The sequence below is a fragment of the Prionailurus viverrinus genome, chromosome D4 (assembly GCF_022837055.1).
Source record: "Prionailurus viverrinus isolate Anna chromosome D4, UM_Priviv_1.0, whole genome shotgun sequence".
NCBI classification, from domain to species: Eukaryota; Metazoa; Chordata; class Mammalia; order Carnivora; family Felidae; genus Prionailurus; species Prionailurus viverrinus.
In genome coordinates, this window is record NC_062573.1 from 63,169,461 (window position 1) to 63,231,016 (window position 61,556).

At 39.3% G+C, this 61,556-nt stretch overlaps 1 protein-coding gene across 2 annotated transcripts; it reads left to right on the forward strand.

Annotated features, from left to right (window-relative positions):
- The first annotated feature begins 3,419 nt into the window (after positions 1–3,419).
- Positions 3,420–50,804, forward strand: UBQLN1 (ubiquilin 1). 2 transcript variants are annotated; one of them, XM_047829559.1, is made up of 11 exons: positions 3,420–3,850; positions 29,349–29,500; positions 31,650–31,765; positions 35,613–35,875; positions 36,349–36,507; positions 36,687–36,921; positions 42,176–42,318; positions 45,601–45,684; positions 46,916–47,031; positions 47,260–47,428; positions 48,816–50,804. In XM_047829559.1, exons 1-11 carry the CDS (start codon positions 3,671–3,673, stop codon positions 48,966–48,968), a joined length of 1,770 nt encoding a protein of 589 aa, XP_047685515.1. In that variant the 5' UTR covers positions 3,420–3,670; the 3' UTR covers positions 48,969–50,804. The 2 variants fall into 2 exon arrangements, with proteins under 2 accessions (XP_047685515.1, XP_047685516.1); XM_047829560.1 differs by lacking the exon at positions 45,601–45,684.
- The last annotated feature ends 10,752 nt before the right edge of the window (positions 50,805–61,556 follow it).

Consider the following 61,556-nt stretch of genomic DNA (forward strand, 5'->3'; position numbering starts at 1 on the left):
AGTTATGAATGAAAAGCAAGGTCTTTTGGCCAGAAAGGGCCCTGAACACCATGGCACAACATTAGATATTATTCTAAAACTTTGGTGAGAGCTAATGAAAATTTTTTTCCAGGTGTCATAACCAAAGCTTAGTGGGAGAAGGATAAGATGGCACCAACAGAGGAAGTCGGAGACTTTACACTGAGGCAGAGGAGCCTCTGTAGGAGGTTATTGCTGTAATAATCTAGGCCAGAGTTCAGGAGTGTGTGAACTAGACTGATATCAGGAGAAATAGTTATAGATAATAGAAGCTATGTTACAAGTGATGAATTGGTAAGTGAATTGTTCTAATAATTATGGAGGATCAGAGGAAAAAAAATTGATTCTGTTGGCCTGGGTGTTCAAGGAAGGTTTTATTTATTTATTTATTTATTTATTTATTATTATTTAAAAAAAATTTTTTTTTCAACGTTTATTTATTTTTTTTTGGGGGGACAGAGAGAGACAGAGCATGAACGGGGAAGGGGCAAAGAGAGAGGGAGACACAGAATCGGAAACAGGCTCCAGGCTCTGAGCCATCAGCCTAGAGCCTGACTCGGGGCTCGAACTCACGGACCGCGAGATCGTGACCTGGCTGAAGTCGGACGCTCAACCGACTGCGCCACCCAGGTGCCCCTCAAGGAAGGTTTTAGAGAGGAGGCAGTGATAATGGGCACAATTGGGGGGGGGGGTGGTCTAAGGACTTAAAGAACAATCAGAGGTGAGAAAAGTATAATGTACAAGTGCTTCTAACAGGTGGTAATAAACATGTCTGACTGCAGTGCAGTGTATCTACAAGGTAATGGGAGTGAAACTTGACAGACCAGGAGTTACTTGTGAAAGGCTTTGAATTTCTAGTTAAGAAGCTTCGGCTTGGTGTACCTGGGTGGCTCAGTTAAGTGTCCCACTCTTGATTTTGGCTCAGGTTCGTGACACCATGTGGAGCTTGCTTGGCATTCTCTCTCTTTCTGTCCCTACTACACCGCCCTCTCTAAAAAAAAAAAAAAAAAAAAAAAAGTGTGCTCAATGAATTTGTGTTGATTGAATTAATTGATTCATTTTGTCAAGGAAGAATTCTTCTACCATAGGATAACCTTTTATCTTATACTTTAAGTTTGGTTATTAGGACCAACAAATAGGGACCTATTCAGTTAGAGCTGGCTCATATCAGCTGATGAGAACTCACTGAAAAAGTTTTAGGAACTTTGTGAGCAAGTTGACCTCAAGGTGGTAGCTTGAGATGGGCCATTTTGCAAATATTTACATCAAGGAAACTGCCAAACGCTATAAATCAAAGCTTGTTTTCTGGAGAGTTGGTCATTAAACATTTACCAGCATGTCACTGCTATCTCCCCCACTTCTACTTCCCATCCAACTAGGCTCTAGGTTTTCTGAGGACAGAGACCGCGTCTTCTTTGTCTTGTATTCTCAACATACTATTTAGACATTAGTCATGCACAATTAATGTTTATAGAATAAATGAAATATGCTCTTGTAATTTTTCTCTAGACTGACCATTTAATTAAAAAAAATTATTTAGAAGAAAATACCACAAGTAGGCATGTAGACGCTGTGGTTCCAATGAGATCCTTCCCTGTGGTTCAGATCAGATCCTATGCCTGTTTTTGTAAGTGGCTTTAGAACACAGCCACTTATTCACATGTGTATTGTCTATGGCTGCTTTGTGCTACAGGGCAGAGGCAGAGAATGTATGCCCTGCAAAGCCTAACATACTTACTATCTAGTCTTCCCTGAAAATGTACTGATCCCTATTCATACCCCCACTGCCAACGGTTCTTTCAAATGTAAGATTACCTCTAAAAAGTGGCATAATAATTATACTGTATATTCTTAGAAATAAATTATTTTATTTCATAAATTGTGAACATACACCATTTTTTAGAAATTAGACATAGATAATTACAGAGCAAGTTCATAAGTGCAGGGTTAGAGATAGTGATTGGTTGTCCAATGGAACTTTCTACCTTGAGAAGTAGTGATTACCTCACATCTAGACGTATGCAAGTAGTCACCCTTCAGCAGAGAGCCTTGAGTAACCTCCTCACCTTATTGAACAATGCTGCCAGAAATTTAGCTGATGTCAAATGAAGTCTATATTGCAATTTATTCTTTCAGAACTTCTCTTACGCCCACATTCCAAAGGGGTTCTGCTAAAAGGTAGTCTTCACGTGACTGTTTATCCCCGATGAGTTGGATTGTTTAAAAACAGAAATGCAGAATGTCTTTGTATAGTTGAGTCACAGAGGGCTGTCAGGGTTTCCATTTGCGCAGTACTGATTAATAAAGTTAACGTCCTGGGTTCCATATTCCTTACAAGTCATCTTTAAAGACAAATGATGACGTCATTTCAAAATCAGAATTCTCCCGGTAAAAATAATAAACATATTTCTTATTTGTACCCATACCATGCTGAAAACAATTTCCCAACTGCTTTTACTGACAACCAGAGTCGGAACTGCAGCAGTTAATCTAATTTGATAGACTATAAATTGAACATCTCGGCTACATTAAACTGCCCCAGTTGGATGGGCAGTCCGGGGGCACCATCCTGTTTCTGTCCCGTATCTTTTGAGGGCTGGTGTTTACAGAGAATTTGGGGCGCTCGCGCAGGGCTGTCAGGAGAGGCCACTGTCAACAGAGGTGGCCTGATCGCCAGACCGAAACGGGCTGACCCGAGGGCGGGACGCCCTGGCGGTGGGGCAATGACTCCGCAGGATTGCGCAGGGTGGCTACGGCTTCTACTCCATTTTCCCTTTCGTTATGAAGAGGATCATTCTTCCATTAACTCAGCTTCCAACTCCCGCGCACGGGGCAGTAAGATCAAGCATTTTAAATCCTACAAGTAGGCAAATGTAAAGATGTGAAGTAACAGCACACCACGCCTGCATTTTCACTCCCCACCCGTCGAGGTACCGGCAGCGCGCACTGGTGAGGCGAGCGTGACGCCGCGGGGAGGGGCTGGGCATGGCCACCGCGGGGTATGAAGGGGGCGGGGGACACGACCTGGACCACCAGCGCGCAGGCGCACCCGCGGCTGCAGCGCCCAGTGGTCGAGCCCCCTTTCTAGTAATTTCGCTAGTCGTGAGGTCATCACAGCGCGCCGTTACAGTGCTTCCCAGAACCCCCTACCTAATTTTTTGGCGAAGGGAATGAAATGAAAAAACTGAATTCTCCCACCCCGCTTTGCTTTTAGTCCTCCATTCTGGCTGAGCCCACCGTCTGAGCAATGGAGCGGGAGAGGGAAAGTAAAGCAGCCGGAGCTGGAAGCAGGGCCGGCCGGGCATGACTCGGCGACGCCGCCAGCTGAGTTACCCGGCGTGCCCCGCGCGGCGCCGGCCGAGGGACGTGGGGGGAGGGGCGGGGAGGAGGAAGAGCGGCGGCGGCTGCGGATGTCGCTGCGACCGAGCGGCGTCTGAACACACGGTGGCTGCCGAGCGCCTGACCCGGGCCTGCGCCGGAGCCCACACCGAGCTCCGCGGCCCCTCGCCTGCCAGGGCGGCCCTGCACCCGTTGTCACTGAGGCGGCGTGCCCAGCATTCTCCACTGCCCGGGCCGGCCGGCTCTGCCGTCTGCTGGCTCCCCCTCGCTCGCCCGCTCCCTCCTGCGCGCCTGAGTCACCGCCGCCGCCGCCATGGCCGAGAGTGGTGAAAGCGGCGGCCCTCCGAGCTCCCAGGACAGCGCCGCCGCGGCCGAAGGTGCCGGCGCCCCCGCGGCCGCTGCCTCCGCGGAGCCCAAGATCATGAAAGTCACCGTGAAGACCCCGAAGGAGAAGGAGGAGTTCGCCGTGCCCGAGAATAGCTCCGTCCAGCAGGTGAGGGCCGCCCTGGCCTCGGGCCCGGGTGGGGGTGGCGGCAGGACCTCCGCCCGCGGCGGGAGGAGACGGTTTCGGAAGGGCCTGGGAGGGGATCGTCCCCCCGAGGTGCGCTCGGCCCCTCTCGCGGGTGTCTTCCCGAATTAGATCACACCCAAGTGTCTGGGTGTGCTTCTTGGGACACCGCAGAGGCTTGTGGCGGGGCCCCGCGGCCTGTTTGTGGGACGCGCCGACGCCGCTTCCCTCCGCGCCCTCCCCCTGCTCCAGCGTCTGCCGACCACCAGCCTCCTCCCCCAGCTCCCCGCCTCCCTCCGGCTCCTCACAAAGGAAAGGGACCACCGCCGGGCTCCGGGCGGGGTGGAGGCTGGGCTAGGGCGAGGGTTCGCTCTAGCCTCCTCTGCGGTTTTGTCTCATGAATTAAAAAAAAAAAGGGGGGTGGGGGTGGAGTGCTCATTGTTTTACCTGCCTGCGGGTTTAGGCAGATTTTGGGGTGGGGAGCACGTGTACCTTTAGTTTTGCGTTTTGATTGCTGCAATTGCTACCTTTCAATCTTCAAGAAAAAAATTAACCGTGACGTAGAAATCGCTTTCAGTCTCACATCTTAATAGTACTAGGTTTGAGGAGAAAGGTGGATGACTTTCATTGATGACTTGCTGTTTTCTTTTTAGTATATTTATCTATCATCCTTTAGGTGCTAGTCGTTGGGAAGGTTTTTGTTTGCTTTTAGAGGGATGATAGCCACGTTTTGCAGATACTAGCAGTTACAGTCGAATAAAAGAACAAAATTGGAGTTAATAGAGAATATCACCAAATAATTTACTACGTAAAATCTGTTAAGGTATACAAACTTTGCTGTTTAATTAAGAATCTTGAAGAATTCCAACAAATTTGTTTTAGCTTTTTGTTGAATATACATCTCAGAATATTTCCCATAATTGTCGAATGGATCCCTGATCATCTCAGATAATGTGAACAGGTTCTGAGGAACCAGTTCCTGAAATGTACCTATAAGTCCCCTCCCCTACCCCCCAGTGAACGATTGGGATATTGGTTTATATAGTTCTGAAAGGTGGTGTGTTTTGTAAAGCAGTAAATAGACTGTGTCATCAAGTGAGAAACTTTTATTACCTACTCTGAATCACCATTTTTTTTTTTTGTATTCTATAAAAATTTCCCTTAACGTTTTTGTATTTTCCAACATACAGGAAAGTTGAAAGAATTGTACAGTGAACATTCCTGATGTTCGTCACCTGCAGTTGACATTTTGCTGTATTTGCTCTATCACACAACTAATAATTTAATAGTCACTTTTATTTTTTGGATGCATTTCAGAGTAAGTTGCAAATATCATTAAATGCTTTTCACACATACATACACCTGTGTCATTCAAAGCTGTAGAACTTTATAATTCTCAAGATGTAGAACTTTATAATTGACTAGAAATTTCCTTCTTGCTCTTTGCCAGTCCCTTCAGTCACTCCCCTCCATCCACCACTGTTTTGATTTTTTTTGCCATTAGTTTTCCCTGTTCTTCAACTTCACAGAAGATTTTTTCAGTCAGCATAATGTTTTGAGATTAATTCTTGTGTGTGCTTTCAATTTCCTTTTATTGCTTTGTTTTCCACTGTATGAATACATCATAATTTCTGCAGTCTCTTGTTGAGGACTACCTGGGTTGCTTGTGGTTGGTTGCTGTGAACACCCATGTACAATTTTTGTTGTTGTTGGACAGATGCGTTTTCTCTTGTAAAATACTTAGAAGTGCAATGACTGGGTGATAGGATAGTTGTAGCTTTAGATTTATAAGCAGCCATGTTTTTAAAAAGAGCTTCTATCAACTTACAGTTCCACCAAAGGTGCTTGGGAGTTCCTGTTGCTCCACATACCTGCCAGCATTTGATAGTGTCAGTCTTTTTCATTTTAGCTTTTCTAGTGTGTGTGTAGCCATATTATCTTTTGAAGCCCTGGGGTCTTCTTTCTAGGATTCCTAGTTCAGGTTTCTACCTTCCTACCTGCTTTCAGCATTTTATTGTATAAGCTAAGAAAAAAATCAGTATTTTATAAATAGAAAAAATCATTTAAGTCTTTTGATGATGTTCTGTCTGTAGGATTGTTTTTACATCTTGTGATGGTGAAGTTAGAATTTTAAATTCTGTGGATATTTTATTTATTAAAAAAATTTTTTTTTAATGTTTATTTATTTTGAAGGACAGAGAGACAGAGCCGTGAGCAGGGGAGGGGCAGAGAGAGAGGGAGACAGAGAATCTGAAGTGGGCTCCAGGCTCAGCTGTCAGCACAGAGCCTGACGTGTGGCTTGAACTCACGAGCCGTGAGATCATGATCTGAACCCAAGTCGGATGCTTAACCTACCGAGCCACCCAGGTGCTCCAAATTGTGTGGAAATTTTAATTTTTCTATTCTGTCACCAAAGTAAAATTTTGATAAAATGAAAGCTTTTCCAAGCAACTTATTCTGATGGCAGTGGAATTTTTATTCTGAAAAATGCTTTATTTTGAAGCAGAAAACATGATAAAAAACACGTGACACTGCATCAAGAACCTGAAGACAAGTTGAACTGTCTTGTGGGGTCTAACTATATGTGTTAAGGAAAACACAAGAAAATATGTGAGTATAAGAAAAGCAGTTTTCAGATGATTTGTAAAATTCTACTTGAAGCACAATAAAGTATGTCATTTTGTACCTTAAATTTTTCTTAGAGGGTTTAATAGATTTAAACTATATGTTACAGATTAAAATTTGTCATTAAAATATATGTGATGATACTAAGATTCCATGTTCAGTAAAAAATTGGGAAATATTTCAAACTGAAATAGAGATAAAGATAGAATTCTAAAAGGAGAGCATTGAAGGCATAGGTTTTCTGTCAGGCAAATTCCATATTCTACAATTTGGAATCTTTTTCAGTAAGTGTTTCTGTGTAGTGTAAATTCTGTTAGTTCATTATGCTGAAATGGTATTTATATGAATGTTCTAATAATTGGATAAAACTAAGCTTTCTGGGTCAGTTGTAAAATATGTTGTCAGGTAGTAACTAATTTTCCTGTTTTGCTCTTAGGTTCTGTTTGAGTGTGTATAACCAACAGGCAGAAACAGGATACCTTAATACAGTTGGTATTTAATATTACTTGTTTGGGGTTGATAACAACACTTTTTTAAAATTAAAGGGACATTTACTTTTCAGCGAGCAGTCAATTGTTTAAATTTCTAACTAAAGGTAGTTAGAATGTGAACTTACCTGTGTGTTTCAAGGTGGTTTTGTTAATAGGGGTTTACATAAGTAGATAAAAAAAAAAATAGTTTAAGTGTGTGGTGGCACAAAGTCCCTGTGTATGAGATTATTATTCTATTAATTATTCGTTTTCTGCTATCGGAAATAGTTTGAGGACCTCCAAATGTCAACAAGTGAGATGAAGTCCAGAATGGGGGTTGGGGGTGCACACACACGTGTGTGTGTGTGTGTGTGTGTGTGTGTGTGTGTGTGTGAATGAGTCATTAAAATTAGTGCAGAGAATGGACAGGAGCTTCCAGGGAACATCTAACTAGCTTGTTCTGGGATTCTGTAAGCTCTCTAGGTTATAGTGTAAGATGGTGAAATACAGTTACCTGAAATATTCAGGCAGCCTATATTCAAGTTTTAGAAAACATTTTCAGGGCACCCGGGTGGCTCAGTGGTTAAGCGTCTGACTCTTGATTTTGGCTCAGGTTGTGATTTCATGGTTCATGAGATCGAGCCCCGCATTGGGCTCTGCACTGACAGCGCAGAGCCTGCTTGGAATTCTCTCTCTTCCTGTCTCTGACCTTACCCTGCTCACGTGCGGCTGCATGCGTGCTCTCTCTCTCTCTCAAAATAAAGTTAATTTTTCTCATCACTTGAAACTTTTAGAAAACTATCAGTGTAACATAAATATTGTATTGCATATAATTGAGCCTTATCTTGCTAAGGGAAATTGCAGTGTATCAGGGTCATTATTATAAACATTGAACATTATACTTTATGATGGGTCCAGAACTGTGCTGTCCACTTTGGTACTGCCAGCCCATCTGGCTGTTGAATGCTTAAAATATGGTTGAACTGATTTGGAATGTGCTGGAAGTGTTAAAATACAGCAGATTTTGAAAACCTGTGCCTGGCTTCTATCACTTAACATAATGTTTTCAAGGTTCCTTCATGTTAAAGCATTTATTAGTTCTCCCTTTTTATTGCTGAATAATATTTCACTGTGTGGGCATATATCACATTTTATTTCTCCATTCATCAGTTAATGAACATTTGGGTTGTTCTTCTTTTTGACTATTCTAAATAATGCTCTGAATAACTCAGAAGGTTTTGTGTGGACATGTGTTTTTGTTGAGTGTGTACCTATGAGTGGAACTGCTGGGTCATGTTGTAGCTCTATGTTTAACTTTTTGAGGAACTGCCAAACTATTTTCCAAAGTGGCTGTACCATTTTATATTTCCACCAGCTATGCATGAGGATTCCATTTTCTGTAACATTTGTTATTGTCTGTCTTTGATTATCACCATCCTAGTTGGCTGTGAAGTGGTATCTCATCGTGATTATTTGGCTTCCTATTGTGCAAACAGCAGTTCTCAGTGTGGTCTGGGGGGGTCCCCAATACCCTTCTAAGAGGACCATGAGATCAAAACTGTTTTCATAAGATTTCTGTTATTTGTATTTCTCACTCTAATTCTCTCAAAAATCAACAACACTTTTTCAGAAGCTGTAAGATGTGGGATATTGCAACAGATGTGAAAATCCAGTTGTCTTCTGTTATGAGACTAAAGTAATCTGCAAAAATTTAAAACTATGCTACTCTTCACACTGGGGAAATATAGTTACTTTTTATAAGAATGTTATTTATATTGACATGTAATGAATTTATTATTTTTAAATGAATATTTAAAGATGCCTCAGTTTTAATTTTTAATATAGCAAACATCAGTAGATATAACCTGCATAAGCAAAAACTCAGGTTTCAAATTTACAAAGTGGTATATCCTAAACCAAAAATCGTTATAAGGAGAGCATCTAATAGATGAAATAGGTACTTACAACATTGAGAATTGACTCCACTAAGTTGTCATTTCCTCTTGCCTAGAAACTTACAGTAGCTTGTTGGTGAGTCTCCCCACTTCTCTGGCTGCTCCCTCCCAGACATTCATTCACTCCTACAGCAGTCTCTGAAAAAAACATTAATCAGATTATGTTACCCTCTACTTGAAACTAATAGCTCCCCATTGATCTTAGACTTTCATAACATGGCCTTGAGGCCCTATGTGCTCTCCTGCCAGGAGAGCACACCCCTGATCTTATACTCTTCATTGACCCAGAGTTGGTAGGAAATGGTCAGGTGGGGATTTTTCTCTTCCACAGCTGTCAGCAACATCTGAGTTCTACCTACCTCTCCATTCTGATGTGTTCTTTCCTCCTTGGTAGCCTGACTCTTGTCATACCGACTTTTTAGTTCCTTGACCGTGTTGTTACATTTTTTTCCCTGCCTCAGGACTTTGCAGTTTGTTCTTGCTACCTGGAATGCCTCCTACTCTGCCTCTTCCCACTCATCCCTTAATTTCCATGCAAAGATCACTTTCTCAGAGAAGTATCCTTGATTGTCTAGACTAGATTGGTATTCCCTGTTGTATTTTTTCACAGCACTCTGTTTTTTGATCGTAATTCATCAAAATTTAGTATTTATGTGATTATTTGATCAATGCTTGTTTCTAAAACTAAAACTAAAGACAATGTGTGATTGTTCATCATTGTTATCAAAGCCTAGCACATAGTTTGGGCTCAGTAAATATTTGTTTACAAATGAATCTAGACCATTATGCACATTAATAGGTATTTAATAATAGCTGCCAGTTATTGAGCCTTTATTGGGTGCAGTATATACATAACCTCATGGCTTCCTGCCCTTCTCACAGCTTTGTCTTAAACTGCTCTTCTCTTAGGTTACCACTTTCCAAGCACAACTCTTGAGTGCTTCAGAATGTTCCACTTGTTTCTGGTTGCTGGAACGTATTTCTTCTACAATAGCTTTTCTCAGCTGATCATCTCCATCTGAACCACAGAACACAGAATGACTGTCGTGTGATTATCCATTTTTCTCAAAGATTGTTCACAAGTAATACAATTTTAAATGCATAGGAAAGAAGTTAGTACAGTCAGTGGTGTGCTGGCAAATGTTTGTCAACCACTTCTTCAGGAAAGTCAGCACTGAATTGTAGTGTTTGCTGATTATCACGGTGTAAATACTCTTACCCTGTCAGAAATTAAGCTACCAATATTAAAACTGGCTCTCAAAATTCCTGAAAACTTAGCAGTCTGAGCTGGTAGGAGCTATTGATTATAGTGGATAGATAACCTTAAGTTATATGGATACCTGCCTTAAGGTGTCTATATGGTGCTTTAAGGTATCTCTATATAATTGGAGGCACAACTATACTGGGCCTTCATGTCCATTTACTTATGTTATTATTTACGATTGCTTTCAGAGTGACCATATAATCCACAGAACTGAAAATATTTATTCTCTAGCCCTCTACAGAAAGTTTGCTGACGTCTGCCTTAAGTCATTAGGGCTTACTATTCTAGATCTTGTCATGTTAGTGCTCAAAACCTTTCTCACTAGAAAATTTTACCATGGCTTAAGTATAGTGTTGTTCAGTAGAAATTTAATGTAAGCCTCATGTAACTTAAATTTTTCATAGTCACTTAAAAGAATAGTGAGAATTTTTTTTATTGTGGTTAAAATACACTTAACCATTTTTTAAATAGGTTTTCTTAACGTCCATTTTTGAGGGAGGAAGGGAGAGAGAGAGAGCGCGCACCCCTATGTGTGGGGGAGGGGCAGAGAGAAGAATGAGACACTGAATGGGAAGCAGGCTCCAGGCTCTGAGCTGTCACAGAGTCCAACGTGGGGCTCAAACTCATGAGCCATGAGATCATGACCTGAGGTGAAGTTGGATGCTCAACTGACTGAGCCACCCAGGCACCCCTTAAATACACTCAACCATTTTTAAGTGTGTAATTCAGTGACATTTTTGTACAACCATTACCACCATCCGTCTACAGAATTCTTTTCATCTTGCAAAACTGTACCTTATTTATTAAACAATAACTTTATATTATTCAACAATTAACTACTCATTCCTCTCCCACCAGCCCCTGACAACAAGCATCCTACTTTCTGTCTCTGAATTTGACTACTCTAGGTATCTCATAAAAGTGGAATCATAAGTATTTGTCCTTTTAAGACTTATTTCACTTTGTATAAAGTCCTCAAGTTTCATCACTGTTGTAGTAGATGTTAGAATTTCCTTCCTTTTTAAGGCTGAATAACACTGTATTGTATGTACTTGCCACGTTTTGTGTATCCATTCATCGGTTGATGGACACTTGCATTGGTCTACCTTTTGGGTATTGTAATTTTAATAATATGTTTTGTTTAATCCAGTATATCCTAAATATCATTTCAACATGTAAATAGACTTTAAAAATGAGATATTTTACCTTTTTTTCATACTCAGTCTTCAAAATTTGGTGTGTATTTTATACTTACAGCACATCTCAATTTGGACTAGCCACATGTGGCTACAGACTTCTGAATCACATAGCACAGCTAATAGAGTCTTCATGTTTTGCTCCCTGCCAATCTCTTCTCTATTATTAACTGCATTTCAGCCATCTGTATGTCTTTCTTACCCCAAGTATCACTCACTAGCTCTTTGCCTCTCTGGGCCTTTAACAATGCTGCTAATGATAGTAACATAATAGCTAGTATTTATTCTAGGGTTATCAAGGTGTAATACAGTACCTTTTTTTTTTTTTAAGTTTCACAACTTTATTTTATTTATTTTTTAAATGTTGATTTATTTATTTTGAGAGAGAGTACAGGTGCCTGTGCACACCCGAGCAGGGGAGGGACAGAAAGACGGGATCCCAATCAGGCTCTGAAGTGTCAGTTTGGAGCCCGATATGGGACTTCATATCACGAACTGTGAGATTGTGACCTGAGCTGAAATCAAAAGTCAGGCTCTTAACTCACTGAGCCACGCAGGAGCCCCAAGTTTCACAACTTTATGATGAAAGTATTATTTACCCCCTCCCCCTTTTTTTTATTTTTTTATTTTTTTTTTTTAAATTTTTTTTTTCAACGTTTATTTATTTTTGGGACAGAGAGAGACAGAGCATGAACAGGGGAGGGGCAGAGAGAGAGAGAGACACAGAATCGGAAACAGGCTCCAGGCTCTGAGCCATCAGCCCAGAGCCCGACGCGGGGCTCGAACTCACGGACCACGAGATCGTGACCTGGCTGAAGCCGGACGCTTAACCGACTGCGCCACCCAGGCGCCCCTCCCCCTTTTTTTTAAATGAAGAAACAGACTCAGGTTGATGTGATCAAATTCATTTACCTATTAAATAGTGGAGCCTAGATTCAAACCCAGTGACTAACTTTGGAGCTCACACCTAGCCACTACTCCAGGCTGCCTTGACTTTTCTCTGGCTGGATTTAGAGCCTTAAAGTTTATTTATTTATATTTTAAAAAGGTTTTATTTAAATTCCAGTTAGTTATTACATAGTTTAGCTAACATATTATTAGTTTCAGGTGTACAATACAATGATTAAAATTTATTTAAATGTTTATCAGAGTTTGATTGGATTTACCAGTTTATCACAGTTTGATTGGACTTACCAATCAAATTTACAAATTATTTGTGATACCATTTTGTGATTATATGGACTTTATCCTCCCTACCCCATACTGAATTTGCAGGGGTAGGGGCTATCTTGCTTACCTCCTAATCCCATGGTGCTTGGCACATACTGAGTAATACTGATATTTATTGAGTGAGCAAATAGTGTTTTAAAGATTTATTTGCAATATTTTGTACTTATTTGAGGATATTTTTAACTGTGATTTGCTTACAAAAACGTGATGTTTATTTTTAGTGTAATTAAATGTCTAATGGCATTATTTCCGTTTTTTCTGTGAGAACAGCTTCCACTATTTAAAAATATTTTTCATTAAATTCGGATTGGAATTTTTTTAGGGACTAAAGTTGATATCATCTGTAAATCTGTTTGATGCAAAAAGTTTTGGGTTAGCATACAGAACGTTCCATTCATTATAGGTATCATAATGTGTATATGTGTGTTCCTTTGATTTGCAGAATATTTTCATTACCCCAGAAGATCTGAACTCTGTTTTTTCCAGGTAGATTTTGCTATTATGAGCTAGTTTGATGTCTTCTAGATATGACAACATAGACTGCTTGGTTTACTTACTTACTGGTTAAGCAGCTGCTATAGATTCTAGACTTGGGTGTAATGGATTTGATAAAAAATTTCATAGCTTTTAAACTCTTGGAGATTCTGCCTAGAAAAGTTTTTTTTTTTTTTAATTTTTTTTTCAACGTTTATTTATTTTTGGGACAGAGAGAGACAGAGCATGAACGGGGGAGGGGCAGAGAGAGAGGGAGACACAGAATCGGAAGCAGGCTCCAGGCTCCGAGCCATCAGCCCAGAGCCTGACGCAGGGCTCGAACTCATGGACCGCGAGATCGTGACCTGGCTGAAGTCGGACGCTTAACCGACTGCGCCACCCAGGCGCCCCATGCCTAGAAAAGTATTTATCTGTGTACTCATATATGATAATCTATTTATTCTTGTTAGGCAGATGGATCGTTACCCACACTTTACTGTCTTCATTTGTTTGTTGTCTTTCCATATTGGCATATGTGGAACTAACTTATTCCACTATTATTTATTTATTATTCATAAAAGTTTTGTTAGTATTTTGAGAAAGGGGGAAATGTATATTGGCATATCAATGTAAGTATATTGAAATGTGGTCTGCAGTTTGGAGAGAACATGGACTCTGGAATTGGAGAGATCTTTTTTTTTAAATTTTTTTTTTTTTTTTTCAACGTTTATTTATTTTTGGGACAGAGAGAGACAGAGCATGAACGGGGGAGGGGCAGAGAGAGAGGGAGACACAGAATCGGAAACAGGCTCCAGGCTCTGAGCCATCAGCCCAGAGCCCGACGCGGGGCTCGAACTCACGGACCGCGAGATCGTGACCTGGCTGAAGTCGGACGCTTAACCGACTGCGCCACCCAGGCGCCCTGGAATTGGAGAGATCTTTGAGCAAGGTGCTTTTACCTTTGAGCCTCATTGGCAACATTTTTTTTTTTTTTATTTAACTTTATTTTTTATTTTTTAAAATTTACATCCAAATTAGTATATAGCGAAGCAATGATTTCAGTAGATTCCTTAATGCCCCTTACCCATTTAGCCCATCCCCCCTCCCACAACCTGTCCAGTAACCCTCAGTTTGTTCTCCATATTTATGAGTCTCTTTTGTTCTGTCCCCCTCCCTGTTTTTATATTATTTTTGTTACCCTTCTCTTATGCTCATCTGTTTTGTCTCTTAAAGTCCTCATATGAGTGAAGTCATATGATTTTTGTCTTTCTCTGACTAATTTCACTTAGCATAATACCCTCCAGTTCCATCCACATCATTGGCAACATTTTTTTTTTTTAATTTTTTTTTTTTCAACGTTTATTTATTTTTGGGACAGAGAGAGACAGAGCATGAACGGGGGAGGGGCAGAGAGAGAGGGAGACACAGAATCGGAAACAGGCTCCAGGCTCCGAGCCATCAGCCCAGAGCCTGACGCGGGGCTCGAACTCACGGACCGCGAGATCGTGACCTGGCTGAAGTCGGACGCTTAACCGACTGCGCCACCCAGGCGCCCCATTGGCAACATTTTTAACATGTGATATAATACTTGCTTCCCTAGATTGTTTGGAGGGTTTCATGAGATAATATGTATAAAGTACTTGGCTCAGAGTTACATGCTCTACTTGTATTGGTTTCATTCCTCCTTCACCCTTTTGTTAGCTAGTGAATGGAGTCTTAATTTTTTACAGTAGAAGGAAGCTTTAATAGTATCCTAGCATGTGAATAGTCGAACATTTAGTTTGCTATTCTTTGTCAGATTTAAATCATAGAAACTCTTAAAAATATTTTATGTATTTTATGTAAAATATTTTATGTGTATTTTATGGATAATGTATCATATTTATGGCTGAGTGTTCAATTTTATAAGAAGGTGCCCTTTTCCTATGTAGTTGTCTGTGTCTCTCGTTATTTCTCATACTTGACATCTTTGTGTAAGATTTATGCAATGTTTTTTAATGAGAATACTAACAAGGTTACTCAGACAGACATCAGGTATTTGGAGAGATAACTGGATGAGCTATTACATAAGATGATTTATTGAATATGGAGTTTTTTCAAGAGATCTTAGCAATATTGAATGAGGAACTGATTGAAAGACTTGGTGACTTAGAAAACAAATAGCAAATGTTTGAATGCAGTATATTATTAGATAACTAGAAAATTCTTGCTGAATGCTATTAGTATGTGGTTCTGCAAGAAATACAATTAATATGTATGTTTTAGTATTCAGAGTTTCTTTGTAAAGGTTGCAAAGTGTTTCTACTTGCCCCCCCCCCCCCAACCCCGTAAAAGGCAAGGTTCGATTGTGGGATATTTGTAAAGGATGATAGTTTTTCTTTTAGCCAACTTAAAATCAGATTAACTTAATTTTAAATGGTTATAATTCAGTTTATACTCACATAATTGGGTTAGAATGTAGAGTGCGTGTGAGTACTCTGCCCTCAGGCATTTTACATATGTCTCTTAATTCTCCCATCAACCCTGCAGAATAAATATTACCTCCATTTTACTGATAAGGAAACCTCAGGTCAGAGTGTCCTCAAGGTAACAACTTGTAAGTGGCAAAACCAAGATTTGAATTCAGGTCTAAATGTTTCAAAAACATTCTTTGTTTCTTACCAGTTTGTTCCCTCCCCTCACTGCAAGTGTGTGTGTGTGTGTGTGTGTGTGTGTGTGTGTGTGCGTGTGTGTGTGCGTGTGCGTGTGCGTGTGAGAGATTTTCTTCCTCCAGTCAGTCAAGAACAGGGAATCAAGTGAAGTGGGCCCTGAACAGCTGAGATTGTTCTCATAAAAGTTGATATACTAAAGCATACATTTTCATTTCAGATTATCTCAGCATTCTATTTTATATGGGTTTCTAATTCTTGATTACCTATTTGCCTCTTGCTCCCCTTAAAAATAGCAAATTTAGAGGGAAGAGGAGGTATGCTGTCAAGCTAAGAACTGACAGCCTGGTAAAAAAGCAGATACAGGACACCTTAAGAGTGAATCTGGGGGGCGCCTGGGTGGCGCAGTCGGTTAAGCGTCCGACTTCAGCCAGGTCACGATCTCGCGGTCCGTGAGTTCGAGCCCCGCGTCGGGCTCTGGGCTGATGGCTCAGAGCCTGGAGCCTGTTTCCGATTCTGTGTCTCCCTCTCTCTCTGCCCCTCCCCCGTTCATGCTCTGTCTCTCTCTGTCCCAAAAATAAATAAACGTTGAAAAAAAAATTAAAAAAAAAAAAAAAAAAAAAAGAGTGAATCTGGAACAGTATCACTGTATTGCAGAACAGCAATTGATATATGCAGCAGTAACTCAGCACTATCAAAAAGTTTCATTATATTCAGTAGAATGTAAAATAATTTTGGTGATCACACAGGGGTAAACTTCGGTTAGCTGGATAATCGATAACATCTGTCTTTGGATGATGTTGAGAGAAGTGGCTCCCGACTGTTTTGTACATGCTGGGTTGATTTCAAACCATTAACTTAAATTACTTACTTGATTTTGATTCTACTGGTTATTGGGAAAATGTCTAGTACTTCAGGTTTTCAACTGTTTGGCCCATTGGTTATTACTGTAGGTTGTCAGTGCAAGAACAGAATAGGAAACTTACAGGAAATATGGATCCTTAGAGGCCTATTCTAGCATATATTTTTGATTTTGAGTTAGTGGTTGCCACGTGGGCCTAAGGACAAAAATAGGAATATCTATCTATCTAGTTTAGAAATAACTAAAGGAAATTACAAAAATCTTTCCTTTATGGTTAAGATTCTTCCCTAGATAGATGGAAGCATTTTATATAATTTGTTGCATAAGTTTTATGTTGCTGCAGAGGAATAATATCTGTGGACTGTCTAAAACAGCTTTGACAATTTTCAAGATTGCTATTTTTTTCTTTTTTTTAATGTTTATTTTTGAGAGAGAGACAGAGACAGAGACTGAGCACAAGTGGGGGAGGGGCTGAGGGAGAGGAGACACAGAATCTGAAGCAGGCTCCAGGCTCCAAGCTGTCAGCATAGAGCCCAACATGGGGCTTGAGCTCACGAACCATGAGAACATGACCTGAGCCATGAGAACATGACCTGAGCCGAAGTCGGACGCTTAACCGACTGAGCCACCCAGGCGCCCTCCCCCCCTTTTTTTTCTGTCAATAGTGTTTAGTCTCTGATTTTCTCTTGTTCAGTAAAAGTGTGATATAATAAATAAAACAGACATGGAGGTAAAAGTTCAAATGTTAGAAATGTTTTTGGAAATTTTGAAGCCACTATAAGCTGAAACTATTTCCCTCTACCTAAATGGTTCAGAATAAGAGTTTAAGGAAATCTGAAGTATGCAGAGTTTGGGCCTTTCTATAAAAACATAACATTGTTTACATTGATCATATTTAGATTAAGGTTTTCTAAAATACAGCATAGAGTATTGGAAAAGCATATCATATCTATTTGAAATGGTACAATTAAAAGTAAGGTTTATTCACTTTTTTTTTTTATGAAATTTATTGACAAATTGGTTTCCATACAACACCCAGTGCTCATCCCAAAAGGTGCCCTCCTCAATACCCATCACCCACCCTCCCCTCCCTCCCACCCCCCATCAACCCTCAGTTCTCAGTTTTTAACAGTCTCTTATGCTTTGGCTGTCTCCCACTCTAACCTCTTTTTTTTTTTTTTTTTTCCTTCCCCTCCTCCATGGGTTTCTGTTGAGTTTCTCAGGATCCACATAAGAGTGAAACCATATGGTATCTGTCTTTCTCTGAATGGCTTATTTCACTTAGCATCACGCTCTCCAGTTCCATCCACGTTGCTACAAAAGGCCATATTTCATTTTTTCTCATTGCCACGTAGTACTCCATTGTGTATATAAACCACAATTTCTTTATCCATTCATCAGTTGATGGACATTTAGGCTCTTTCCATAATTTGGCTATTGTTGAGAGTGCTGCTATGAACATTGGGGTACAAGTGCCCCTATGCATCAGTACTCCTGTATCCCTTGGATAAATTCCTAGCAGTGCTATTGCTGGGTCATAGGGTAGGTCTATTTTTAATTTTCTGAGGAACCTCCACACTGCTTTCCAGAGTGGCTGCACCAATTTGCATTCCCACCAACAGTGCAAGAGGGTTCCCGTTTCTCCACATCCTCGCCAGCATCTATAGTCTCCTGATTTGTTCATTTTGGCCACTCTGACTGGCGTGAGGTGATACCTGAGTGTGGTTTTGATTTGTATTTCCCTGATAAGGAGCGACGCTGAACATCTTTTCATGTGCCTGTTGGCCATCCGGATGTCTTCTTTAGAGAAGTGTCTATTCATGTTTTCTGCCCATTTCTTCACTGGGTTATTTGTTTTTCGGGTGTGGAGTTTGGTGAGCTCTTTATAGATTTTGGATACTAGCCTTTGTCCGATATGTCATTTGCGAATATCTTTTCCCATTCCGTTGGTTGCCTTTTAGTTTTGTTGGTTGTTTCCTTTGCTGTGCAGAAGCTTTTTATCTTCATAAGGTCCCAGTAATTCACTTTTGCTTTTAATTCCCTTGCCTTTGGGGATGTGTTGAGTAAGAGATTGCTACGGCTGAGGTCAGAGAGGTCTTTTCCTGCTTTCTCCTCTAAGGTTTTGATGGTTTCCTGTCTCACATTCAGGTCCTTTATCCATTTTGAGTTTTTGTGAATGGTGTGAGAAAGTGGTCTAGTTTCAACCTTCTGCATGTTGCTGTCCAGTTCTCCCAGCACCATTTGTTAAAGAGACTGTCTTTTTTCCATTGGATGTTCTTTCCTGCTTTGTCAAAGATGAGTTGGCCATACGTTTGTGGGTCTAGTTCTGGGGTTTCTATTCTATTCCATTGGTCTATGTGTCTGTTTTTGTGCCATATTCACTTTTGTTTTAAATGGAATGGCAGGCAGCTGAATTGAATTGTTAATTCCTTGGTTTTTGCTAGTTTATTCCAAGCTTTGGATAATTTACTCAGAATAGTCACTTCAGTCTTCTGTAAAATTACATTAGTCTTCTAGTTGGGTTCATAGTGGTTCTGATGTCTCAGTTGTTTGACATTGGTTCAAAATTTACAATTTATTTTTATAAGAACTGGATTATAATTGATAGATTCTACAGTTTCCCTTTGTCTAGTACCAGAGGTATAGTTGAACTCTCTCACCATTTCTAACATGATGTTTTCCAAGTTTGACTATGAAGTGCTATGAACTCCTACTACAATTGCCTTAGTTGCCCCTGAGAACCAAGAGTTCCATGAGATTGGAGGATCCTATTTCAACAGTGCTGGAATTCTGTAAGAGAAAGTGTTTGTTTATGGGTCTGTCAGGACTCGTTTGGTTTCTGGGGGTCTTGTTGTGAGGATTGAATGAGATAATGTGTGTATAGTGCCAGGCACATTTTTGCTGCTTAATCAAATAATGATTCATGTAAATGCTTTTTCAACTGTGTATCATGCATCTAGTCTGTCCAGAAAGCTCTGATTATCCTTCAGATACTGACATTAGGAGGATTCCAGTCCTTAAATATTACTAAGGGCTCAACTGAACTATTCACTGCTGTTCTTTAAGCTTTTGAGGTTATGGCTCTTTTGTATCACCTGTCTTAACTGTCTCTGCCAGATATGATGCTCACAGGCAACACCATGTCTTATTTTGGGGTGATCGTCTCTGTTGTGATTTCCATGTCTTGTATCTGGTCCACTGCCTAAAACTAGAGCATCTTCATCTTCAGTTCCTTTCAGATAACCTACCACAGACAAGGTATATATGTTAGTTATGTTAGCTTCCTGGCCAGTTGAGTCATTTGAAATTGGAGTGCCCAGGAAAATTGGTCTCCTGTGTTTTGATTTCTTTCTGTTTCTTAGTGTAGGGTATTCACAATCAACTATTATACCTATTTTTAATTGCTGTATAGTACAGAAGAATGCACCCATCATGAATGTACAGTTCCATGTATTAGCACAAAGGTCCAAACCCGCAGAAGTCACCTTGTGATCCCTTACAGCCACCACCTCCCAGAGGTAACTACTATCCTCACTTTTGACATTATGGATTTTGTCTCTCCCTTTATAAAAATTTTATATATAAATGAAATCACACAGTTTATCTTTATTTGTGATTGGGTTTGCTCTGCATTGAGGGATCCATGATGACATGTGGCTGTAGTTCATTTGTTGTCATTGTGTGTAATATCTTAAGTATACCACAGTTCTGTAGTTAAAGCACAGTTGGATTGTGTAATGTTTTTGGCTAATAACAAAGAATACTGGTTTGAGCTTCCTTGAACATGTCTGTTGGTGTACCTGTGGACACATAATTTGTTAGATAAAATACCATAAGTGAAATTGTTGCGTCAGTAGGGTAAGCATAGGTTCAGCTTCTACTTCAAAATATTTTTCCAAAACATACCAATTTATGTTTCTACCTGTAATGTATGTGGATTCCACATCCTCTACAACACTTTCCTGGCCTTTTGAGTCGAATCATCCTGTGAGTGTATCACTGGTTTTAATTTGAAGTTACCTGATTGTTAATTAATTAGGATAAGTACCTTTTCCTGTGTGCTAGCCATTTAGCTTTTATTTTGTGAGTTCTCGTTTTAGTTTCTTGATAATTTTTTAATTGGGTTTTGACTTGTTGATTTGTACACATCCTGTATGAAGTCTGGATTCAAGCTCTCTTGATTGTTGGTGTTTTAGGTATTTTCTCTCTGTTGCTTATCTGATAATGATAGTTCAATTTATTTTGCCTTTTCTTTTTTAGTGTTTATTTTTGAGAGACAGAGACAGAGCATGAGTAGGGGAGGGGCGTAGAGAGAGGGAGACACAGAATCTGAAACAGGCTCCAGGCTCAGAGCTGTCAGCACAGAGCCTGACGCAGGGCTTGAACCCACGACCGTGGGATCGTGACCCAAGCTGAAGTCTGGTGCTTAACCATCTGAGCCAGCCAGGCACCCCTGCCTTTTTTTTTTTAATGGTTACATCTTTTTGGGTACCACTTAGGAAATCTTTTACAGTTGTACCAGAACTTTATTGACTTCTCTTGTTGGTACTATTTTATTGCACGATAGTGTTTAAAAAGAATTTTTTTTTTAACGTTTATTTATTTTTGAGACAGGAAGAGACAGAGCATGAACAGGGGAGGGTCAAAGAGAGGGAGACACAGAATATGAAGCAGGCTCCAGGCTCTGAGCTGTCAGCACAGAGCCCGACGCGGGGCTAGAACTCACAGACCGCGAGATCATGACCTGAGCCGAAGTTGACCGCTTAACCGACTGAACCACCCAGGCACTCCTGCACTATAGTGTTTAATTTGCATGTGGTCATAGTACATGCTTGGTTTAACTTGAAATATGTTGACTTGCTTTATGGCAGAGTATATGGTCTAATTTTATAAATTTACTTAAAAAGGATGTATATTCTGCATTTGTTGAGTGCAGTGTTCTATATGTTACAGTTAGGTGATTTGTTAATTATGTTCAAATCTTTTTAACTTTTTTTTTTTTTTTTTTTTTGGCCTGTTTTCTATCAGTTACTGAGGTAAATGTGCTGAGATCTTATTGTACTACTTTTGGACTTGTCTGTTTTTCTTTTATACTTTTAAAGCTTTATCTTGTGAGTTTAACACTTCAGCATGTTGAAATGACCTAGTTGCTTTTGTATTAAAGCCTGTTTTGTTGATTAGAATAGCCTCAGTAACTTTCTTTGGTTACACCCATTCTTTGTATTTTTTCTTTACAGTTTTGGTATATCACTTTTAAGCAACGTGAAGTTGTTTAAAAAACATTTTTTTTTTAATATTTATTTATTTTGGGGAGACAGAGATGGAGTGCAAGCAGGGGAGGGGCAGATAGAGACACACACAGAATCTGCAGCATGCTCCTCCTGGGTCTGAGCTCAAACCCACAAAGCGCGGGATCATGACCTGAGCTGAAGTCGGACGCTCAACTGACTGAGCCACCCACGTGCCCCAACATGAAGTTGTTTTTAAATCCAGTCTTGTTGTCTTTTTAACATACTGTCTGTTAATGTAATTGCTGCTAAATTTGGTTTACATTTACCATTATACTGTTTGATTTTTATTTTTCCTGTTTGTTTTATACTGTTTTTTTTTTATTTTGTTTTGTATTATTTCGTTTATCCCCTTTATTAGGTTGGTAGATGTAAGCCTTTTTTTACTATTCTTCTAGTAGTTATTCTAGAGATTATTTTATGCATTTTAATTTATAAAATGTCTAAATTGTTAAGTACTTGTACTTCTTCCCAGTTAGTGCAAGGACCTTAGAACAGTTGAGCTCCATTTAACGCACCTCTGGACTAGACTTGACTTTCTTATAACACAAGGCTGTATTATTAGTGCTTTATACAACCAATTTTCATTTTGATTTACTGGTGCATATATCCTTTCCAATTTTTATTCCTTCATTTAGGATCATTTTCTTCTGAGAAACACATTAACATTTCCTGTAGTCTGTGTATGCCAGGTAACAAAATCTGTTTTTGTGTGTCTGAAAATGTTTTATTTTGAGGGATTTTTTTTTTTTTTTTTACTGTATGTAAAGTTTTAGGCCTGTTATAGTTTTCTTTGTAAATTTTTAATTTTTTTAATTATGGGTGATTTCAAGTCAAAGGAGTAGATACAACAATAAGTTACACCTTCAGGAATCCTGTACTCAGCTTTGACTGTTGATCTTAAAGGCAGTCTTGTTTCAGGTATACTTTCCCTTAAGGTACCTCCCTCTTCCTCATCATTTTGATGCCTCTCTCATGTATTATATTATTTCATCCCTTAATATTTCAGCATGTATCTCTAAAAAATAAGGAGCCTTTTTAAAAGACATCAATACATTATCCTGCCTTACCAATGAATAATTCCTTAATTTAATCAGTTCAAAATTTCCCTGTTGTCACAAAATGATTTTTTAGCATAATGATACCATGAATTTATTACATTTTTTTACTTTTTTCAAAAAATTTTATCTTTTAGAGCAGTTTTATATTGAGTCGAAAGTAAAGGTTCCATAACCCCTGCTCCCCCTCACCCCCGCACTCCATAGTAGTACATTTGTTACAATTTATGGACCTCAACTGACACATATCACCTAAAGTCTGTACTTTAAGATTCACTCTTGGTGTTTTTACATTCTGTGGGTTTTGACAAATGTGTAATGACAGGTACTCTGCCTATTTCATCTTCCTTTCCTAACCCCTAGCAACCACTGATCGTCATAATTTTGCCTTTTCTAGAATGTCGTATTGTTGGAATTATACAGTATGTGGCTCTTCAGATTGGCTGTTTTGACTTGCTAATATGCATTTAAGTTTCCTTTATGTCTTTTCATGATTTTATAAATACATATCTATTTAGCACTGAAGAACATTCCATTGTTTGGATATCCCACAGTTTATTTATTCACCTGAAGAGTATCTTGGTTGTTCCTGAGTTTTGACAGTAATGAATAAAACTATAAACATCTTTTTGCAGGTTTTTTGTGTGGACATAAGTTTGCAGCTTTTATCATTTGTCAATACTTCTTAGCTTCTGATTTTCTCCTTTTGTGTGGACATAAGTTTTTAACTTCCTTGAGTAAATGCCAAGGAGCACAATTGCTGGATCAAATGGTAAGAGTATTGTTTGGCTTTATAAGAAGCTGCCAAACTGTCTTCCAAAGTGACTAAACCAAATGGTACATCATCAGCATGAATGAGTTCCTGTTCTACATCCTTGCTTGCAATAAGAGTATGGTGCGATCTCCTTGTTTTATATTTTAGTTCCCTAATAGCATATGATGTGGAATATCTTTCACAGGCTTGTTTGCATTTTGTATTATCATCTTTGGTGAGGTATCAAAGTCTTCTGCCCCCTTTTTTTTTAATTGGGGTATTTTAATTGGTTGTTATGTTGAGTTTTAGTTCTTCATATATTTTGGATAACAGTCCTTTATCTGATGGATCTTTTGCAGATAATTTTTGTCAGTCTGGTTTGTTTTCTCATTTGCTTAAAAAGACTTCTTGGGGGGCGCATGGGTGGCTAAGTCGGTTAAGCGTCTGACTCTTGATTTCAGCTCAGGTCATGATCTCCTGGTTCATGAGTTTCAGCCCCATGTCTGGCTCTGACCTTGACAGTGTGGAACCTGCTTGAGATTCTCTCTCTGCCTTTCCCCAGCTTTCGCTGTCTTTCTCTCTCCCTCCCTCCCTCCCCCCTCCCCCTCCCTCTCCCTCTCTCTTCCTCTCCCTCTCCCTTTCTCCCTTTCTCCCCCCCTCCCTCCCCCTCTCCCTCTCTCTCCCTCCCTCTCCCTCCCAAAATAAAGAGATTTCTTTCTGAAGTGTGGGATGTGGGTAAGGCTCATACATTGCAAGGGACTGATAAATTGCTTGTTTTTGTTGTTTTTCTTTTCCAGTATCTATGCCATTCTTTCTTTTCCTGCCTTGTTGCCTCTACTGGGACTTTCAATACTATGTTGAGTAGAGTAGGGGTGATTGAGTGTTGAGTAAAGTAGTGGTGATTGTGGTGGTAGTGGTGATTCGGGGCAGGGGGGGACATCCTTGCTTTGTTCCTGATCTTAGTGGGAAAGCATTCAGTTGTTCACTGTTAAGTATGATGTTAACTGCAGATATTTCCTACATGCACTTTATCAGGTCTAAGTGGTTCCCTTTTATTCCTTTTTTTTTTGTTTTTTAATTTTTAAAATGTTTTAAAATTTATTTTTGAGAGAGAGAGAGACAAAGCATGAGCGGGGGAGGGGCAGAGAGCGAGGAGACACAGAATCTGAACCAGGTTCCAGGCTCTGAGCCATCAGCACAGAGCTTGACGAGGGGCTTGAACTCATGAACCATGAGATCATGACCTGAGCTGAAGTCGGACGCTTAACCGACTGAGCCACCCAGGAACCCCTCCAGGGTTTTTTTTATTACCCAATTTATGGTCTATCTTGGTGAGTGTTCCTTGTGCACTTAAAATTTCATCTACAGGTTTTTCTTTGCTTTTTCCTCCTTAGCAACTTATTTGTTGAGGACTTTTTGCATGTGTGTGTGGTTGTATCCTTTTGATGACATTTAATATGTTTCTTTATCTACATTTTTGGGGAGCATCTGTTATACCTAGAGCAGGCAGTGGTCCTTACACTTAAGTGTACATCAGAATCATCTGGGAAGTTTGTTAGATTATAGATTGCTGAGCCCCATCCCTGGGGTTTCTGATTTGGTTAATATGGGGTGGGGACTGAGAATGTGCATTTCCACCAAGTTAACCTAGTACTAGTGAATGCTGCTCATCTGTGGACAGAACTTTGAGAACTATAGCCCTGGTGCAGTTTTGCAACCTTGTCATTAGTGACATTTTGAATTGGATAGTTCTTTGTTGTTGGTGCTGCCCTGGGCATTGTAGGGTGTTTAGCAGCATGTCTGGTCTCTACCCACCAGGCGCCAGTGGTACTGACCCTTATTGTGACAAGCAGAAATGTTTTCAGACTTTGTCAAATGTGTCCCAGGGTTGATAGGGACACTCACCCCCATTGGGTACCACTGCTATAGGGTAACTGGGAAGAACTCTTATGTCCGTATCTGTAAGTTTTTTTCTTTTATAATAGTTAGATTCTCCTTGGAGACACTATAATATTATAGTCTTCCTGCCTGATGGTGAAGGCCCCCCTCCCTGCATTGTCTCATCGATGTGAAGTGAAGGGGGAAAGACTGAGCATGTAGTATGTCTGCGTTTAATCTTCATTTTAGTATGTACTCCTGCTTTCAGTGTGCCTTGTGCGTTCTTTAGTCCAAGGACTTTGTTCCCTTTCTAGAGAGGAAGAAAATCCTCCAGTCTTTTGTTGGGCTTGAGGAAGCAATTGCTTGCTTAGAGTATGTGGCTTGTTTCTGAGGCTTTGAAGTAATCATCATTGTTTTAAGCCTTAGGCATCTCTCACTTCATTACCCCCTGCCCTCAGCTTCTGGGGGTACCAGTATTGGTCTTCTGGGAATTCTACATATGCTGGGGACTGATCTAGCTATTAGCTTTCTGCATTGCCAGTTCAGGGTTCAGTTCTCTTGGGTCTGCTAAATTAATTGACCCAGGTGCCCAGCTGATGTCCAGCTTTAAAATTGTCTTCCATTTGAGACTAAAAGGTCTCAGTTTGTTCTGTCATCTCTTTTTGCTAATCCTATCTCTGAAAGAGATTTGTATCTGGACTACATAAAGAATTTTTGCAACTCCTTAATAAAAAGACAAGTCAGTTTCAAAAAGGGCAAAGAATTTGGATAGTTCTCTAAAGAAAATATATAAGTAAGCACATGAACAGATATTCAGTGTCATTAGCTATCAGGAGAGTGCCAATCAACACCACCAGGATGGCTATAATTAAAAAGTCAGGTAATAAATATTGGTGAGGATGTGGAGAGATTGAATCCTTATACACTACTGGTGGGAATGTACAATGGCACAGCCACTTAGGATAACACTCTGGTGGTTCCTCAAATGGTTAAGACAAAGAGTTACCATATGACCTGGTAATGCTACATCTAGGTATATACTCAAGAGAAATGCAAACCTATGTCCACACAAAAATTTGTATATAAATGTTCATAGCAGCGTTATTTTATAAGAGCCCAAAGGTGGAAACAACTCAAATGCCCATCATTTGATGAATGAATAAACAAAACATCATATATCCATACAATGGAATATTATTTGGCTGTAAAAAGTAATGAAATATTGATACATGCTACAACATGAATGAACCTTGAAAACATTATGCTAGGTAAAAGAAGCCAGTTACAAAGACCACATATTATATAATTGCATTTATGTGAAATGTCAAGAATAGAGAAATCTATAGAAAGTAGATTAGTGGTTTCCTAAGGGTTGCAGTGATGAGGGAATAGAGAGGTGATACCTAAAGCGTACTGGTTTCTTTTAGAGAAGATGAAAATGTTCTAAAATTGTGTGATGATTGCACATATCTGTAAATATACTCAAAACCACTGAACTGTACACCTTAAATGGGCAAATTGTCTGATATGTGAGTTATACCTCCTTAAAGCATTGGAAAATCCTTTACTATTTTAGTGGGGATTTGACAGAATGTAAATATAGATGTATTTTTTTAGTCTGGCACCTTACCTTCAAATCCTAAAATATGCCAAAATGCTATATAATTATAAGTTAGACAAACTTTCAGAATGACATTGGAAGGATATTAAAGATTCTGAAAAGGTAAGATTTTCTTCAAGGTTAAGAAACACAAGTCTAAATTAATCTCATTTTACATATAAAATAGATTATTGTTTAGCTGGGTAGATTGGTCCTTGAAGTCAGACTTAGGTTTGAATCCTAACCTGGCAGTTAATTAGCCAAGTCATGAGAGGAGAGGGCCATATTAGAACCTTAACCTCTCTTTGTTTCAGTATCTGAAATAGGATTAAAAACCATCTATCTCAGTTATTGAGGATTAAAAAAGCTAGAGCAGTAGTAGCTACTATTTATTGACCCCTGTCAGTGTGCCTGATACTTGCATTTTATGTACATTTTTATTCAGTCCTTAGAAAACCACATGTTCTGCTCATTGTATTGTTATTATTTCTAGTAGCTACCAAAGGGAGAAATGAGATGTCAGTAATAGGAGAATGGTTAAATTGTTGATTGGCCAAATTATTGATATGGTGTTTTAACAAAGATTTTTTAGTTATTTGGAAATTGCTTATTGTAGATAAAAGGATTAAAGGTCATATATTTTCAAATGAAGGAGAGTTCAGATGGAAAAGCTCCAAAATATTTACTGCAGCATAATTTTGCATTATCTTTATGAATTTAAAAAAAAAAAAACAGTTGCTTACACTGAATGTTGTAACTTGATTATGGAAAATTTCATTCATACACAAAGGTAGAGTGTGATACGAACTTCTCATTTTCAACATGATGGACATACAGCCTATCTTGTTTTATTTATATTCCTGTACGCTTTCCCTTCCCTGCCTTCTGCAAGATCTTATAAAATCTCAGAAATTATCTAACATGGGGGTGCCTGGGTGGCTCAGTCGGTTGAGTGGCCGACTTGGGCTCAGGTCATGATCTCACCATGGCTCATGAGTTTGAGTCCCACGTCTGGCTCTGTGCTGTCCGCGCAGAGTCCGCTTCGGACTCTCTTGTCTCCCCTCTCTCTGCCTCTCCTTTGCTCATGCTCTCTCTCTCTCAAAAATAAACAAAACATTTAAAAAAGTTATTTAATACATCGTCCCACTCATGACAACCAAAAATACCCCTTATATGTCTAAAACTTCCCTTGGTGATAGTGCCATCATCTGTTGAGACCCACTTTTGTAGGGTATTGGGGTAGAGTGGTTTAAAATGTAATTCTTTTCCAAATTTGGAGTGATTCCCTGAGGTAGTCTGTTCATGTAAATTCCTTGGCCTACTCACATGTCCTGATTTGGAGTAAAGCCTAAGCACACAGGTGATTTTTATAAAAATATGAGAAAAGACTGATCTAACAGAGTAAATAAGGGTGTTTTTTTATGGTATGAAGATCTTTTTTCTGTGTTTGCATGTTATTCTTGTCCCTGGAAATCCTTTCTTCAGGTTTTCTTGGCTACTTCCAAATCTCTTTATTCATTGGAAAGCTTTCTTTAACTGCCCTTGTGCTTCCTCTCTCTCTGTACTTTGTGGTTTATTTGACTAACGCTATGGAACTGTTTTCGTTCAGGGAAAGACTTTTGCTCTGTATCTTTGCCATATGGATAATACTTTGTGTGTGTGTGTGTGTGTGTGTGTGTGTGTGTGTGTGTGTGGATAATACTTCTTGTTAATAAATGTTGAATGAAAAAGTTGGGGAAGAAAGTAAGTATGGAATGCCAAGAATATGACGGTGGCTCTATATGTATTCAACTAGAATGGAGCAGGACTGGAGATGGACATTTGAGGCATAGATTATTGTAAACTGGGTAACAGCTATGTGTGGCTTGAACTACATTTAGTACCACTGATACAGAGAGAACAAGGATATTGGGAAGAAATGAACTGTTAGGACTTAGCAGAAAGTTCAATATAGGATATGTGTACTTACAGTAGAACCTTGGTGTTAGAGGTGAGTGAAATGTTAATACTCATTTTCCACTAGGATCAAGATACTGACAGAGAAAAGATGTATCTTTGTATCATTTGAATTACTGCCATATCTGTAGTAGGGGCCTTTTTGAGGTACCAGTAGTTACTAGACTGGGTGGTGCTATGCAAACACCTGTAATAATATTCACTTTGTTTTTTTATCTTACTTAGTTCAAGGAAGAAATCTCTAAACGTTTCAAATCACATACTGACCAACTTGTGTTGATATTTGCTGGAAAAATTTTAAAAGATCAAGATACTTTGAGTCAGCATGGAATTCATGATGGTCTTACTGTTCACCTTGTCATCAAAACGCAAAACAGGTATGTTTTTAGAAGACACAGAGCTTTAAACTGTGAAAAAATGTTTATACAGTTAACCCTTGAATAATGCAGGTGTTAGGGCCAGCAACTCTTAAGCAGTCAAAAATCAGACTATACTTTTTGACTCCCCCAAAACTTTGATAGCTTACTGGAAGCCTTACTGGTAACATCAGCAGTTGATTAACACGTTTTGTATGTTATACGTGTTACGTACTTCTTTCATACTGTACTATAAGCTAGAGAAAAAAAATACATTTATAATACTGTATTGCCTTTATTGGAAAAAACCCAAGTATAATAAGACCTATATAGTTCAGACCCGTGTTGTTCAAGAATCAGTTGTATTTCTTTTTAAAAAATAGCCAGTCTTTAAATGGCTTTCTCTGCCATTACTATTCAAATAGTTTAAAATTCATTTATTTGCTGCTATTGGTAACAAATTAAAGAAGAAAAAAATGAATGTGATTCAATAATGCTGATGCTTACACATTTGATATTTTAGGGACTTCCTCAGTATTCAGTCATATCTAAATTATTTGAATTATAGGATAAATTATGTTTTTAGCTATGCTTTTTGTTTTAAGGGAGATTTTTGGACAAGTTCAGGGGTGTCTCATCTCCTTGGCAAACCACAAATGAGTAGCCATATTTCACTATCAGTTTTTAAGAGACCTTTTTACTGTGTATCACTAAGAAAAAATATTGCCAAAATCAATCTGTTGGTTTTCTTTTCACTTGAAATTTTTATATTTAGTGAAGGAGCTCTTTCAGACTTATTTTTGGATATGGTAGTTTATCAATATCACTCTTCTGCGTACATACTGAAAAAATATATACGTGAGATAAATTGGTTAAATTCTTCCTAACACTATCACATTGAATGAATCTTTTGAATCACATTTTGACTTCATAAGCATTCAGGTTTTTGCACATGTGATGAAACTCTGTACTGTGTGGAGTTTGTGGTACAGCATTTCATAAAAGATGGCTACAGTATTTTCTCCAGGAATTTCTTCCAAACTACTGATGCCCATTCTGCAAATTTTTATGCTAGATTTCCACCCCCCACCCCCCCATAGCAAATATTTGCTTCACTGATACAAAATTCATTCCTTCTTTTCCTGTTTCTATGCTTTTCTGTGTACACAGTAACTTCACTAGTACCATTTAATGGTGAAATCTTTCTGAAGACACTTTATGTGGTATTAAATACAGCATGTCTGGTATAATCATTCATTTGAAGTCCTACAGAATACATATGTGCAGGCATGGCAATTGATGACTGGTTGTCAGCAATTGTAGGACAGATTTTGATTTCAGAAGCGTTATAATGAAAAAAATGTACATCTTAGAATCAATGAAAGAAGCAGTGAGTGAGATTCAGGACTCTTAACTGGTATCACATGGAAGAGGTTTCCTATAAAGTATCTTTATTTTTTTACCTGAAGATAATATTAAGTAATTATATCCATACAAGTTATTACTGGTATTGATTTTTCAGCCTGTTGTTGGTGAGGTCTCTTTATTTCTTTTAACAATTTCAAGAGGCTGAGTAAAACTGCCCCTCCCCCCACCTCCTCAAGAACTTAGAAGAAGGTACATAAAAAGTTGCTTATGGGGGTGTCTGGGTGGCTCAGTAGGTTAAGCATCCGGCTCTTGGCTTCAGCTCAGGTCATGACTTTGAGGTTCATCGGGCTGACAGGGCAGAGCCTGCTTGGGATAGTCTTTCTCTGCCCCTCCCCCTCTGCCTCTCCCCTCCCCGTGCTGGCTGTCTGTCTCTCTCTCTCAAAATAAATAAATAAACTTTAAAAAGGTGCTTATGTAGTCAAGCTTTGTGGTGTGACTGGTCGTTGATTTCTCTTCTGTGAGGTGACCTATCTCCATATCTTACATTGTCATGATTGAAAGTAATGAAATACTTAGGTGCATATACTGGAGGAGAAGGGGCAGTTGAAGGGTAGTTTAAATTGTATTAGGTTTTACTATGTTTCATTATAGTTCTTAATGCTGTTATCTCAGGGTATTTACCTTGTAATTTGAATTGGTCTGAAAACTTACACTTTTATTTCTGAGAATTCTGGAATTTCAGAGATTGTTTTAAAAATAATTAGCACCACTGTATATACCATGATATGATTACTTTTCCTAGGCCTCAGGATCATTCAGCTCAACAAACAAATACCAGTGGAAGCAATGTTACCACGTCATCAGCTCCTACAACTAACTCCACATCTGGTTCTGCCACTAGCAACCCTTTTGGTTTAGGTAAGTGTCTTTAGTTATTTTATAGGGATAGGGAAAAAAAACTCCTTTTCACCAAGGGTAATTTTGGATAAAATAGAATGAAACATTAAATCATTTCCACAACAATGACTATAACTTCTATAACTTACTTCTTTAATTGTGGGTATTAAAAAAGTAGTTAGGAATACAGATACGCTTGGATAGCTTACGTTTGCATTTAACAAATGGTAAATGAGTGACTTTTTTTTTTTAAATAATGAAAGCGATGTAGTATATGTGTACCTGATCTGCCACATAGTTGAATCTGAGGAAGATTAGCTAATTGTTGATCATAAGCTAACCCCCTGAATATAATTTTCTTATTTGTAAAGTGAAGGACTCAGACTGCATCTGTGTCTTGAACACACAGAGGAGGGCTGGGGCCTGGGAGTAAGTAAGTGGGTTGGCTAAGGAGCTCCTGCATCAGGCAAAACCGTTTTCTTTCTTTCTTTCTTTCTTTCTTTCTTTCTTTCTTTCTTTCTTTCTTTCTTTCTTTCTCTTCTCTTCTCTTCTCTTCTCTTCTCTTCTCTTCTCTTCTCCCATTTTCCCTTTCCCTTTTGTTCTTTTTAATGTTTATTTTTATTTTATTTTTGAGAGAGAGGGAGCGTTCACAGAAGAGGGGCAGAGAGAGGGGGGACAGAGGAGCCAAAGCAGGTTCTGCTCAGAAATCAGAGAGCTTTCTGCAGGGCTTGAACCCATGAACTGTGAGATCATGACTTGAGCTCAAGGCAGACACTTAACTGACTGAGCCACCCAGGCCCCCTTACTTACTAACTTACTTATTGAGAGCGTGCAAGCAGGGGGTGGGGCAGAGAGAGAGAAGGAGAAAAAGAATCCCAAAGGGGCCCCGCTGCTATCAGTGCAGAGCCCAACATGGGATTCAGTCTCCCAAACTGTGAGATCATGACCTGAGCTGAAATCAGTAGTTGGTTGCTTAACCAACTGAGCCACCCAGGTCCCCCAAAACCACTTTTCTTACATTAGTTTTATACTGAGGTTCTGTGGAAGGTTTTGTTGGGGAAAAACAAGTATTAGAAACTAACAGACGTTGAACTAGATAGATAAATGGCACGATGCTTCTTTCAGTTCTTAAGTTGTATGATAAATACAATAGTACTTTGAAATGACATTTAAAAAAATATATACAGTTTTTACCTATCAAGGATTATACCTTTGCTTCATCCAGAAAAAGTTTCTTAATAATTCAGTTTTTTGCCAACTATGTTGGAAACATTTTAGGGCATGGCAGGGATTCACATTTGCCTTTCTTTTTTTTCTTAACTTTTACATTTTTGCTGCTCTTGTTTTCTAAAAATGATCATAGGTTGAATGTGTCTTCTTTTGGTATGTTTTAGATGGCAAAATTATTGACATGAACAATTGTAGAGAGATTAGGATGAAATGATTTCATGTTTAGAGTCATGAAAGGTATTGTTGAGGTAAATCTCTCTCCTCTTTCCTCATTTTAAAGGCAAAGAAATTGAAGCCCAGACCAGCTTTTAGTTAATTTGAGGCCATATATCTCCCCATTTCCTTTATTTCCAGTCTCATTCTTACTCCTCCTATCTCAGTTGCTTTTCTTCATCAGTTATTCCATTTAGCCTATATCATAGGTTAGCCTGTTTTTGGTGCCTGTTCTCACCAAGGTCTATCCTGGATGTAAATGCTACAGAATGCCACCACTGCCCTTTCCTTAGCTTTCCTTCTTTTTTTTTTTTTTTTTTTTTTTTTTTTTTTTAATTTTTTTTTCCACGTTTATTTATTTTTGGGACAGAGAGAGACAGAGCATGAACGGGGGAGGGGCAGAGAGAGAGGGAGACACAGAATCGGAAACAGGCTCCAGGCTCTGAGCCATCAGCCCAGAGCCTGACGCGGGGCTCAAACTCCCAGACCGCGAGATCATGACCTGGTTGGACGCTTAACCGACTGTGCCACCCAGGCGCCCCATCCTTAGCTTTCCTTCTTAGCCATCTTTGGAAGAGGCATTTTCTGTTTTGTCTGTATTTCCCTTTCACTAAGTTTGCTGTGCTCTATTTTTTCCCGCATCAATTTACTGAAAATTCCTTTGATAAGGTCACCATTGACTACTTAGCTTGCCAAATTTAGTGACATAGTTTTGTTTTAATTTAGTCTTTTAAAGCTTACCAGTCTTTTCTTGAAATTTCCTTTAACTCCTGATACTGTTTTTCCCTGGTTAATTTTCTGACTTTTTTTTCTGTCTCATTTGTGGGTCTTTTTTTTTTTTCCTGGTCGCTATTGTTCTCCAGAGTTCTGTCTTGTCTTCTCTTACTCTACTTACTTTACTCAAGTGACATTATCCTCCTGTGTCTTGGTGACTCTTAAGTCAAGACCTTCAGCGCTTCTGAACTCCACGTCTTGTGTTCAACCCTCCTCTTCGATATTACCTGATGTTCTCTAAGTACGTTAGTCTGTTTGTGTTTCCTCAGAAAACAAAAGAAAACAAATGCAGAAACTCTTATTTTGCCTCTCAAACTACTACCTGTCCCCCACTAAATCTCTTTCCATACCTCTTCTTCTATCCCACCCCATGCACTTATTCCCTGTTTGACTTCCTTGAATGAATGCATTTGGTAGGTTATATAATTTTACAAAGTTAGCATTTTATGATAAGCACTCAGTCATCTTCTTGGATCTATTAGGTTTCTCCATGTCTTAATTCCTCTAAAGAGACATCTGTTTCCATTGTATGTCCTGGCCTTTTCTCTCCTTGATTGGCAACAGCTCTGTTCTAACCAGAGTTTATAGGTGGTTTATAGGTTTACTTGTTAAACTTAAACCAGTTTTCTGGAAAGAGGTCATTTAGAAGTATAACCCAGTATATATTTTTCATCTCTTCTTTAATAGGGCATATTCTAGGGTGTTTCTCTGACACCAGCCAATTCTCTAATACCATCTGGGTGTCTAGTAGCTCAGTTCTGATGGTAACTACCTGGAGCTAGTGTCAGATCCTACAGATTTAAAGGACTTAGTCCAAGACTGCCTCTGCTTCAGATACCAGTCTAGGTCTGGACCACCTGTTGATCTGACCTGCAGGCTATAAATTGGGGAGTCTCACAGTTCCCCTCCAGGTTTGATAATTGCTAAAATGGCTCACAAAACTCAGGAAGACACTACTTATGTTTACTAGTTTATTATAAAGGGTACACTTCAGAAATAAACAATGGAAGAGAAGCATAGGGCAAAGTATGGGGATGTGGGAGAGTTGGGGAGGTCTGGTCATATCACCCTAATAGCACCTAGAAGTGTTCACCGACATGGAAGTTCTCTGAATCTCATTACTCAAAGAGTTTTTACAGAACTCAGCCTTTAATCTATCCCTTTTTCCTCTCCTTCCTGGAGGTTGGTGCGTGGGTCTGGAAGTATCAACTCTTCTGTCACTTGGTCTTTCTGGCGACCACTCATTCTGAGGCTAAGTGCCCCACCCTAAATGTTATTTACCATAAATGGTGTGTGATCTAAAGGGGCTTATAATATGTAACAAGACTCTCCCTTCACTCTGGAAATTCTAAGGCATTTAGGATCTCTGTGCCAGGAATCTGGGATAAAGACCAAAAATGTGTTATACCATACAGAGGAAATTCATATTTTCGTTGTATCATTTCAACTTAAATATCAAAGTGAATAAATTTCTGGCTAATTTTAATTACAGAAATCAAACACGTATTTATGAAAGTAATAGGAATTCTCTTTGCTTTAAAATGGTTTTCTGTTATGGACTGAGTCAGTTTTGCATTTTCATATTTTAGCACAATCATGTTAATGATAAAATTTCTGAGTTTCACTTATGTGTCTTTTTCTTTTATCTTAGGTGGCCTTGGAGGGCTTGCAGGTCTGAGTAGCTTGGGTCTGAATACTACTAACTTCTCTGAACTACAAAGCCAGATGCAGCGACAACTTATGTCCAATCCTGAAATGATGGTCCAGATTATGGAGAATCCCTTTGTCCAGAGCATGCTGTCAAATCCTGACCTGATGAGGCAGTTAATTATGGCCAATCCGCAAATGCAGCAGTTGATACAGAGAAATCCAGAAATTAGTCATATGCTGAATAATCCAGATATTATGAGACAAGTATGTGGAAAGTTAACTTCAGTTCATTTAGCTAAAGAATTATGCACTTATTTCTTATTTAATTTTCTATGCTTAAGGAGCTTGCCTTTTATAGATGGCTAAGCTGCAAAAAGAAATCCCAATATTCAGGAAAACTCAACAATGCACTAACTTGGACTGTTTGAACTTTGCATTTTCTGCTATATTTTAAAGACCACTGTAAATAATTATTTTGCAGATTTAAGAAAGAAAAAAAATCTGATTCCGGAGATAGGCATTCACTTAATAACAAAGTGCTTCTTTCTTGATGTTATTTGAATGTTACATTGAGGTGAAATCCAACAGTAATTATTTAAAATAATTTTCTGATTTAAATATTGAAAACTGCTAATTCATGGAATTAGAAAACTTGTAAAAATCAGCTGTGGTCGCTAACAGCTAAATTGATTGATGTGTATTTTGGGTGCCTTTTTATACGGATATCTTTTTCTTAGACATTGGAACTCGCCAGGAATCCAGCAATGATGCAAGAAATGATGAGAAACCAGGACCGAGCCTTGAGCAACCTAGAAAGCATCCCAGGGGGATACAATGCTTTACGGCGTATGTACACGGATATTCAGGAACCAATGCTGAGTGCTGCACAAGAGCAGGTGATGATAACAGTGGCCCGAAGGCTTGGGCACAAGGGGAGCTCCTGTTTTAACACAGATATGTGTGTGATTGAAGGGTACTTTTATATGGGGAATATGATTTTCATTAAAAAAGAGTTCCATGTCTGTTATTTAAAACAAAACCTTATTCTTCATGATTTTTGTGTCTTTTGTTACAGTTTGGTGGTAATCCATTTGCTTCCCTAGTGAGCAATACATCCTCAGGTGAAGGTAGTCAGCCTTCTCGTACAGAAAATAGAGATCCATTACCCAATCCATGGGCTCCACAGGCTTCCCAGAGTTCATCAGCTTCCAGTGGCACCAACAGCGCTGTGGGGGGCACTGGTAGCAGTGCTGCCGGTGGCACTGCTGGGCAAAGTTCATCTGCACCAAATTTGGGGCCTGGAGTAGGAGGTAGGCTCCTAACAGCTCACACTTTTTTTCTTTGTTGTCCTCACTTATGTGAATAATGAAAGCATTTCTTATACTGTTCTTCTTTGTGCTTCCGTGTGTGTGTGTGTGTGTGTGTGTGTGTGTGTGTGTGTGTATGTGTGTGTGACAAGTAGCTTTTAGGAGTTTTCTTTTCATGTTGCAAGCTTTTAAATGGAAGCTTTAAATATGTAATGATTAGTATAACACTTGTGTGTGTTATAGTGGGAAGGGTTACTGAAGATTTCCAGAGTCGGTTTTATGTTTTTATATTCTCATAAGATGGTTTTGGGAGAAGTGGGTGGTCCTCTGATTTCAACACTTAGTCTACAAGGACTTATTCTAGAAGGTGAGGACATCTTAGAGCAGGAGTCGGCACATTTTTCCTACAAAAGGCCAGGTAATTCTTTACGCCTTGTGGGCCAAGAACAAAGTTGAGAATATTATATATGAGAGAAAATACATTACAATAATAAAAACGTAATAATTGAGTGTAGTACTTTTTCATAAGTATTTATTAATGATAGGAATGGAATTCTTTTTTAGGGATGACATTTTGCTTAATTGGTGTTCATTGTTTCCTGTTGTCAAAGCCAAATCGTATATTCATCTATTAATAATGTGATATGTAATGAGATTTTATTTATTCCAGAAGTATATGGTTTTAATAGCCTAGTCATCAGTTGGAAGCATTTATAGGATTCTGTTAGATTCTTCTTTCCTTTCAACATACCACTGCAGGTTAATCACTTCCAATTGAAGGTTAGATGGTAGGACCGTAATCAAACACTTAAATGAATTTTGAAATGTGGAAATTTTCCTTGCACTTGCACTGAGGTAAAAAAAAAAAAAAAAAATGCGGGAACAGTAGTGTGAACTAAGAACATATCTACTGCAAATTTGTGGGAATGGAGATCTTGTTTTAATTTCTGACAGCAAGAGAATGTATAAAGCATTGCTTGTCATTTCAACAGTTTCTGTTATTGTCAAAATGACTTTACCACAGTATGAGTTTCACATGTTTCCATGCTGTTTGCCTTGTAATTTTGAGTTGGATTCATTGGGAAACATTACCAACTCTCTAGCAAAAGGTAATCTCCCAAGTCATTCAGTGTTTGGGAATAGTGGTTAAGTGGTTCAGAATTTCAATCTTAGCCTTGAGCTAAAAAAAAAAAAAAAAAAAAAAAAAATTGCAGTAGAATTTTACCTCTTAAAAAACAAAAACCTTACCTCTGCCAAGCCATCAAACTGCTGCTCTGTGGTTGGGCAAGTTGGGATATTTCTGATAAAAATTCATGGAATTAACTAGGGCACACAGTTCACAAGAGTGAAATGGTGTTCACCATTTATACTCCTACTGCTTGAATAACATCGTAGTTTAAAATACTTTCCAGAGTGCCTGCTGATGAATGAGACCATGAATAACCATAGTTTCTAAATAACTTATATTTTTATAAGCTTTTTGTATCTGTCTAATCCTTTCAGTCCTCCATGTGTTTTTATTATCAGATATACACATCTTAGCTGATTCTATTTCAGGTTGTATTGAATTAGTATTTTTTTGACTCTGTTGTTTTTTTAATGTTTGTTTATTTTTTTGAGAGAGAGTGCACATGTGTTTGAGAGGGTAGGGTGCAGATTGGGAGAGAGGGCTGGGTCGGGCAGGGGGTGTGTGGGGGAATCCCAAGCAGGCTTCACGCTCAGTGCAGACCCAGACTTGGGGCCCATCCCACAACCCCCGGGATCACGACCTTAGTCAAAATCAAGAGTTGGACACTCAACTGACTAAGCCACCCAGGCACCCCTAATTTGTATTGTTTTTTAATTGAATATTGATGCTGAGCCCATATTAATCCCATGTCCTTAACTCTTGAGAAACTGTTCTTGAAAGGCTAATAGATTTAAACAAGTTTATTTTTTCTGGACACATTTATTTGGCTGCTGCGATCAAGATTTCATTAAGCATGCCACTTACCACTAATACACCGCTTTTCTTGTTTGGCTAACAAGCCACTTGGAAACTTAACTTGGTTGTAGCCTTATTTTTCACTTTTTTAACTTCGTAAAGAAATCTGGCTATGATGAGAGGACTGCATTTTAAATTTTGTATTTTTCTGACTGTTGCTTGCCTCCAAGTTGGGAATACTGCGATAAGTGCTTAGTCTAGCAGCATTAGAGTATATTGTATTTTAGTATCATTGCATAAAAATACAGTATTTTGCCATCTCATTTGATAAAATAATTCATGCTCCATTGTGCCTTAAAAGCACAATGTTTGTAGTCCAGCTCTCCCTTTTTCTTCTAGTTGTTATGTGACTGGTATGTACTGGTAGTAAAAAATAGAAATAAAATAATAACATGGTACAGCAATATGTGTAGTGTGAGGCATAACTGAGTCACAGTGGTCTGTGGTGCACTGAGCAGCAGTCTGGAGCAGCAGGAGTGTGCCACACACAGCCCCTGTCACGACTACTCAACTCAGTGTCTACAGTGCACAAGCAGCCATAGACTGTAAATGAATGAGCGTGATTGTGTTCTAAGAAAATGTGGATGGATGCTGAAATTTGAATTACATATAGTTTTCGCATTTCACAAAATAGTTTTGTTTCTTTAACCATTTAAAAGTGTAAAAACCTGGGGCACCTGTGTGGCTCAGTCGGTTGAGCGTCCAGCTTCGGTTCGGGTCATGATCTTGTGGTTCATGAGTTTGAGCCCCGCATCAGGTTCACTATTTACTGTGTTAGAATACTCTTAGATTCTGGGATGTGGAAAATAACCTACCTAACTGAAACAACATGAGAAAATAGAAAAAAAAGAATTATTACCAACCCCCACCCCCAGCAGAATTATAATAAACTAGAAAGGTAAACAGGCAGTGTCAAATGTTTTAAGCCTGATCAAATTACACTGGATGGAGTGAGGGCAGAAGGGAAATGAAAAAGCTAATGAGTTAAGTTTGCTTATAAGTTTGAGAATACAGTAAAACCTTGGTTTGCGAGCATAATTCATTCTAGAGACATGCTTGTAACCAAAGCACTTGTGTATCAAAGTGAATTTACCCATAAGAAATAATGGAAGCTCAGATGATTCGTTCCACAACCCAAAATACTCATATAAATAAATGATTACAATGCCATAATATAATAAAATACAAAATATAGAGAAAAATAAACAAATTAACCTGTACTTACCGTGGCTGGTGTGAGGGAGACGAGAGAGGAGGCATGTTGTGTAGGACCACTTTCACTATCACTAACAGAATCACTGTCCCCTTGCTCAGTGGAATCTTTTTTTCATGCAGCTATCAAATGATCCTTGCTTTTGCCTCCTTTTCAGGATTTTGTGGCAATGTGACATTGCCTTATTTGGGTGATGCTTTTCTTTTTTTAATGTTTATTTATTTATTTTTGAGTGAGAGAGCGTGAATAGGGGAAGGGGCAGAGAGAGGGAGACACAGAATCCAAAGTAGGCTCCAGGCTCAGAGCTGTCGTGTCAGCACAGGGCCCAACATAGGGATCGAACCCATGAACAGGGAGATCATGACCTGAGCTGAAGTTGAACGCTTAACTGACTGAACCACCCAGGCGTCCCTGGGTGTGCTTTTCTACAAAATGTTGCAGATTCCCACATTTTATATATCTTCCTAGTCTTCATTTGAAATGAGGGATTCCTCCACCTTTTTCTCCTCCTCTGCAGACAAGATGCAGACGTAGACTTCTTATAAAACTTTGCAATTTCAGCCACTTGCGTACCTCATTTGTACTTCTCTATGATTTCCTTCTTAACATTCACTGTTATCATCTCCTCCTTAACGCCTTTCTTTTCAACCTTTTTCTGCATGGGAACCATTGTATACGCTTGGCATCAATGTTGAGATCAGTATAGTATTAATAAACTCTTGTCATATAATGTATTTGATATAACTGGCAATAAGGCAGCAGAGGAAAGTGTCTGTATCTGCAGGCAGCCTGACCTAGAATGAAGCAAAGCATTTCTAAGCTTATTCTTTTTTTTTAATTTTTTTTTTTTTCAATGTTTTATTTTTGGGACAGAGAGAGACAGAGCATGAATGGGGGAGGGGCAGAGAGAGAGGGAGACACAGAATCAGAAACAGGCTCCAGGCTCTGAGCCATCAGCCCAGAGCCTGACTCGGGGATCGAACTCCCAGACCGTGAGATCGTGACCTGGCTGAAGTCGGACGCTCAACCGACTGCGCCACCTAGGCGCCCCATTTCTAAGCTTATTCTTGTATGGAAAAGCAAAGGACTGTCCGTAGGTGCTTTGAAGTGACAAAAATACACTGGTGCCGGTTGTGGGCACCTTCCAACCTTCTGAAAAATCATTCATTTCTCCCAAACACTGACTGTGACCTGAGACTAAGCATTCAAGCATAGGAGACGATCACTCACAATCCTGCAGTGAGCGAGAGAGAGAGAGAGAGAGAGAGAGAATATCATTGGCTCAGTTGTGATCATGTGCTACTCGTATTGTAAGACATCGCCTGTCAATTTAAAATGTATTAGAAATGTTTGCTCGTCTTGTGGAATACTCCTAGAGCAAGCTACTTGCAATCCAAGGTTTTACTGTATATTTGAGTTTGAGTATATCTAGTCAGCAAGTAAAAATCTGGATACATGTTTAACAAAGTAGTGTTCAAAGAAAGTTCAAAGAAACTTTCAGAGAAAGTTTGGAAACGTTGGCCAAGACTCATTCACTTTATGGGGATTTTTCAATAGCAATGTTGAGCACATCTAGTTTTTGCCTCTTAAATTGATTTTAGAACCTAGCCTTTCCATTAGATGTGATTTTATTGTAAATACAACCAGAATTTTTAAAATCGTAAGGCACCCGGGTAGCTCATTCGGTTAAGCTTCTGACTCTTTATTTCACTCATGTCATGATCTCACAGTTGTGAGATTGAGTCCCACGTCGGGCTCCTTGCTGAGCATGAGGCCTACTTGTGATTCTCTCTACCCCCTCTTTTCTGCTCCTGCCCCACTTAGGCACACTCTCTCTCAAAATTAAAAAAAAAAAAATCATAAGCCCTCCTTTACTGGTATATGTTGAGCATGTGGTTTTGGAGATCTTAGTTTTAAAATTCTTTTTTAGTTCAGTTGATTAGGAATTTGCATGCTCATTTGCAGTTCCTAAAATTATGCACAGTATATATTTTAAAACTTTCACTTTAGTTTGTCTTTTCCTTGATACAATGTGTTGTTTTTTTTAAACAAACTTTCAGCTAGTATGTTCAATACACCAGGAATGCAGAGCTTGCTGCAACAAATAACTGAAAACCCACAACTTATGCAGAACATGTTGTCTGCCCCCTACATGAGAAGCATGATGCAGTCCCTAAGCCAGAACCCTGACCTTGCTGCACAGGTGAGTTTGTAATTGTATTCAAGAGGACTGTGCACTGTGAATTGAAATTGCATAATCAAATAATTGTGATTTTGATATATTTGTGTTATGTTGTGTTAGCTGTAGAAAAGTAGGTAAACTGTATCTCTCAATATTTTGGACAGTTTGTTTCTTTGCTGTAAGTTAATTCTTCATATATAATTAAACAGCTTCATCTCTGCTATTCATTGGCTAGAAAGAAGTGTAGGTTTACTTTGTATCTACCTATATTGATTTAGGAGATGACTACAAAAGTTTTAGATTGCTCACCCTTTGGAAGATGTATTCTTTAGTGAAATGTAGATCTTGAAAGTGATTAAGAAGTGTTAATACATTTCTTGGAATACTTTTATTTATTAGGTCACATAGATTTTGAGTAATAGGTTCAAAATAGCAGTTATAAAATAGCCTGATATTGTTTATTTTATAGGCAGAAATTTGCAGGGACAGTGTTCTTATTCTTTCTGCTATAAATTTCTGCCCCCGAAGTTAGTATAATGGTCTTTTATTAATTTACTAATTTTCTAACTCATTTTGAAGAGACCGTAACTAAGGGAATTAGTGCACTCAACCTTGGCTGAACATTTAGAATCACTTTGGGAGCTTAAAAACAACAACAACAACAAACCATGCTCCATTCTGAGAGACTTTTATGTAATTACATTGCACTTCCTCTATCCCCAAAGTTCCCTGGGTGGTTCTGATGGGCCCCTAGGTTAAGAACCATTGGAATTGAAAAACATTGGAGAATTGTTAAATAACCTTGATCATCTATAGTTCATATTTACTGTGTAGAGTATTAGGGATTTTAAAGATTTCCCGTTACAGTGTATACCCATTTGCAAAATTCTAAAAGCTTTTAAAGGTAATCAGTTTCAGGGCGCCTGGGTGGCTCAGTCGGTTTAAGCGTCTGACTTTGCTCAGGTCCTGATCTCACAGGTTCGTGAGTTCATGCCCCACGTCAGGCTCTGTGCTGACTGCTCAGAGCCTGGAGCCTGCTTCAGATTCCGTGTCTCCCTCTCTCTCTCTCTCTGCCCCTCCCCCACTCATGCTCTGTCTCAAAAATAAACACTAAAAAATTGTTTTAAAAAAGTAATCACTTTCTTCATTATGTCAAATGGAATGATTTTCATTTTCTAAATTTTGGAACTATATGGATTTCAAGTACATTATGGCAGATAGCTTTGAGTTACAGTCCTCAGCAATAACTTCTGCCCTCTTTAATGTTTGTGGAATTGGAAATAGAGAACAAGTTTTTAGGTGAGTTTTTGTATACTCTTATTAATGTAAAAGTATTCTGAGTTATTAGTATTAAATGGTGTTGGTTACTGTGTTCACAGCACTTTTGTTTAAAATAAGTGTGGGATACTTCTTGATGATTGTGGTGGTGGTGATTTTTTGTCATATATGTCCCAAGTCTCTAGGATTTTAAACAGATGGAGTTTTGGACACAATTATATTTCTCAATCATTGCTTTTCTTTTACTGCTTGGTTAACTTTTCTTGTGGTTGTCTGTATTCAATATCTTCAGACACAGAGGCTTTGGGAAAGTGAGTAATTAAACATATTAAAAAAAAAAACAAAAGTGTTTAAATAAAAATAAATAAAATGAGTGTAGAAAAATATATATGTTGAGTGATCATATTTATATGTTTTTAAATGTCTATTTGACTAATTAGCATTGAATGTGCATTTGTTTAAGTTTTTTGACTTTAATAAGCACATTCTCAGCCATTTAATTGACCTAACAACACTATAGAGTCATTTGAGCACTTTCATGTATTGTTTTTTCAACTCTAAAGCAAAATGGTAACAAAGAAGATTAGATACTGTAGACAGTTTAGAAACATTTACAACATACTCTGGTTATCAGAAGGTTTAAAGTTTGCAGTTTATTCTGATTTTGATTTTTAGATATTCAAAAAAGTCTTGAGTATAAAAACTATATTGTTGTATAGTCAGGTAAGTTAGGAGAAATATCCTAATCAAATGAGATATGATTTTCTGAGAAAGAATGATTCCATATAAGATGACAAGCTTTCTTAAATGACCTGAATCCTGAAAGATAAATGTGATAACTTGATTAATCTGTTTGTAATAAAAAGTTTTTTTACTGGAGCCAATAAAGAAGCAGGTTTGTTGATCTCAAGTAGGTATTATTTTATTTATTGTGAATTTATTGGTCACTTTGAAATGAATATCGTATATCGATAAAACACTGGCTTCTTTCTGCTTTAGTTATTTTGTTGAAATTAACTAAATAATCCACTTTGTAATAATAGGCAGAGGAGGGAAAGTGGAATTCTCTATACTTCTATGTACATATAGTTAATTGCTCTCAAGTATGGTTAACTACTTGAGGGCAAGGATCACTTTACCCTCCAGACTTTGGACTGGTAAATAGGCGATCAGTAAATCATTGTTAGTTGATTTTTCATTCCATGTGGGCAAAGTGATAAAACTTTTGTCTTTTTCAAAGCTATGAGAATTAGTTTCTGGTTATGCTGTGTATTGTAATCTTATTTTCAGGTATTAATGTTAATATTGACCCTGACTTTAATTCTTAACACCTATTTGAATGATAGGAGGTATGCCACTTTTCTCATCTCTGGTGGTAGTGAGGTGAAATCCAGAGGCTAACCTTGGTGTTCTCAAATGGATTTACATCTTTCGGGTCTTAACGTATTTTAATACTTTCCCCAGAGATCTGTTGGTGCTAGTCATGGGTTGATTTTCACCTAGCAGCTCCATTTCTCTGGCAAGTTGGTTGCTGTTCTGCAGTGTGTTATTTTTCTGGACCTAATATTAGCTGTCTTGCAGTAGGCAGGTAGATTTAGTGGTTACAGATCTGGGTTGTTCTCTGTGCAACACTTGTGTGTTGAGGTGTCTAAGCAAGCCATGTATCGTTTCATGTATTGATGCTTATGTTTATTCTGTCAGTGTAGCAGAAAATGTATCCTCCTGAATGCCAGTTACCCCCATTTTTCTTTTAAGGGCAAATATTCACCTTTGCTCAAGGAAAATCCTAAGAAAATGATTGAGAGAGAAGATGCCTCGTTTTTGTTTTATTTTTGTTTTTTTGTTTTTTTTTTTCTGGAGATCCCTCTTGTGGACAGTATCTTCCCTTCTCCTTTTTTATTCATGTTCTACCTTCCTCCCTGTAAGTGCCAGATTAGGCACTTGGGGGAAGATAGACTATTAAACAAGGTACATTACTTGTTTCAGATATTTCCAGTTAAAATTGTTTGAACACTTGCCCCATAGATGATGCTGAATAATCCCCTATTTGCTGGAAATCCTCAGCTTCAAGAACAAATGAGACAACAGCTCCCAACTTTCCTCCAACAAGTGAGTAAGAAAAGATGCTAGCTATCTTCGGTAATGATTTGCTTGAAAAAGTTTGATGATAAACATTTTCCTTGCTCTTCTCTGGCTGATAGCAAAACATAGAAGTTAGTTTGATAATGCTGTCAATTCACAGAGAATTCAGCTTGATCTTAACTGAGCCCCATTTCACTGCTGACCTTTTGCTTATATTTCTTAAACATAAATTCTGAGGAAAGGACCATTTTGTTTTTGCTTTTGAGGATTTAGGATTCTGAATGCTTCGTTAATGCCATAAACCATTTCCTTTCACTTTACTAACTTTGAAGTGCTTCATTGTGTCATGTTATGCTTTATGGTTTAACTAATCTCGAGTAATGGGAAGGAGCACTACCCTATCCTATTTTACAGCTTTGGTTTCTTTGTAATGTTTTAATTCCTCAAATTAATGGAATGTCTCTTTCTGAGGGGTAGATCTCATTTCCTCAGACTCGGAATTAGCAAGATTAAAATTGGCAGAGTTGTTCTATAAGGAAGGTTTTATTATAAAAAAATACTTGAGATTGGAATGGTATTTTATTATTTAAAAAGACAAAAGAGAAGTCAGTCTTGGTGTTTTGAAACTGGTAGTTCTAGGGCTTTTAAACATACAAATGATCTCAGGCCTGTAAGCCATTATCCAAGGTTAGTTATTGTCTTTGATCTATTGTAATGATGTTAATGTTAGCCTATCTTTTTTGGTCAGTCAGGTGGTGTATATTTGGAAGTAGTGAAGCTGAACTCAGGACACACGTATTAACTTCAAATTTGGAACTATGGTTTTAGAGTGTATCTTACTGGTAAAATTGTTACATTGGCAACAGATAACGCTTGGTCAGGAGGAATAGGTGGCTTTCACCATATTACCATGTTAAATAAACTTGTGCAGTTGGAGGTTGTCTCTTAGAAATAACACTTCTATCTTCTGTTGGAGAAGGGGAACAGTTGTGGCTTTGGGAGCGTAGCTCCTGATTGTCTTTCATTATGAAAAATGGCTTTCATGCTGGACTTGGGAGGAGGTCAGTTAATGATTTGCATACTAGGTTTGTTGTCAAGGAGGAGGTGCTTGTGTTTATTTGGGGAAAGAAATTCTGGATTACCAGTGTCTGGGAGTAAGGTTGTAAATTTTCTCCAGAAACACAGCAAACAAACATTTAAATTTTACTTTCACTGATTTTAATTCCCTTGTTAACCACCTGTTTTCTTTCTTCCTTAGATGCAGAATCCGGATACATTATCAGCAATGTCAAATCCTAGAGCGATGCAGGCCTTGTTACAGATTCAACAGGGTTTACAGACATTAGCAACGGAAGCCCCCGGCCTCATCCCAGGGTATGCTTATTTGGGGGTGATTTTGAAAGTGCATAGTGGTTATTTCTTCTCTCTGAGCATTTCATACTTCGGTATCGTTGTGCCTATTTTTGTTGGCATTGTTTTCAAGACCTAATTTTCAAAGTTGAAAATGCTCATTTTAAGAAGATAACAGCTTACCATCAGCTGGCCTGGTCTGGCCTCCTGTTGCAGGAGCTTAGGGTTTATGACCAATTTGTGCTTTCCTAGGTTTACTCCTGGCCTGGGGGCATTAGGAGGCACTGGAGGCTCTTCAGGAAGCAGCGGGTCTAACTCTGCGCCTGGTGACAACCCAAGTCCCACGACAGGAGCCACTGAACCTGGACACCAGCAGTTCATCCAACAAATGCTGCAGGCTCTCGCTGGAGTAAATCCTCAGGTAAAGATTCTTTTCTGCTCACATTTTATATTCCTTGTTGGAAACTTAGAAATTTCTACAAACAACCAAAAACAGAAAGAGACAGTCCTCCGGGGTTTAGAATGTCATAAAAAGCACACTCTTATAAAACAGGCATTACGAAAATGAATGACTTGGGTGTACTATTAGACACTGAATGAAACGTTAAAGTTGTAGGGAAGAAATGCTGCAACTTTGCCTTATTTGGAAGTTGCCTTTAAAAATGTGTTTTTTAGAGTCCCTGTTTGGAAATCACTTGAAATTTGTTGTATTTTATAAAAGTTTGTCAGGGAGGAACATACACTTGATTATCCCAAATACCTCCTAAACCTACGGTAACTACAGTTCTGTCTAGTCCTTGTATTTTGACTTAAAGAAAAAATCCCACCTCACCTTACCCACACCATCTCCTCTGGGAACTTGTGTAACATATGTAAACCTCACAAATACGGCTTAAAAATGTAGACTTCTAATAATGTCTTACATCTAGAAACATTTATTAGCTTTACTAAGAATCTGCCATTGTACAAAGATGGTAGCCATTTTCAAACCGCTACAGTAGATTGCCCCCATAATTCCCATAATTCCGCATGGCAGTAATACAGCATGCTTTCTGATTTTAAGCCTTTTAAAGAAACAGGACAGGGTTTTGTCTTATAGAAGTATTTGTATTCCCAATATATGGCCTCTGGCTCAGTGTAATATTGATGGAATTATTAAGAAGAAAAGATTTTAGGTATTGGACAGAATTGTTATAGAAGTTGAATAGTCTACAGGCCTCCCCATTAATTATCACATCAGCCAGGATTGATTGATCATTTGTGTATTTTTGTCTTCATTTCTGGAAAAAGATTTGGTGCAGCTGTTTGTGTATTCCGTGGGCCTGGACCTCGAGCTGTCCTGGACACGTGACTGGCCAGTGCAGGCATCCGGTGCCCATTCTAAGCCACATTCAAACTTTAGAATTGTGTATGTGAGGACACTGGCAATAAGTACAAAATAAAATCATTAATTCTGAACTAATTTGTATATATACTTACGTTTCTTGCATATTTATCAGCTTCTTAAATATATCTAATGGGTGATGTTTATTAAGCGATTTTTTTTTTTTTAAGCAGAGTTTTGTGCTTTATCTGACAGGATCATTTAAGTATAAATAAGACTATTTAAAGTAACAAAATTAAGTGCTAATGGACTTTTAAATATGTTGACCATGTTTCAAGAGAGCCAGTGCTTTTATAGCCTAGTAGAGCAGCATATGTTGTAAGAAAGCAATTAGAACTTTAGAATTTATTTAGGTGTGACACGGACTGATTTTCCTTAGAGTTTTGGTTAGTTTTTTTTTTTCTTTTTTATTTCCCCTTAACAGCTACAGAATCCAGAAGTCAGATTTCAGCAACAACTGGAACAGCTCAGTGCAATGGGATTTTTGAACCGTGAAGCAAACTTGCAAGCGCTAATAGCAACAGGAGGTGATATCAATGCCGCTATTGAAAGGTTACTGGGATCCCAGCCATCATAGCAGCATTTCTGTATCTTGAGAAAATGTAATTTATTTTTGATAACGGCTCTTAAATCTTTAAAATACCCGCTTTATTTCATTTTGACTCTTGGAATTCTGTGCTATAAACAAACCCAATATGATGCATTTTAAGGTGGAGTGCAGTAAGATGTGTGGGTTTCTCTGTATTTTTTTTTTTTTTTTTTTTTAACGGTGGGAATCAATGCTTTTTCATTTAAGGCTACTGCATGCATCAAACACTGCATTTATTGTAATTTTTAAAAAAAAAAACATCACCTTTTATAGTTGGGTGAACAGATTTTTGTCCTGCATCTGTCCAGTTTATTTGCTTTTAAACATTAGCCTATGGTAGTAATTTATGTAGAATAAAAGCATTAAAAAGAAGCAAATCATTTGCGCTCTATAATTTGTGGTACAATATTGCTTATTGTGACTTTGGCATGTAGTTTTGCAAACAAAATGCTGTAAGATTTATACTACTGAGAGTTTTTGCTTTATTTGTATACAATATAGTATGCACATTTGGGATTGCATTTCTAGAAACATACTGCAATAGATTATCTGAGCAAAGCACTTGTAACCAAAAAAGTGGAGATAAGGAAATACTTTAAAGCTGAGTATTTCCTAATTGTGTAGAATCTTACAGCATCTTTGATAAACATCTCTCAGCAAAAGTGCCGGTTAGGTTTGTTGGAAATATAGTAGAAAAGCTGATTCTGGTTATCTCTCTAAGGACATTTAATTGTACAGACAACATAATGTAACATTGTGTCAACATTCACAGATTGACTGTAAATTACCTTCATCTTTGCGCAGACTGAAGGGGCACTGTAGTACAGCCCAAAAGTGCATCTGCCTAGGACTCTTCAGCTTCTCCCATAGGTAGTTTAACAGGCATTACGATTTGTAATTGAAATGTTGCTTTCACTGAAAGTGTCTTGATGTTTCAGTTATTTTTAATTGCCATATAAAAATAGAACTATCTTTTGGGTTTATCAGTTTTCTCATGCACAGGCAATACATAAATTTAAAATGATTTGTGAGCCACTTGTTTCTGAAGTGTTTTGGTAGTTCTATTAAGAAATAGTTAAATATTGTGCTTTTCAGAGCCTCAGAGAAGGGGAGCTGGGGGCGGGGGGTGGGGGTCTCTCCTGGATTGGGCCAGCCTAAATAGTACTGGCAACCAAGATTCTGTTAGGATTTCTGTGCATATAGTGTAGTAAAGAGGTATCATTCAGGGGTGAAAAACAAAGAGCCGTTTTAACAATGTTGAATTCATTGGGCTGTTGTTCTACAGCCTTTTTCTTCCCTCCCCAAAGAAGTTCTGTTTGCCTAACTCTCAAACTGTTGGGGTGTGGTACATTCCTTTAGGACCAATTAAAACATAACTTTGGGGTCAGTAATATATTTGGCTGACTCTGGTTCAGTGTTCTCTTAGGTCGTTATATTCTCTCATGTACAGTTACAGGAAATTAAAATGTTAAAGTAACCTAAAATGAGTTCAGACCAATAAAATCAAGGGAAATACAAGTTGAATTCCATTACTTCTGTAAGTTGCTTGCTATTAAAAAAGGTCAAGAGGCCAGGTTGCCCACCAGCCCGTGCACAGTTCTGACACTTTCCCCAGAAGGAAAACATGAATGACGATCAAGGGAGAGGCAGGACTAGAGGACATTGTTAAGGATGATATTCATGTGTCTTTGCTCTCTCTGCCTTATGCCTCAGTGTGGTCAAGAAACTTTTGTACTGGCGAATGGTGGTATACAGTGTGGGGTAGTGTCATAACCAATTTGACAATTTATTAATCACAAAATAACAATAAATCTCTAGCTTTTACACTTGGTTTGTCTTGCCTCTTTTGTAGATAGAAAAAGATGTCTTCAAGACTACTGAAGTTGATTTACCCCAGATTTTATCACACTTAAATCATTCTTTATCAGTTTTTAAGTTTCCCCAATTAAAATGAGTATACACTGTATTGTGTATTAAAAAGATAACCAACTGGATGTCAGGTGACCTGGGCTCTGCTTGCTGCTTTTGGTACCTAACTGTTATTTGACTTTGAGTAAAGACATCATGATATCTTTGCTGTAAAAGTGCTGGTGAGGCCTGTTCAGCACACCGGACTGGGTGATCTCTTGAGTACCTTACAGCTGCTGCGATGGTACTATCTTGTTGTTGTTTGGTTCTAATATGTTTTAGATCTAAATACCTTTTTAGGAGTTCAAAATACTTACAAACTCTCAAAAGCATTAAGAACACTTAAAATATTTTAGGCTTACATTGTTCTCATATTGGGTTATTAATTGCAAATTGAATAAATAATGGAATCGTGAAGATAACATTTCAGAATCTTATTTCCCAAGTGGAAGATTTGTGGTACTGTAAACAAAGTGTAGAGAATATTGAACAGTCAGATAAATGGCAGTTGGCCTCTGTGTGTTCAGAATTGGAGCGGCAGACTCTGCTTAAATATACAAATGAAAGGAGTCTTGTTTGGGGAGACATTATTACTATGTTAATTCAGTAGGCAAATTACAACAAAATAAGACGGATGAAAATGTCACTAACAGTAATACAAGTTAAGGGTGGCTGCATGTCTCTGCTTGTACAAAACAGAAGATTGTGTGGTTAAGGCAGGGAAATGCTGCATACTCTATTTCCTCTCTTAGAGATTAACACTAAACATGTTAACATCACCAGGAAGCCCTGCATTAAAGAAATCTGTTTAAAGTTGTCTAATCCATTCTCACTGAACACACCTTGGGAAAAGTGTCCTTAGCAAACCTGCACTTCTCTGGTATTGCACATGGTACTCTCTTCTCTTGTATTTTATCTGTCGTCATGCTTTATGTAAAGCCTACCTGCCGTTCTTTCTGGTCTCGGATCTGAAGTCTTCCTAAGCCTTGTTCACCAGTGATTAATTTGAAGTGATTAATTTTAGTGTCAACTGCTGCACTCTGTCCCTCTCGTTTGCCTTACAGTTCTGGGTTTGGGTTGTTGTGTTTGTTTCATTGTTTTGTTTTGTTTTAATGTGTTTTTTTTCTGCTCTGAAATATTACTTAAGTAATATTAAATGTTCTTCCTTGACTGCACATTTGTATCATTCCTTTAATCAACCACAGGCAGCCATTGCCTTAGAAAGTTAACATTTATTGGACATCTGTTAAGTATAGGGTTCTTTTCTAGTTGCTCAGAGTATAGCAGTAAATAAAACATGTCCATTTGAGGTTTACATAGGAGAATGTAGGGAGACAACAATAAACAGAACCTATACATTTAGCTTGGTTAGGTAGTAACAGTGCTCTGGCAAAAAAATTAAACAGAGTAAGGAGCCTAGTTCAGGAAGAAGGTGTTATTTTATGTAGGTGGTCTGAGAAGGATTTATTGAGAGTGACATTTAAATAGAGACATGAAGGTGACCTGCGAGGGTGAATAACTTTCCAGGAAGAGGGACAACCAATGAAATGGCCCAGTGATGGGAGCTTTCTGAGTGTTTATAGAACACAGGGAGTTCTGTGTACCTGGGCAAGGTGAGCAAGGGAGACAGTGCTGTAGGGAATATGACTGGAGACATGAGGGGAGGGGGGTGGCCTCATATATGGAAGACTTAATACCACAGGTTTTGTGTCCCATCCTCAGGGTGTTCTGATGTACTGGTTCTGGGTTTGGAGGAGAATTTGCATTTCTAACAAGTTCCTAGGTGAGAACCACGGGCTAGGGGAACCAGGGTGGAAGCAGGGAAACAGGAGGTAATAATCTGGGCGAGAGATCACATGGGCTTGGACTGGGTTGGTAGCAGTGGAGGGTATTAAGAAGTCAGATTTGAGGTTGGATTTATTGATGAATAAAACTGAGGTTAAGAGCAAGAGAGGTGTCAAGCAGGGTGAGCAAGGTACAGACATCTATGGGGTGGAGTATAAATCTGAAGTTTTGTTTTGATGTGTTAAGTGGGATGTACTTGATAGGACATATAAGTGGAAATAATAGGAAGGCAGTTGGAAGCGAGAGGTTCAGGCTATGGCCAAGTTGTGTAGCTGCCAGTGTATATATCTGGTGTTGAAAGCCAAAGAACTAGGCCAGTGGTTCTCAACTAGAAGTGATTTTGCCCTCCAGGGGGCTCTTGGCAATGTCTAGAGACACATTTCTTTTATTTTTTTTAATTAAAAAAAATTTTTTTTTTAATGTTTATTTTTGAGACACAGACAGAGCATGAACGGGGGAGGGTCAGAGAGAGGGAGACACAGAATCTGAAGCAGGTTCCAGGCTCTGAGCTGTCAGCACAGAGCCCGACGCGGGGCTCAAACCCCCAAACTGTGAGATTGTGACCTGAGCTGAAGTCGGACGCTTAACTGACTGAGCCACCCAGACACCCCATAGAGACACATTTCCTTAAAAAAATATTTATTTATTTTGAGAGAGCGCACATGCGCACGAGCTGGTGAGAGGAGGAGAGGGGCAGAGAGACAGAATCCCAGGCAGGCTCCACACTGCCAGCAAAGGGACCAAAATGGGGCTCAGTCTCACGAAATGTGAGATCGTGACCTCAAGAGTCAGATGCTTAACCAACTGAGCCACCCAGGCACCCCTGGAGAAACATTTTTTTGACATCACGATTGGGGCTGCTGTAGGCGTCCTGTGAGCTAGACATTTTGCAGTACACAGGATGGCTCCCTCAACTAAGATTTATCTGGTCCGGAATGTTACAGTGCCAAGATTGAGAAATCCTGACCAGATGAATTGCAGAGTGAGTGTTGATAAACACACTTTGGGAGGATTGAGCCTTCGTTTACTCTTACTTTCCAGTTGAGGGAGATGAGAGGAAACCAGCAAAGTAGAACTGAGAGGCCCTGAAAGCCAGGAAGGAACGCTTTCACAAGGAGGAAGATGGTAAATGAACTGTGTTGCTTTACGTACTCGTCTTGGTTTGAATATTAGGAGCTACTCCCTTCGGGACTGTGATAAGGGTCTTATGGAGTGATGAGGGTAAAACTCTGGTTAGAGTGCACCAAGGAGGTATCAGCAGACATAGAGTTCTGAAGTAAAGAGAGTCAGAGAAATGGGGGCATAGCTGTCGAGGAGAGTGGTGGTGGTGTGCAGGAAGTTAGCCTTTTGTATTCTTTTAAGATGGGAAGTACCACGGCATATTTGTCTTCCAGTACAAGTGATTGGAGTGGGGGAAAGCTTGATTTAGGTGGAGAATACGGTGTATTTGTTTTCTACCAAAAAGTACAAAGAGAAAGGAGTTAACTAGCTTGTGATCCCCAGAATAGGTTTTATAAATAAGCATGCACACATGCACGCACCCCTTTGTTACACAGGCTGAAGTGTGAGGGAAAGGCTTTCTTTGTCTCTCCAGCCATCATATTCCCTTCCTTTGTTTAGGAGTGGTACGTTCCAGCCCCTCTGAAATTTTTTTTTGTGGCCAGCCCTTTCAGGAGTGAACAAAAGCACCCCCCGCCCCACAGCTTTTGTGTGATGGAAGAGGATGAGGTTGAGATTTCTTGCAGAGCTGGACAGCGATGAAACACGCGCTCAGATTGTAATTCCAATTTAAACTTGTGAACATTTGTTGTATTTCAGATTCCCCGATTGACACGTAGCCTGTCCCAGATCCACAGCACCAGTGTGTCTTACTTGCCACTCTGTGCTTAAAACAGAGCGAGGCACACGTTAGAGGTCCCAGTAGTTTTCCTTAAAAGGTCAGTGCTGAAGTACTTCTGTGTATTCAAGCTAGCTTTTTTTTTTCTTTTTCCAAAGCTGCTCTGAGAGGGAAGGGAATTTCCCCTGTGCTGTGTTGTCTACTGCTTCGTAACAAACTACCCCACAGTTTGGGTAGGACTTGGTGAATGCTGCTGGAGCAACTGCACAGGGGCTGGGGTATTTACGTTCAGGACAACTTCTTGCCACCGGTGTTTAATTCCTACGTTCTTTCACCTGGGAGTGTGGTCGGGGTCTCATCTCCTGTGCATGTGGGCTTTTGCACAGAGTATTTGTGCTTCTTTACAACATGGTTGATAGGTTTCAAGATCAAGTATTTCGAGAGACATGAACGCTGTCAGTTTTTAAAGGTCTGGGCCCTGAGTTGGTCTAGTGTCATTTCTCCCATATTTTAATGGTCATTCTTAGCTTGGCCAGATTTAACGGTCCTAGGCCCCACTTCTTGATGTGTAGAATGTCAAAGGATTTGTAACTATCTTAATTTGCCATAACTATGATCCCAGAAGGGGGAAAAATGTTAGAGGAGCACAATTTTCTTCAATGCTTACTCTTTCCCAAGGAAGAAGCAGTAACTTGCCTATGTGTAGAATACTGTAGAAGAACTGTGTACACTTGACTGAGCCCCTTTTCTGGTCTGCTGTCCTAGCGCATGGTAATAAGGTTAGCGAGACAGGCTCTGCTTTGTGGGGAAAGCCTGTGGTTTGGGTTCTTTTTTGTTTCGTTTGGTAAAAATTGTGATAATCTAGATGCAATAAAATTCATTGCAATTAGAGTGTATAGTTTACTGGTATTAAGTAAATTCACAGTGTTGTGCAACCATCACAATCATACAGAACTTCATCTCCCCCAAAGGAAGCCTTATAGCCATTAATTAAGCAGTCTCTTAACCATTTCTCTACAACCCTGGCAGCCACTAGTCTGTTTTCTATCTGGGTTTACTTCTTCTGGGTATTTCATTTAAATGGAATTACATAATATGTTTGGGCTTCTGGGTCTGGCTTCTTTTCCTTCATATATTTTCCAGGTTTATCCATATTGTAGCATATATGAGTACTTCATTCCCTGTCGTGGCTGAATAACAAACACTCCATTGTATGGACAGGCCACACTTTATTCATCTATCTGTTGATGGACACTTCCACCATTTGGATATTGTAAATAATGCTTGTAACATTGGTATAGAAGTATCAGTTTGAGTCTCAGTTCTTTTGGATACATACCTAGAGTGGAATTGCTGGGTCATGTATAGTAATTTTCAGTTTTAACTTTGAGGAACTGCCTATTTTCACGGTGGCTACACCATTTTACATTCCTACTAGCAGTGTATGGGTTCCAGTTTTCTCTGCATCCTCGCCAGCACTTGTATTTTCTGTTTCTGTTTGTTTTTAAATTACGGCCATTTTCCTGGTGTGAATTGGTATGTCATTGTGGTTTTGACTTGCGTTTCCCTAAGGACTAATGATGAGTATTTTTTCTTGTGCTTTTTTATTGGCCGCTTGTATGTTGTCCGTGGAGAAATGTTTAAGCCCTTTGTCCCTTTTTAATTCTGTTTTTTTTGTTGTTGAGTTGTAGGAGTTCTTTATATGTTCTGGATATTAAATCTTTTCAGATATGATTTGCACATATTTTCACCCTTTTCTGCAGGTTGTCTTTTCACTTTCTTGATAATGTCTTTTGCACAAAAGTGTTTAATTTTTGGTGAAGTCCAGTTTATCTTTTTTTTCCTTCTGTCACTTTGCTTGTGGTGGCATATTTAAGGATCCATTGCCAAGGGGCGCCTGGGTGGCTCATTCTTTTTTTTTTTTTTTTTTTTAAATTTTTTTTCAACGTTTATTTATTTTTGGGACAGAGAGAGACAGAGCATGAACGGGGGAGGGGCAGAGAGAGAGGGAGACACAGAATCGGAAACAGGCTCCAGGCTCTGAGCTGTCAGCCCAGAGCCTGACGCGGGGCTCGAACTCCCGGACCGCGAGATCGTGACCTGGCTGAAGTCGGACGCTTAACCGACTGCGCCACCCAGGCGCCCCATGGGTGGCTCATTCAATCAAGTGTCTGACGTTTGATTTTGGCTCAAGGTCATGATCTGCCATGAGATCGAGCCCAACATATAGCTGTGTGCTGACAGTGTGGAGCCTGCTTGGGATTCTCTCTCCCTTTCTCTCTGCCCCTCCCCAAGCCATGCTCTCTGTCTGTCTCTCAAAGTAAATGAACTTAAAAACAAATTAAAAAAAAAAGACTTCATTGCCAAATCCAAGGTCGTGAAGATTTTCCTCCTGTGTTTTCTTCCAAGAATTTTATGAATTTAGCTCTTATGTATAGGCCATTGACCCATTTGAATTGGTTCTGTGGTTCTAGATTTGCAGCGGAAAGACAAGGGTTCTGACAATTTCCATTCCTCTTTCAAGAAAAAAGAAAGAAAAGGAACAAAGACAAATAATGCCTCAAACAGAATATGGCAGCTAGATGTTAAAATGTAGCTAGTTGTAGACCGTGTTCTTGGCCAACCTGAGATCTTAGGTTTTCTCACAACAGTCTTGAAGTTCTTTATTTCCTCTTCTCATACCTATCTCCACTGTGTCTGCATATCCTGCCACTCAGTATGGCCTCCATCTTTCAGTGATCAAAATGTGATTTGTGTCCCATCCAGACACTAAGCTTACAGTCTCGTGTACTGTATGCACTGTGACCACCAATCCCAGTCTTAATGTGGTACCTTTGGAAATCCAAACGTCACATAGAAAGCAGACAGTAGGTGCAAACCAGCCGAGCAAAGGCATGCGGGTGAAATCCGTAATCTGTGAAGAGGAAGCAGTTCCAACCCTGGCGTCCCATCAGAAGCAACTGTAGAGGTGACAAAATAAGCCTGCTCCAGACTAAGTGGAATTGTTCTATTGTGGGTAATGTCGGACATAAGTTTTTAAAGCTGAAGTGGCTGTAATATGCTGCCACGGTTAGAACAACTTACTTAAAGGGAAATGGGAATTTATTAGTAATTGAAGGCAGTGCTTCTCAACTTCATTGTGCACGTACATCACCTGGGATCCTGTGCATACTCTGATACAAAAACTAAATGGATCCAAGACCTACATGTAAGAGCTAAAACTATATAAAGCTCTTAGAAGAAAACAGGTGTAAATCTTCATAACTTTGGACTAGGCAGTGGTTTCTTAGCTACAACACCAAAAACACAAGCAGCTGATGAAAAATAAGTTCGACTTCAGCAGACTCTAACTTTTGTACTTCAAAGTTGATCAAGTAAACAAACTCCAGAGAATGGGTGAGACTATTTGCAGATTGTGTGTCTGTTAAGAATCTAGTATCCAGGACACAGAACTCTTACAGAACAATAAAAAGAGAAAAACAACCCAAGGCACGATGGATTTGAATAGATATTTCTCCAAAGACAATAAGCAAATGGCCAAATAAGCACAGGAAAATATATTTAACATCATTAGGGAAGTGCAAATCAAAACCTTAATGAGGTACCACTTCACATCCCCTAGGATGGCTGTAATCACAAAGATAGAAAATAACAAGTATCAGTAGGATTGCGGGTGGGAATGTAAAATGGTGCCACTACCTAGAAACCAGTTCAGCAGTCTTTACAAGATTAACCACAGGAGCCCCAGCTACAGAAGGAAGTGGTATAGATCCTGAGAGATTAATCCACTAGTTCCCTGTTACTCAACCCTCTGACCTCAGGGTATAACCAACTACAGCAACCTGACCCTTACTTAAGATGGAAAGCCTACCAGATGCTCACTTAAGAAGAGAAGTTCAGGTTAAACCCTCTGAGCTCTGCTTGTGTTCAAGAGGTAAATGTGTCCTCAGCTACTTCAAATTTAGGCCTAAAAGACCTTAGTGACAATGATCTGACAATTAGAGGGAAGAAAAACAATGCCTGCCATCCAGAAGCTGACTTGCTACTAAAAGTGGGGTCTCTGTCCTGCTGAATAATCTTGCAGAATACCTACATAGCTATAAGACTGCTCCGTGACCAAAGTCAAAAGACCCATTTTGTAATTGTGCCTGCACACAGAGAAGAACATGAACATTGTCCAGTCTGCAAAAAATAACCAGGTATCTCCCTGTTCTAATACACTTCTTTATGAATGATAGCTTTAGCCTCAGTTCATTTTCTCACCTTACTAAGGTACCCAGTCATCCCCTACTTCCTAAACAGCTTCCTTGAATCCTCCCTTAGTTCACCTAATGTGTCCAAATCGTGAGTCCTTTTGTGACCTCTTCCTGCGATCCCCCCAGTTCTGAAGGTGTGTTCTTTATCTAAGGAGCAGCAGACCCAGCCTGTGTAATGCATGTATGTTCCTGCATCACCTGGAGCGCTGAGCAGTGGCTACATTTAGATAAGGCATGCATTTTCCATCGTGCCATGGTCCTCACCACTCCCTGATGTCTGTCATATCCTGCTATTGTTTTTGCTAGGCACTCTGGGCATTTCAGTGTGCAGGTCCTGCCATCGCCATGATTTGGGGACATTTCCCCCAGCACCATCTGATTGGATCCTTAGTTAAGGTATGTGTTAGATATGCACCATTAGGTCTTGGGTCCTCCTGAGTGATGGCCCATGATTTTCCAGCCTTAACCCAAAAAGTGACATTCAGTTTCTACAGCGTCTAAGATTGCTGGGGGGAATCTCCACTGGAGGGATTGAAGATTGTCTGGAAATCAGCACCAGGCTATACATTTTACACCTGAGATTCTGCAAAGGTTGAAACACCTCCCTGCATTGAGGCCCAACACAGCTTATAGCTTGTAGGCTGATATCTAATCAGATTCCACTTCCTTGGTAATCGCTAAGCAATCACAATCCCATACTACAGTTAATACTTTGCAATTTCAATCATTTTGAACATACAGATTTGCTATTGAGTGAATGGAGAATAAACTTGCATAGTTTCAGAAAATGAAAATCTCTGATTGATGCTGTTTTTAAAGTCAACCTGTTTTATTATTTAAGTTCATTTTGGGGAGTATTTGCATGCATGAGTGGGGGAGGGGCAGAGTGAGGGAGAGAGAATCCCAAGCAGGCTCCATGCTGTCAGTGCAGAGCCGGACACTTAACCGACTGAGCCACCTGGGTGCCCCAAGTCACCCTGTTTTAATTTCTCCCTTCTTGCACTCCCATCCACTGACAGGTAGTTTGCTCATCAGAGCAGTCTCTAGAGAGGCCTGGCCTGACAGATGTCAGTTCCCGGACCTTTGGGGCACCTGGAGGTGACACCCATAGTGGTGTCTTGCCTGTGGTTACTCAGTGTGTGGCGGTGCTGTGTCCGGAGCTCAGCCTTTCCGGCCTCCTGATTCCAAAGCTGGTGCGCAGATCTTGGAATCCTGTCAGGCCTCAAGAGCTGGGGAGGGCTGGAAGGAGACCTATCAGAGCCCAAAGACTCAAGATCCTCGTACTTAGCAGGGGTTCACAAGCTCCTCCACAGTCCAAAAAGCAGGAGTGAGAGTTTGTCCTGTGGCCACACTCCCTCAGACTCCCAGGGGTGACGAGTTATAACAAGAGCCAACGTTTGTTGAGCAGTTGGGGTGTCAATTTGGGTCTCTGCACTGTGCATGTCTCTGTTCTCCCAATTGTACGAGGCGGGCGGTGTTTTATAGGAGAGGAAAATAACCTGAGCTTGCTCCCTGGTGGGACAGGTGGTTAAATGGTTATTTGCAGGGTTGAGAAAATCAGGTTGAGACAAGTCTCACCTGCCTCTTCTTCCCAGGTCATAGAGGCTGAGCAGAAGGGTGGTCAGGCCTGAGTGGGGAGCCAGGGGCAGGACCTGTGGCTGCCACAGGTGTTCTTGCGGGTGGGAGAGCGGCCTGTGCTTGCGGTGTCCCCCTGAGTTGCCACCAGAGGGCAGTACTGGCTCATACCTTGGCATCCCTGTGGCCATCTTGGGGAAGATTTGAGCAGTGGTTGGTTCCCATCCCCACCAGATTCAGTGCTCCTTTTTATTTTTGAACAACTATTTTCTAATGTGCCCCCCCCCCCCCCCCCCGCTTACCACTTTGAAGTGAAACTGATTGGTAGTAGAACTTACCCAGCAAATAGTAAATACGATGCCTTAACTCTAAATGAGAAAAAGGGAAAGTAACTTGTAATCAGTTAATGAGTTTCAGTGTATAACACTTGGACACAGTTACACTAGACCAACACAGTGGAGCAGCTGGATGCTTGTGCCTGTAGGTGGATCACTGTGAATGAAGCATTACAAACACAGATTGATGTAGGTGTGTTATATTCATGACAGGAAAACCCACCATGATTTTCTGAAAGGACGACTCTAAAAAACTAAAAAGGAATACAATTGTTCCTTTATGGCATTCTTGGAAATTTCAGGGTATGTTACAACTGCGAAAGTATTTTTATTTATAGATTCTGTGCCTCTGTAATTATAAACAGGCTTTTCAAGGTCCTCTGTGACTGTCCAGCAGGATATTTGAAAATCTGTTCTTTTTGTGAGCAACTGCCTTCACTGAGAACTCTAGCCAGTGCCAGAAGAGACGAGATGCCCTGTCTTTCCACCCCCACGTAAGCTACCTGAGAGCCAGAGCTTTGCATCCTCAAACCCTGCAGAGTGCCCATCCCAGTACCCAGTGTGGGCTCACTGAGTACAGTGGACTGAGTCTTTCCTCTGTGACCAGGGGTGACTCTCAGCCAGCCTGAGCATGTTGACTGGCCGACTTGAAGGACCCTGAAAAATGAGGACTGAAGTCAGGCAGGAGATGCCTCTCAGATATCCAGGCAGAGAGGAAGATCTGAGGTTTCACATGTTCCTTAAGCAAAGTCTGCCTACCCAGGAGGGCCCTTTCAGCCTCCTGGCATGCCAAGCACATATTCTACTTGTAGTTCCCAAG

Coding starts and splice junctions, on each gene's coding strand:
- UBQLN1 (XM_047829559.1), top strand. CDS start 3,671: ATGGCCGAGAGTGGTGAAAGCGGCGGCCCTCCGAGCTCCCAGGACAGC. Junction 36,508..36,686: donor TGAGTGCTGCACAAGAGCAG/GTGATGATAACA, acceptor CTTTTGTTACAG/TTTGGTGGTAATCCATTTGC. Junction 36,922..42,175: donor TTTGGGGCCTGGAGTAGGAG/GTAGGCTCCTAA, acceptor ACAAACTTTCAG/CTAGTATGTTCAATACACCA.